The 72089-nt window shown below is 45.8% G+C and overlaps 2 protein-coding genes across 6 annotated transcripts in view; both read left to right on the plus strand.

The window, feature by feature from the left end:
* Positions 1-6279: 6279 nt before the first annotated feature.
* On the plus strand, positions 6280-41701 carry LOC120943031 (putative methyltransferase DDB_G0268948). Of its 5 annotated transcripts, none has more exons than XM_040356087.1 (8): positions 6280-6366; positions 13912-14041; positions 25915-26075; positions 28975-29077; positions 31811-31921; positions 35399-35499; positions 37863-38000; positions 41363-41701. In XM_040356087.1, the coding sequence occupies exons 2-8, from the start codon at positions 13931-13933 to the stop codon at positions 41451-41453; spliced, it is 816 nt and encodes a 271-aa protein (XP_040212021.1). In that variant the 5' UTR covers positions 6280-6366; positions 13912-13930; the 3' UTR covers positions 41454-41701. The 5 variants fall into 5 exon arrangements, with proteins under 5 accessions (XP_040212021.1, XP_040212020.1, XP_040212019.1 ...); XM_040356086.1 differs by lacking the exon at positions 6280-6366 and adding an exon at positions 6373-6464; XM_040356085.1 differs by lacking the exon at positions 6280-6366 and adding an exon at positions 6471-6572.
* Positions 41702-51737: 10036 nt separating this feature from the next.
* Positions 51738-72089, plus strand: part of LOC120944338 (uncharacterized methyltransferase C25B8.09-like) — a 25889-nt gene continuing 5537 nt past the window's right edge. Inside the window, exons 1-5 of the mRNA XM_040358390.1 lie at positions 51738-51919; positions 54239-54368; positions 56884-57044; positions 64420-64522; positions 66697-66807. Of these exons, the coding sequence (XP_040214324.1) occupies positions 54258-54368; positions 56884-57044; positions 64420-64522; positions 66697-66807 (486 nt within the window). The 5' untranslated portion in view covers positions 51738-51919; positions 54239-54257. The remainder of the gene's footprint in view (positions 51920-54238; positions 54369-56883; positions 57045-64419; positions 64523-66696; positions 66808-72089) is intronic.

Genomic DNA, 72089 nt, shown 5'->3' on the forward strand with positions numbered 1-72089 from the left:
AAGGGGGGGTTATGCACTAATATTGGTATCCATGGATTATATTCGTATTCCATGGGTCGGATAGAAGCAAGCAAAGGGCCGAATCTGGTTCCAGGGCTACAGTTGGGAGACCACTGCACTAGAGGGTATTGGATCTTATTATGATCTACAGTGCTTGATTACCCTCTTTTATGGCAGCTTTGGGCATAAATGCAGCAGTAAAGCAGGTAAGACTTCACACCCAGGCTCTGCATGTATGCATTGCTGTTTTGTTCTGGGGGGCATTCCATCAGCACCACATGAACTGTCATGGACTACTCATGATCAACTACCGATGTCATGGAGTGGATAGGATGATCTCAAGATGACTTCATCACTGCACAGCCAATTGCAATGCTCAGAATTATCAGGAGCCTTCCCTACCAGCCTCGGGTGTCACAGCAGGAGCAGGGACATACAGTGGCTGGAAGGTGGACCTGGTGGCTCATCATTGGGGGGCTGGCTACAAAAACCCAAAAGATAGCTGGTTTCTGATGAATATGGCGGCGCAGGTCCCGGTTTGTGGTAGCAGAGCAGCAGATTGCGGCAGGACAAGGCTAGATTTGGTGCATAGATGAGTATGTTTTCTGGAGACAGCCCTACATAACAGGTAAGAGGGGATGGAAAAGAAAAAGCAGTGGGAACCTTCTATGATGCCATCTCCTGCCATTTCATAGCCACCTATTCCAACAATGATGCTGTAGCCTCCAGCTTTCTTCTTTGGAGGTGCAGGTGCATCCTGAGGGTCTTCCTTCAAAAGTGTCAAGGGTTGCCTCTTATTCATAAAAATGTACTTATTACCCCTCTAGTAAGTTCTTTGTGAACACTGGTGTATGGGACTGCGGTATTTGGAGGGATTCACACACAGGGGTGGTTGAAGGCAAATGACCACAGACAATGCATGGTTATATATTTAAAAAAAAAATCCCTTTTATTTGGACATTTTGCTATAATATCGCATCTAACCATTTGTCATGGTAATTTCTGGGTGCATATGTTCACTTGATGGTTGGATTTTATACATAGAGGATTGGGATTGATTTTCTCTATTCATTGTTGATTACATATGATCTATTGTTTATGACATATTTATAGATGGCACAAAATTCTCACGTTTTTCAATGTCCGTTCATCGAAATCCACAACCACTCTGCCTTCTCCATCTACAGTGAAAAATTATTAAAGAAAACACTAAAACATCCCACATTTCTCTCATTTTTACTTATAAACTTGTATCCATGTATAACATCTACTAATATCCAAGGAGACTCTGTGATCAACCATTAGCTGACCAGGTATGTATGAAAATGTCCCATTAGCAAGCAGTTCTACAAGGATCATGGCTGCAGCTGTACTGTTTTTTTTCAGCCAAAAATCAGCGGTCCTGGAAAAGTGACCTGGGTGGCTTTATAGCCACCTGATAATTTTTACAGAACTCAAAGGGCCCCCCTCCTGGCTGGGGAGCCTGGGGCAGGGCCGTTTGAAGGAATTTGGGGGCCCCAAGCAAAATGGGGGCCCCCAAGCATCCCCCCCGCACGCAAAGCCTACGTTAGCTCTACACAAATTTTTTACACCCATGTTCTTACCCCCCCCCCCCCCTAGTCCCTATGGTTTTCTATTCTCACCTCCCCTTCTTCCCTGTAGGCTGCCGCTGTAGCGTGGCCGAGCTCCTCTTCCTCCTGTCAGTCCGGTGTTCTATCATTATGGGTCCCCAGTCCCCTATCAGATAGTGCCCGGGCCGAGTATAGGGTGACCACATTTCAGGGGCACCCCTTCCCAAAAATCAGCTTGTGCTGTAGAGAATCACAGCACAGTGATTGTACACAAGAGGCAGGATTTATGATTTCTCCAATCACAAGCAGGGGGCGGGGATTGTGCTCCTCCAGGCATTCCTGGTCAGGACAAGTACCGTCAGTGAGTAAAGCGGTGATGTGGCCTTTTTTGGAGGTATCAGATTGGCCACTGTATTGTCCTGCAATGAAGGTGCCCGGGACAGACCTGCAAAATGCGGGACTGTCCCGGGCAATCCGGGACACGTGGTCACCCAGGCCGGGTACCGCGCGGTACAGGAGATTCAGTTTCCTGTGTTCCCGGCAGGACTGACAGGAAGTGAGCACTCAGTGTGCACTTCCTGTCAGTCCGGCCAGGAAAAGGAAACTGAATCTCCTGTACCACGCGCGGTACCCGGCCGGACTGACAGGACTCCAGGAGGAAGGAAGAGGAGCTCGGCCACGCTACAGCTTGGGAAGGGGAAGTTGGGGGCCCCAGGTCAGCTTGGGGCCCCAAACAATTGTTTGTTTTGCCTGTCCTGTAGCGACGGGCCTGGCCTGGGGCCATGGTAAACAGTCAGGGCAGCTTCCCACAGAGGGGATGGAGGAACATGTGTTCACCCATCTCCTGTATGATGAATAAAGCCAGAAGCAACAATTATTTTGTCACTTAGGTTTAGAGCTGTAATTTCCTGGCTATATCTATTTTTTTTTCTGTTCTGGGAAGTGGTTACCACCATCCTTATTTCTTGAAATAAGAAAAAAAACTCTGTTATGGGTTTCTAAAGGCAACCGACATTTTTTCACTCCAGGGAAGCAGCTAACCGAGCACTATCTTTGCTTGGTTAGTAGCTTTGGAGGGCAGGGGAGAAATAAGGGGTATAATGGACCCCTGATGTCTCCAAAAAAAGGTCTAGCATACATATGTAAATGGTAATTGTACCACACGTGAGATATGGCCACAAACATCAGAGTGAAAGCAAAAATGTTTGCGCCATAGCTCACATTCTCACCTCCCAAATGGTAAACTATAAAGGTTTTTAACTACTTCAGACCCGGACCATAGTAAAAAGACGGCCTCCAGGTGGCTCTATAAATCTGGGAGGTCGTCTTTTTAGGGCCTCGGGTCCTCCGGCCACTGGGGGGCACGTGCCCCCCGCGCGTCACTGTAATCCTGATGCGCGTGCCTGGTGGTCTGCCTCATATTTGTACTCCGAGACTCTTGTGGATAACTAAGGAAAGAAAAGAGCAGGAAAGTGACCTGGGGTGTGCCGTGGTCGCGAGGTCAGTAAAGGGGGCAAAAACAAAGACAGTAGGATGAGTATGCAAAGGGGGTTTATTGAAACAAATGCAGCACAAATGAATCAGTCAAATGTACGAAAGCTTGAGACATCTCAACGAGTGGCTTTAGGAATGTACCTGGAGTAGCATGACGACCTCCACCTGCCTAACCTCTTGATGATGTGAACAGGAAAGCCCTGGCAAGAGGCTATGGAAGCAGCCCCTATTCTGAAAGAATGACCCGAGTATGACTTGGGGGTCCAACCCCCAGATTCCCTAAGAGGGTGCGGCAATGCTTGATAAAAAGTGCTGAGGTGAGAGGGGCCCCCTGAAATGGCAAATGTGGACTGTCTCTGGGTTTATCTGCCAATTGGACCACGAGTAGATCCAAAACTGAAACCGAGCACCACCTAGTGCTGATCTTGAAGTGCCTGATGTTGGTACCATTCACCTGGTCTAAGAAACCCCTAGAAGCCTAAATATATGGCTGCCTTGAGCACAAGACTTGGTAACTGCCCGACAGGGGACCTGGTAAGCATGTCCGCCATGTCCTGCAAACCATGCCCAGGAAAACATTCCAAATAGTGGCTGACTTCCTGACAGCGTTCCTATATGTGAGAATCCAACTGAGCACTTGAGCAAAAACATCAAAAAGGGCTGCTTTTGGACCCAAAGGTGAGCTTTGTAGCGAAATAATACACACCCCTCCACCTAATGCCATGCCACTGTCAGAGAGAAGGCAGAATAGGGAGACGCTTGAAAGCATCCGAAATGTCGGCTTTGGACAGCCAAGCATTCCTACCTATGCTGATAATGCGTTGGATTGCCTGATCCACAGACGCATATTTGAGCGAAAACCTCTGTGATTGAATTAAGGAATTCAGACTAAGCACATGAGAACAATAAGGGGCTGACAAATCATAAACCAAACAAAGTTTATTGGAAAATTTCCCTTTAACCAAGCCAAGGGGGTTGACCCTCCAATTATGGAAAGGTGGTGTGGAGAAAGGCCCTATAACAAAGTATTTGTCCAGTTCGATCTGGAGCAGCAAATCCACTGCCTCCATGTCTGTGACTGATAATAAATTCTTACATTCAAAAGTGCCCTGTGGTAATGTAATGAAACCCGAGTGATAGTGATAGGGTTTTATTTTTCCTGCTCAGAGATGGAGGGAATAAAAATAACTTCCCTGAACGCTAAGGGACTTAATGTTCCAGAAAAACGAAGCATGTTGTTGAATGATTTGCGGCGCTCAGGGACAGATATAGCCTACATACAGGAGACACACTTCAGGACAGAGGGACTTCCACTCCTCCAGAATAGATTCTTCCCTTGTGTGTATCACGCAGGAAATCAGGAAGCAAAATCTAAGGGAGTATCAATCTTGATTTCCAATAGAATCTCCTGGTCATTAGAGAATTGATACCTGGACCCAAAAGGAAGATTTATTTTCCTCAAAGGTAGTATTGGAGGAATCAAAGTGACTCTGGCCACGGTATATGTACCAAATTTATGAGGAAAGTTCTCATGGAGTTGTTGGAATTCGCAGAAGGTAAATTAATTCTTGGGGGAGACTTTAATATCTCCCTGGACCCGAGAATAGACACCTCCATGGGAACCTCGTCAACCCCAGAGGGGGTCAGAAGGGGAGTACTGCGGAAATTTCACGAAGCACAGCTAGTGGATGTATGGAGGACGTTGCATGGAGAAGAAAGGGATTTTACCTTCTTCTCCAATCCACACCAAGTATATTCCCGCATAGATCTGTTTCTGATCCCCCACTTTTTAATTTCCTCTGTGATGGAAGTATCTATTGGTGGTATAACGTGGTCCGATCACCCCCCGGTCAGTGTGCGCCTCTCATTGTCCAGTGAGGTTCTCGCCCAGGAGAGAAGGTGGCGTCTAAATGAGAGTTTATTACAGAACCCTGAAGTCAGGGAAGATGTGGCTCAAGAGATTACAGCCTACCTTCAAGTGAAAGACACACCTGGGAGTGACCCTGGACTGGTGTGGGAGGCGCACAAGACTGTGATCAGGGGAGTCCTGATTAAACATGGATCAATTCTGAAAAAGAGACGAGAACAACAGGTTAAAAAATGATTAGAGGAAATTCAGGCATTAGAACTCCAACATAAAAGGACACAAGAGCCTCATATAGGAAGAGATTTAGGTCAGTTGAGAAGGCAAATTACTGAACTAAAGCGACAATACAGCAGGGAAGGAAAATAAACTACCAACTTGGAGACAAATGCAGTAAATTGCTGGCCGGGAAACTGAGGAAAAAAAAATCTTTCAACGTATATCCCGCAAATTAAGGGGAAGGAGGGACAACTAAAGCGAAAGCCAAAAGATATAGCGGAGGAATTTGGTAAATATTACTCTACTTTGTATAACCTGGTACAAACACCGGTTACTCCGTCAAAAGTGGAGGAATATCTCTCCTTAGTAGACTCATTGAGGCTTTCATCACCTGCCCGAACTAGTTTAGAGACTCCTATTTCAATGGAGGAACTAAACGCAACATTAAAAACTGTGAAGGCCGGGAAAGCCCCGGGCCCAGACGGATACACAATAAGATATTACAAAGAATTTGCTCCATTATTAGGTAATCAGATAATAAAGGTTTTTAATGCAATGGGCCGGACTACGGCATTTCCGTCGGATGCGCTGTTAGCATACATTACGGTTATCCCAAAAGAAGGGAAAGATCCGTTCGTTTAAATGCAGCATTTATTATTTCGGATAAATCGTTACTTCAGATAAATTTGCATTCCTTACTTTCACTTTACAGCTAAATTTGAAAGGAAATTCCAATACCCATAAGTTATTATTATAAGTTAGTTATTATTTAAGATTTTTGCATTTTTTAGGTTTCGAATTTCCATTTTTTTTTTCAAATTTCAGAATTTCTGATTTCTTTAAAAAAAAAAAAAAATTATTTCAATTTTTTTTTTTGTATTTTCTGTTTTTTTTTTAATATATTCGAGTTTGCAAATATTCTGTAAAGGTTTTCGTTGCGGATTTTCGTTTGGATATTTCCAAATGAACAAATTTGTTGAAATTCGTTAAAAAAATTTTTGGAACAAAGCGAATGGCACATGTCTGAACAAGACGACAGTGATTGGGTGGTTTCTTGAGGGCAGCGTGACATGTCATCAAATCATTTCTCCGGGAGCTCCGCTATACACCCATCTCCACCCTGGTTACACGCTTGTTAGCCGGAGGAGATCGGTGTACAGGAGTTATTTGAGGACATGTAGCCACCCGTGACTGAAGGATTATTTGACCTATTTACATGCGAGTGTTCAGTATTTACTTTGTAGCAATAAAATCTTCCTGGAGTCGGAGCAGCTTTCATCCACCAGTGGGAAGACGGCCGCGTCCTCGCTATAAAGGTGCGTTTTGGACCATTTCACTTAAAGCCAAGATTAATAATAAAACATTTAAGTATTTATTGTACCTCAGACTGATGGTGAGTGAGCTCTGAAGACGGACATCGCCAGGTAAGTTCACATTCATTTGTCTGACTCTAATCTCCGCTTCCTATAGAAATGTATGTAATCCATAAACATGAACTTCTAGTTTTGGATGGAGTGGGAGACGATTCAATTTCCTGTCCGGTGATGTGTTATCCCCGAGGAAATCTTCGGAATGGAGGTCTTGAAAGCAGTAAAAGCATAACAGGGGTTCTAATCTGCACTGAATTTGCAGATCTGTACACCTGCTGTGTAGGCAAGTGCAAAAGGGAAAAATTTGTTTTGTTTCGTTTTAATTCGTCATTTAATTAATTTCGTTAAGTTAGATTCGTTACATGTGTTAAATTAGTTTTCGGAATTCGTTCGTTTTCGACCGAATTTCGAAAAAATCCGGTCGGATTCGAAAATATTTCAATCGGATTCGAAAACAAATTCTATTCGAATCGATTCGAAAACAAATTCGAATGAAAACTGAAAGCAAATTTGAATCAAAATATAAAAAAATATAAATCGATTTCTAAAAAAGAATACAATAAAATAGAATATAAAATAATAAAACAATAGAATGAAAATCAAAGAATAGTAAAGAACAGAATGGAATTTAATAGAATGCAATCAAATACAATAGAATATGACCTGGCTTCTTCTATCTATCTTCCATTTTCTGAAATTCGAAATTCATATAGAATGAACTCATATTCGAAGAGAAAAATATTAGAAGAGTAGAATAATAAAACATATATATATATATATATATATATATATATTGATTCGAAAACGTTCGTTCGGATTCGGTTAAATTGGTTAATTCTACAATTCAGGAATTCGTATGCATCCGAATGTCGGAATAATGAAAAATGTGTCCGAATTTCGATTCGGAACGAAACGAAATGCACATGCCTACTGCTGTGCCCATTATGAGGGGTTCCTATCTTCCCTGTGCCAAGTTCCTGGGTCTGTATACCTGCTGTGCCCATTATGAGGGGTTCTCACCATCCCTGTGCTGATTTCCCGGGTCTGTACACCTGCTGTGCCCATTATGAGGGGTTCCCACCATCTCTGTGCTGAGTTCCCGGGTCTGTACACCCGCTGTGCCCATTATGAGAGGTTCCCACCATCCCTGTGCTGAGTTCCTGGGTCTGTACACCCGCTGTGCCCATTATGAGGGGTTCCCACCACCCCTGTGCTGAGTTCCTGGGTCTGTACACCCGCTGTGCCCATTATGAGGGGTTCCCACCATCCCTGTGCTAAGTTCCTGGGTCTGTACACCCGCTGTGCCCATTATGAGGAGTTCCCACCATCCCTGTGCTGAGTTCCTGGGTCTGTACACCCGCTGTGCCCATTATGAGGGGTTCCCGCCATCCCTGTGCTGAGTTCCCGGGTCTGTACACCCGCTGTGCCCATTATGAGGAGTTCCCACCATCCCTGTGCTGAGTTCCTGGGTCTGTACACCCGCTGTGCCCATTATGAGGGGTTCCCACCATTCCTGTGCTGAGTTCCTGGGTCTGTACACCTGCTGTGCCCATTATGAGGGGTTCCCACCATCCCTGTGCTGAGTTCCCGGGTCTGTACACCCGCTGTGCCCATTATGAGGGGTTCCCACCATCCCTGTGCTGAGTTCCCGGGTCTGTACACCTGCTGTGCCCATTATGAGTGGTTCCCACCATCCCTGTGCTGAGTTCCTGGGTCTGAACACCCGCTGTGCCCATTATGAGGGGTTCACACCATCCCTGTGCTGAGTTCCCGGGTCTGTACACCTGCTGTGCCCATTATGAGGGGTTCCCACCATCCCTGTGCTGAGTTCCCGGGTCTGTACACCTGCTGTGCCCATTATGAGGGGTTCCCACCATCTCTGTGCTGAGTTCCCGGGTCTGTACACCTGCTGTGCCCATTATGAGGGGGTCCCACCATCCCTGTGCTGAGTTCCCAGGTCTGTACACCTGCTGTGCCCATTATGAGGGGTTCCCACCATCCCTGTGCTGAGTTCCCGGGTCTGTACACCTGCTGTGCCCATTATGAGGGGTTCCCACCATCCCTGTGCTGAGTTCTCAGGTCTGTACACCCGCTGTGCCCATTATGAGGGGTTCCCACCATCCCTGTGCTGAGTTCTCAGGTCTCTACACCCGCTGTGCCCATTATGAGGGGTTCCCACCATCCCTGTGCTGAGTTCCCGGGTCTGTAGATTTTTATAGTCAGGAGATGACATTCTTGGTGTATGAAAGACATATAAGACGTCAGGGGCTGACTGCTGGCCAGGCTCCATCTATGACTAGAATATCACATTTGTGTGGAGAGAACCTTAAAAGTAGAACTATAGGCAAAACTTTTTAATTTAAATTTTTTTCATTTTGGATAAAGCAAGAAAGGGTTATAACCCCTGTCAGATTCTTATTTTTTTCTGCCATCATTGTCCCACAGATGCGCCACTTTACAGGGAGACTAATGGGACCCCCCAGGCAAGATATTTAAATAAATATTCATTATTATTTTTTTTAACAAGAGAAAAATATTTCATTTTTATTGTTTTACTTTAAGCATCATTAAAATCACTGCTTCCGAAAAAATATTTTTTTCCCCCTTTTATTGATATTTGTTCCCCCAGACAAATGTTTGGCCTGAACTTATGCTCGGGCCGAACCGCTCGCCCGTCCCTATTCCCTAACGGGGCACAGACAGCAATAAAAACTCACCGGTATTCTAATCCCTCTCCACTCTATCCAAAACTAAAAAAGGTTTTACCTTTCACTGCTTCCATGCCGCCTATCATGTGTGTGTATATATACTGTATATATATATAATAGAAGGCAGTGCAGCGCTACAACAAATAAATGAAGAAAAAGTATATAGAGTTCATAAATGGAAGAACACATGAGCACCGAAACAAAGTGTCCAAGAAGAGCTTCTATGTGTGATCATAAGGGGAATCCGTGCCAACCTCCAACAATAAAGATACTAGCAGCTCCCCTCAATGCATGGACCCCTGAAATAACAGATAGGTCACAACAAGCACTTTCCCCTCAGAAGGGTATATGATGCTGTGTCAGTAGATACTAATGCCGCTAAGTGAAAGCATTCACTGATCACAGGCTCCGCCCACACTCCAGTCCTCAGCTCCGCCCACACACCAGTCCTCAGCTCCCTCCCACACTCCAGTCCTCAGCTCCCCCCACACTCCAGTCCTCAGCTCCCCCTACACTCCAGTCCACAGCTCCCCCCACACTCCAGTCCTCAGCTCCTCCCACACTCCAGTCCTCAGCTCCCCCCACACTCCAGTCCTCAGCTCCCCCCACACTCCAGTCCTCAGCTCCCCCCACACTCCAGCCCTCAGCTCCTCCCACATTCCTGTCCTCAGCTCCCCCCACACTCCAGTCCTCAGCTCCCCCCACACTCCAGTCCTCAGCTCCCCCCACACTCCAGCCCTCAGCTCCTCCCACATTCCTGTCCTCAGCTCCCCCCACACTCCAGTCCTCAGCTCCCCCCACACTCCAGTCCTCAGCTCCCCCCACACTCCAGTCCTCAGCCCCCCCCCCCCCACACTCCAGTCCTCAGCCTTCCTCCACACTCCAGTCCTCAGTGCCCCCCCACACTCCAGTCCTCAGCGCCCCCCCACACTCCAGTCCTCAGCGCCCCCCCCACACTCCAGTCCTCAGCGCCCCCCCCAACACTCCAGTCCTCAGCGCCCCCCTACACTCCAGTCCTCAGCGCCCCCCTACACTCCAGTCCTCAGCCCCCCCCCCCACATTCCAGTCCTCAGCCCCCCCACATTCCAGTCCTCAGCCCCCCCACATTCCAGCCCTCAGCCCCCCCTCCACACTCCAGTCCTCAGTTCCCCCACACTCCAGTCCTCAGCCCCCCCACACTCCAGTCCTCAGCCCCCCCACACGCCAGTCCTCAGCTCCCCCCCCACACTCCAGTCCTCAGCTCCCCCCTCACTCCAGTCCTCAGCCCCCCCCCACACTCCAGTCCTCAGCTCCCCCCACACTCCAGTCCTCAGCTCCCCCACACTCCAGCTCTCTGCTCCCCCCACACTCCAGCTCTCTGCTCCCCCCACACTCCAGTCCTCAGCGCCCCCCCCCCCACACTCCAGTCCTCAGCACCCCCCTACACTCCAGTCCTCAGCCCCCCCCCCCCACACTCCAGTCCTCAGCCCCCCCCCACATTCCAGTCCTCAGCCCCCCCACATTCCAGTCCTCAGCCCCCCCACATTCCAGTCCTCAGCCCCCCCACACTCCAGTCCTCAGTTCCCCCACACTCCAGTCCTCAGCCCCCCCACACTCCAGTCCTCAGTTCCCCCCACATTCCAGTCCTCAGCCCCCCCCCATTCCAGTCCTCAGCTCCCCCCACATTCCAGTCCTCAGCTCCCCCCACACTCCAGTCCTCAGCTCCCCCCACACTCCAGTCCTCAGGCTCCCCCCACACTACAGCCCTCAGCTCCCCCCACACTCCAGTCCTCAGGCTCCCCCCACACTACAGTCCTCAGAGCCTTAAGTTGAACACAAGCAGAGAGAATTATCAGTGTAGCTGGGAGTATATTCAAAGCATTTCCATATCCAGGCAAAGTTACTATCACACTACGAGGAAGATCTCTCGGTGAAGCTGACAACTCAGCGTGTTTGATCCCTATAATCTGAGATCCACCCCTTCTGGTAAGAGGCTTTATTTGTCATTTATTGTGAGAGCATACCTTAGAAAAAGCATGAATATTCATGAATCTACACAAGAGAATTCATGGACTAATTATCATTATTTTTTTTATATATATATTAATGTGGACTATTTGTTTGTCAAATATTTTTCATATTTTTAGGATTGCACACTCATTGGTATACAGTGTCTTGAAAAAGTATTCATACCCCTTGAAATTTTCCACATTTTGTTACGTTACAACCAAAAACGTAAATGTGCAAATTGCACCTGAAATTGCCCTGAAAGTACACTTGGAAGTGAAGTCGCTGTAAATCTGAGGGGTAGATCTGACATGAGGGGAAGCTCTGCTGATTTTATTATCCAATCATGTGCGAGCTAAAATGCTGTTTTTTACTTTCCTTGCATGTCCCCCTCGGATCTACAGCGACTGCACTTTGTGCTTATTGGGCCAGATTCACAGTGAGAGTACGCCGGCGTATCTACTGATACGCCGGCGTACTTTCAAATTTGCCGCGTCGTATTTTTAATTTTGAATTCTCAAACCAAGATACGACAGCATTTGGCTAAGATCCGACAGGCGTACGCCTTCGGATCTTAGGATGCAATACTTCGGCGCCCGCTGGGTGGAGTTTGCGTCGTTTTCCGCGTCGGGTATGCTAATTAGCTGTTTACCGCGATCCACGAAGCTACGCGCGCTCGTCGCATTCTCTTACGTCGTCGCTAGCCGGCTTTTCCCGTCGTAAAGTTGCGACTGCTATTTCAATGGCTTATATTTAGACTAGCCATGTTAAAGTATGGCTGTCAATCCCGCGTCGAAATTAATATTTTTTTTTTTTGCGCAAGTTGTCCGTGAATAGGAAAGGACGTAACGCACGTCGCCGTTCAAAAAACTACGTCGCTGCGACGTCATTTCGCGCAAAGCACGGCGGGACATTTCAAAACGGAGCATGCGCAGTACGTTCGGCGCAGGAACGCACCTAATTTAAATGATACACGCCCCATTTGAATTAGGCGGGCTTGCGCCGGACGGATTTACGCTACGCCGCCGCAAGTTTACAGGCAAGTACTTTGTGAATCAAGCACTTGCCCGTAAAACTTGCGGCGGTGTAACGTAAATGTAATACGTTACGCCGCCGGAATTCTACGTGAATCTGGCCCATAGTTTGCACTTGTAGTGCAAAGTGGATTTGCCTTTAGTAAATAACCCCCATAGTGACATTCTTGAACATGCCATTATAAGTGCTATGGCCCAGATTCACAGCGGAGATACGCCGTCGTATCTCTGTTTCTATCTATGCGACTCATTCATAGAATCAGTTACGCATAGGTAGCCCTTAGATCCGACAGGTGTAATTGTTTTACACTGTCGGATCTTAGGATGCAGTACCGCGGCCGCCGCTGGGGGGAGTTTGCGTCGTAAACCAGCGTCGGGTATGCAAATTAGGAGTTACGGCGATCCACAACGGTTTTTCGCGTTCGCTACGTCGCTGCTAGTCTAGTTTCCCGTTGCAAAGTTAGTCGTCGTTTTTGGTGCCCTAACTTTACACAGCACACGTATGTGCTGTATAAAGTATGGCCGTCGTTCCCGCATCGAAATTTTAAAATGTTTCCTTCTTGCGTAAGACGTCCGGGAATACGGAAGTACGCTACGCATGTCGCCGTTAGAAAAAATGACGTCACTTCGCGCAAAGCACGGCGGGAAATTCAAAAGGGAGCATGCGCAGTAGGTCCGGAGCGGGAGCGCGCCTAATATAAATGGCACACGCCCCTTTGAAATACGCGGGCTTGCGCCGGAGGCCGCCGGCGTAGGTTTCCATTGCAAGTGCTTTGTGAATCAGGCACTTGCGATAAAAACTTGCAGCGGTGTAACGTATCTACGATACGTTACACCGCTGCACTTCTACGTGAATCTGGCCCAATATAACTAGTGCATAATTTATGTCAGATATTGTTCTGTGTGAGATCTAACGCAAACCAATCTAACAAACTGCATACGTTTTATTTAAAAAAAATAGATTTTGGGGGGTGGGGGCTAAATAACTGGAATCCAATGAATGGGTCAGGTTTTGAAGGTAAGGGCTAGATGACTTATGTCTCCACCAGTAGGTTGGTAAAGTAAAATAAAAAATCCAAACTTGCATTTGTGGTCAGTTTAGAATCCTCCCTTACATAGGTGGTCCATGTAGAAGTCCCCTTTAAATTGGTGGTCAGTGTAAATCCCCCTAACATTGGTGTAGAAGTGTCCCCTTACATTGGTGGCCAGTGTAAATTCTTCACCAATCAGTGTATATTTCCCTTTACATTGGTGGTCAGTGCAGAATCCCCCTTTTCCAATGCTGGTCAGTGTAAATCCCATCTAACATTGGTGTAGAAGTGCCCCCTTACATTGGTGGTCAGTACAAATCTCCTTGACAATGGCTGTCAGTGTAAATTCCCCCTTACACTGGTGATCGGTGTGAATGCTCTTATTACATTGGTGTCAGTGTAGAAATCCTCTGGCAACCAATCACTGCCTGATCTGATTTAGTAAACGGATTTTGAGTCTAGCTGCTATTTATTGTATGCCTCAAAGCATGTGGAGGGTGAAATTGCATGGGGGGGACGGGGGGGGGGGGACACCCCCCTCAGAAGGTCCTTTTTTTTAATAATCAGTGTACATTTGTTTGTTGTGACTTTTTTAAATATATTTAATTTGTTTTGTTCTGTTTTATAATTATAGGCGATAATCTGAGTCCAAAATGGTGACACGACAGTTTGAAGGAAAGCAGCAAGCATCTGATTATCAGAAATTCAGGTTTGACCCGTCGCAAGAAATAATAGACCTTATCTTCAGTTACGTGGATGAAAGGGTGAGTGACGGCTTCTGTCACTTGTAAAATTTAAAACAGAATTACTTTCAGGGCTGCCATCAGGGGGGTACAGGCATTACACCTGTAAGGGGCCTGGAGGTCCCCAGGGGCCCGGATGGCAACACCCCTTTTTTTTTTTTAGGGGCCCCAGGTGGTATTCCCCCCCCTTTTTTTTTATAAAAAAATATATTTTTTTATAATATATTTTTATTTTATTTTTTATTAAAGGGTCAATTTTTTTCTTAGAGGTCCCCAGGGGCCCGGAGGCCCCCAGGGCCCCAGAATGCAACCCCCCCCTTTTTTATTTTATTTTATAAAAACAAAAATATATTGTTTTTAATATATTTTTATTTTATTTTTTATTAAAGGGCCAATTTTTTTTTTTAGGGGTCCGGAGGTCCCCAGGGGCCCAGAGATCCCCAGGCCCCCGGAGATCCCCAGGGCCCCGGAGATCCCCAGGGCCCCGGATGACATCCCCCCCCTTTTTTTTATAAAAAAAAATCTTTTTTTATTTCTTTTATTTTTTATTTTTATATATATATATATATATATATATAATTATTATTATTATTATTATTATTATTATTATTAAAGGGCCCAGAGGTCCCAGGGCCCCGGATGGCAACCCCCCTCTTTTAAAAAAAAATGTATTCTTTTTTATATTATTTTATTTCTTTTATATATATATATATATATATATATATATATATATATATATATATATATTAAAGGGCTCAGAGGTTCCCAGGGCCCCATGTGGCAAACCCCCCCCTTTTTTTTATATATATAAATGTTTATTTTTTTTATTTTTGTTTATCTATTTTTTTTTTTTTATTAAAGGGCCCAGAGGTCCCCAGGGCCCTGGATGGCAAACCCATTTTTATTTTTATAAATGTTTATTTTTATTTTTTTTTATATATATTTTTTTATTTATTTTTTATTAAAGGGCCCAGAGGTTTATTTTAATTTTTTTTATTAAAGGGCCCAGAGGTCCCGGATGGCAACCCCCCTTTTTTATGTAATTTATTTTTATAAAATAAAAATTATATAAATATCGATATATATATATATTTTATTAAAGGGCCCAGAGGTACCCAGGGCCCCAGATGGCAACCCCCCTTTAAAAATATATATATATATTTTTTTTATATATATTTTTTCTTTCTTTTTTTTTTTCTTTTTATTAAAGGTCTCAGAGGTCCCCAGGGCCCCGGATGGCTACCCCCATGTTTTATATATATTTTTCTTTATTTCTTCTTTTCTTTGTAAAGGGCCCCCCCCCGCTTCTCAATTCGCGGCAGCCAACCCCCCACCCCCCTTCACGGCCCTGATTACTTTGCTTAGATTAGCAGAGCCACTCAAGTTATTTTTTTAAAGGGGTTGTCCAGCCAACACTTTTTTCCCATTAGACAGATCAGGGAAGGGGGTCTGTCAGGTTCTTACTTCTGTCTGTGACCCAATAGGGAGATTTTCCCCAACTTCCCATCCCAATTAATGGTGCCACCAGGATGCGAGTATTGAAAAAAGAATATATAAAAGTCAGCAGCTACAAATTCTGTAGCTGCTGACTTTTAAAATAAGGACACTTACCTGTCCAGGGCACCCGCAATGTCCTCACCCGAAGCGGACCCGTCCCTCAGCTCTGGTTGGAAGCGCCGGCATCTTCAGTAAGGGAATCAGAAAGTAAAGCCTTGAGGCTTCACAGCCTGGTTCCTGACTAGTCCCCGCTGTCTTCTGGGACCTGTGTGTCTCCCAGAAGACAGCAGGGGGGGTGGAGGAGGGGCCGGACATGGCTTAGATTGCCACATATACTGCAGTGATCTCTCGCCGTAAGTGGGAGAAAATACCTGTATTAGACAGGTATCTGCTCCTTCCTCACCCTGAAAGCTGCCAAATGTGACACTGAAGGGGGGAAGGAACTGGATAAGCGAAAGTTCAATTTTTGGGTGGAACTCCGCTTTAAGAACATGACAGAGGGTCCAACGCTTCCAAAAATGTATTTTTAATTTTTCCTGAATAACGATCTTTTTAAATATTTCCTAAATAGTTGTGGACACTGGGGGATCTATTTATTAAACATTCTTTGGACGAATGTCACACACAATTGTGCACGTCACACATAATTTCTCTATTAAATCAATCCCTGTGATCGTCGGCTCCATCTAGTGGCTAACATGTGGTATAGCTTTCTGAAGTACCTCAATAAGAAAATACCACATTTTGGCCACTAGATGGGGATAACTATCACAGGGGGTTACTGTGGAGAAATTACGTCAAAATTGCACTAATGTGTTTGACATTCAGCCAATGATTGTTTAATAGATGTATTAGTGTGCTACACACACACCAAAAAAAAAAACGTAATCAAAACATATTGAGGGTTTGTAGTATGTCCTGCCCTTATACTACTCCTCTTGCACACAATTCCTAGCTGTGAAAGTTAGTTACTGTGTAAATACAGGTGCTGTAATAGATGATGCTGTCCAAAAAAGGACCACGCTATAGAATGATACAAAGTAATATTGTTTATAAACCTGGATCAGACTGGAGATAGAAAGATACAATGTAATTTTGTTTATAAACATTGATCAGAGGAGATAGACAAAAACATTGTGACTTTTATATCTGATCTGTTTCATTTATCTACAGATGACCTTCTATGTGCTTTCAATAAAGTGGTTTTGCACAGAGCAGCCCTGATCCTCCTCTTCTGTCACCCACTGGTGTTCCTGGCCCCTCCTTCCTGCTGAGTGCCCCCCATAGCAAGCTACTTGCTCTGGGGGCACTCGTGCATGCTCATTTCTGAGCCACCTCCTGTGTGTCTGAGACACCAAAAGCACGGCTCATCCCTTCCCCACACTCCCTCCTCACTGGCTCTGATTGACAGTGTTCCTCCCTGTCCCCCAGCGTCCCTCCCTGTCCCCCAGCATTCCTCTCCATCCTCCAGCATCCCTCCCCGTCCCCCAGCATCCCTCCCTGTCCCCCAGCATCCCTCCCTGTCCCCCAGCGTCTCTTCCTGTCCCCCAGCATTCCTCTCCATCCTCCAGCATCCCTCCCCGTCCCCCAGTGTCCCTCCCCGTCTCCCAGAGTCCCTCCCTATCTCCCAGCTTCCCTCCCCGTCTCCCAGCATCCCTCCCTGTCTCCCAGCATCCCTCCCCGTCTCCCAGCATCCCTCCCTGTCTCCCAGCGTCCCTCCCTGTCTCCCAGCATCCCTCCCCGTCTCCCAGCATCCCTCCCTGTCTCCCAGCGTCCCTCCCTGTCTCCCAGCGTCCCTCCCTGTCCCCCAGCGTCCCTCCCTGTCTCCCAGCATCCCTCCTTGTCTCCCAGCGTCCCTCCCTGTCCCCCAGCATCCCTCACTGTCCCACAGCATCCCTCACTGTCCCACAGCATCCCTCCCTGTCCCACAACATCCCTCACTGTCCCACAGCATCCCTCCCTGTCCCACAGCATCCCTCCCTGTCCCACAACATCCCTCACTGTCCCACAGCGTCCCTCACTGGCCCCCAGTGTCCCTCCCCGTCCACCAGCGTGTGTCCATCCTCGTCCCCCACGCCGCTCTCTGTCCCCCAGCACCACTTTTTTCAGATCCTCAGAGAGTTCTTTTGTCATGAGGGGCCATGTTGGTACCAGTGACCAGTATGAGAGAGTGAGAGCGATAACACCAAATTTAACACACCTGCTCCCGATTCACACCTGAGACCTTGTAACACTAACGAGTCACATGACACCGGGGGAGGGAAAATGGCTAATTGGGCCCAATTTAGACATTTTCACTTAGGGGTGTACTCACTTAGTCACCAGCGTTTTAGACATGAATGGCTGTGTGTTGAGTTATTTTGAGGGGACAGCAAATTTACACCGTTATACAAGCTGTACACTCACTACACAACATCGTAGATACAAAGTGTCATTTCTTCAGTGTTGTCACATGAAAAGATAGAAATAAGGGCGCAAGTTCTTTCTGAATACCATTGTATCTGAATCCAGCCCTATGAGTTCTAATAATTACCTTTCACTGACATTGAAGAATGCAAACTATTCTTCCTGGAGGTTATCACCCTCAAGCCCATCATTGGGACCCAGGACCCTCCTGACCCTCCTGACTTTCCTGACCCTCCTGACCCTCCTGACTTTCCTGACCCTCCTGACTTTCCTGACCCTCCTGACCCTCCTGACCCTCCTGACTTTCCTGACCCACCTGGAGGCGATTTTGTCTTTGATGCCTTCCAAAGTGATTATGTCCCACCTTGTTCTTACTTGTTTATCCAATATTGTTTGAAAATAGTTTGAGGCATTGTTCAGTATTTGTACTGGTGTCAGCCTGTGTGAATATTTCTTATGTGTTAACAATTTTATTCCCGGTGAAACTGAAAAAGAAATTCCAGAGCTGATAGGAAATGCTACCCTAGGTGGTGTGAATGGTGGGTGAGTATGTGGATGTGTGAAACACACTTGTGAATTCCTGCGCCAAATACGTGATTTAAATGAATACAATGAAAACTGTCTACTAAGGTTGTTGCTCTCAAAGTGCATGTGCCTTTAAATATGTGATCAAAATAAGAGCGCTACCTCGCGCTATGCTAAATAAATCATTGCCACAACAATGAACCATAATGAGAATATCATAACCATAATACAGTAATACCTCAGATTGCGAGTAACGCGGTTAACGAGCGTTTTGCAATACGAGCTATTTTTTTTTTTAAATGCTGACTCGAGCCTCTGCGGTGTGCAGTACCACATTTGGCCAGAGGTGCGGGGGTGCCGGTGACATTCAGAGCCTCTGGGAGCCACTCAGAAACACTCCATTTCCGGGTGTTTCTGAGCCTCTCTGAGTGCATCCGAGTGGCTCCGGCCCCCCCCCCCACCCACCTCTGGCCACACTGGTACTGTATATCCTAGAAGTCACTGTGTAACAAATTATCTGAGTTACCATTGACTTCTATGTGGAAACTCGCTTTGATATACGAGTGCTTTGGATTACAAGCATTCTTCTGGAACTAATTACGCTCATAATCCAAGGTACCACTGTACATATAAATAATTCTAAAGATGCTAATAGTCCGTTCAAAATGAAAAAAAAAGTTTGAACTTTCTACTAAGGTTGTTGCTCTCAAAGTGCATGTGCCTTTAAATAAGAGCGCTACCTCGTGCTATACTAATAAATCATTGCCACAAACAAAGAACCATAATGAGAAGATCATATCCATAATACATATTGTAACGGTCAGGGGTTAACACCGTTTACGATATTCCATTCCACCAACCCAAGACAGCTTATCCGACACTCCACAATCCGGCAGACAGGACCCATTGGATTTCCCCCAGAAGAACGAGACACACACAGCTCTGTTTTCTGGTTCCAAACGAATGAATACTTTAATGGTAAACTCAGCTTGTTATATACAGTTAGCAACCAAATATGGACAATGACTCAACTCCACCCACAACATGACACAAGGAACTTCAATACACATTCCTTTAGATAATGACATTCAGATAATCTACATGAACTAATTACTAGTCATTACCCAGACATTCTGACTCCGCGACAAGCTATTCTCACCTGATACACATTCCGTTGTAGACGTAATTGACATGCTAATCCACTACAGCTGAAAAGTCAGCCATTTGACCTTTCAGACTGCCAACCCCCAACACATCTATCATCAATAGACTTTCACACAATGAAATATCTTAGGAGCCAGACTCAATTAACACCTCAACAGTATGGGCCAGATCCACGAAGCGCGGCGCTTCTATCCGTCCGGCATAGTGTATCTCTGATACACTACGCCGCCGTAACTTACAGCTTTTTTTTTGTATCCTGAAAGAATTTCCGCCGTAAGTTACGGTGGCGTAGTGTAACTTTTTGGCGGTGTAAGGGGCGCAATTCAAATGTATGTGATGGGGGCGTGTTTTATGTTAATACGTCTTGACCCAACGTAAATGACGTTTTTTTTTAACTGCGCATGTGCCGTCCGTGGGGGTATCCCAGTGCGCATGCTCGAAATTAACCTGCAACAAGTCAATGCTTATGACGTTGATGTCATTCTACACAAAGCCCTATTCGCGAACGACTTACGTAAACGACGTAACATTTTCAAAATTCGACGCGGGAACGACGGCCATACTTAACATAGGATACGCCTCATATAGCAGGGGTAACTATACGCACAAAAAAGTCTTACGGAAACTACGTAAAAAAAATGCGCCGGCCGGACGTTCGTGGATCGCCGTATCTAGCTAATTTGCATACTCGACGCGGAATACGATGGAAACGCCACCTAGCGGCCAGCGTAAATATGCACCTACGATCCGACGGCGTACTAAGACGTACGCCAGTCGGATCGAGCCCAGATTCAGTCGTATCTTGTTTTGTGGATACAAAACAAAGATACGACGGGGCATTTTAAAAATTACGTGGCGTATCTATAGATACGCTGGCGTAATTAGTTTGTGGATCTGGCCCTATGTGTCCCCACATGAATGAGTCACTCTCCTATTGACCTGTTGGGGTCAGAATTAACCACCTGTAATATTTCAAGATATCCTGCAATACATGAATTATCATTACTGTCCCATCTCATGTAATCTGAGATATCATTTCTCAGTCATCCTATGCCCCTATTGGACATAGGATGACCCTAGACCCAAGAGTCATCGGTGAAGCTGGCACAGGAGTACCCCGCATCCTTCAAAAGTCTCTGGGTATCACGGGCCATTCTGTTACACATATAAATAATACTAAAGATGCTAATAGTCCATTAAAAATTCAAAATGAAATAAAAAGTTGGTGAACTTCAAAAACTTTGCAGTGTGGCTTCAAAATTATTATTCAGATGTGCAATATAAAGTGCCAAGTACTGGGAAAAAAACATCTGTGCAATCCGTGCACCCAACCCCCCCCCCCCCCCCCCGTGTCGCCTCTCACTCCCCAGAAATCCAGGACTCCCATAACAGAAGTCACAGACGCTTGAGAGGGTGGCTGGGCTTTGTAGTCCCACGTGCTACATATCCAACCGCAGCGTGTGTCGCCCTCAGTAAACCATCAGAGATCCAGGATTCCCATAAGAAAGCCCACACACGCTTGGAGGGACGGCTGGGCTCTGTAGTCCCACATGCTGTGTCACCAACTGCAGCATACGTTGTCCTCAGCAAACCATCAGGAATAAGTACAAATGGCAAAGAGAACAATATAGCGTGATTCCATTTGTTTATTACATAAAAAGGCAACAATATTCACTCACATGTAAAAAACGTTAAAAACAGTGTTAGAACCCGGAAACCAGAAGTGGCCAATGGCTTGTGTCTCACTGGCTGAAAATTACTTTGTCACCGACGCGTTTCGTCCCGTTCACAAGACGTTATCAAAGATATTCCCAGGTGGTGTGACGTGGTAATATAAAGGGCTGAACTCCTCCCACCCACACCTATTCTAAATAACTCAATGACTGAGAGTGACATCACATCTTCCTATGTTTAGTTGGAGGTGTAACAGACTTCACCTCCACCAAAACGTCCATGTTGGTACACCCAAATAACATACGACTTAGACAAGATGTTGTTAGCAACTAATGCTACGTACACACGATCGGTTCATCCGATGAAAACGGACCGATGGATTTTTTCATCAGATATCCAATGAAGCTGACTTTCATCAGTCGTGCCTACACACCACCAGTTAATCGTGTCCAACGCGGTGACGTAAAACACAACGACGTGCTGAGAAAAATAAAGTTCAGTGCTTCCGAGCATGCGTCGACTTGATTCTGAGCATGCCTGGATCGGTTTTTTTAACCATCATAAAATTTTAAAACGGGTTCTATTTTTTTTTTTCACCGATGGGGGGAAAAAAAACGATGGGGCCCACACACGATCAGTTCGTCCGATGAAAACGGACCGTTAGTACAGGGCATTAGAGTGTTCAAACAAATGGGGAAATGCATAACGGAAATAGATAAATTCATCATACATACAATAAATGAAAAATAAGCTAAAATTACGGTAGATTAAAACTATATGATCTGTAAACCCAATAAATGTATTTTTATATAAACTGGCGCCATCTAGTGGACAAATGGAAAATCCATTGATATAGTGATATTAATGAAAACCTTTCAAATACAATAGTAACAATATCTGGAATGTTTACTAACTTAATTATTGGAGTGAAATAAATGAATAATATTGGTAAATGTTGATTAGGAATTTTCAATATAAATTTATGGACTCTAATATTGACCAAATAAACTAACTAAACCCGGACAAACCACTCCTAACATCATGAGGCACCAACTGCTGCAGCAATAATGTCCAGTCCAAATTTCCTCTGGACCAAGGTATCTGGACACCTTCGTAAATCATCTCCCAATTTCTATTAACAATATGTTAGTTCTATAAAATTAGGATTAGTGGTTGGGCATTGGATTAGAAACGGATATCGTTAGAATGAAACAATCCATATTGGACATAAAATTGGAAACAAATTTCATTAAAATTAATAACTAAAAGTTTGATATAAAACAATTCACATCCATCTCTATATTTAACCCCATAGGCATTAATGTACCCATCTCATACATCCATCTCTATATTTAACCCCATAGGGATTAATGTATCCATCTCATATATCCATCTTGTTTCATTTTGAGAAATCTCTCTTCTCATATTTGTACCCCACACTGTTTATCCCTTAAAATTTGAGCTGTCTAGAATCTCTGTTGTGCTGAATCTAAAATGATTGGATAGGCTGTGATGAAGAAATCCTTTTTTTTATATTGTTAGTGTGTTCTCTTATTCTAATCTTTAGTTGTCTAGTCGTTCTTCCAATGTACTGCAGGCCACAGCTACACTCTAAAAGATAGGTGACATGAGTGGTGTCACATGATATATTCCCCTTCTGCCCACCTCTCCTCCTGGCCCTGTGAGGGGAGGCCTGTAATGCCCAGCACTCTGGATGCCAGTGGTCAGAGGAGGCCTGTAATGTGCACAGTGCTCTGAATGGTGGTCTGACTCAGGGGGTGGCCTGTAATGTGCACATTGCTCTGAATGGTGGTCTGACTCATGGGGTGGCCTGTAATGTGCACAGTGCTCTGAATGGTGGTCTGACTCAGGGGGTGGCCTGTAATGTGCACATTGCTCTGAATGGTGGTCTGACTCAGGGGGGGGCCTGTAATGTGCACAGTGCTCTGAATGGTGGTCTTACTCAGGGGGTGGCCTGTAATGTGCACAGTGCTCTAAATGGTGGTCTGACTCATGGGGTGGCCTGTAATGTGCACAGTGCTCTGAATGGTGGTCTGACTCAGGGGGTGGCCTGTAATGTGCACATTGCTCTGAATGGTGGTCTGACTCAGGGGGTGGCCTGTAATGTGCACAGTGCTCTGAATGGTGGTCTGACTCAGGGGGTGGCCTGTAATGTGCACAGTGCTCTGAATGGTGGTCTTACTCAGGGGGTGGCCTGTAATGTGCACAGTGCTCTAAATGGTGGTCTGACTCATGGGGTGGCCTGTAATGTGCACAGTGCTCTGAATGGTGGTCTGACTCAGGGGGTGGCCTGTAATGTGCACATTGCTCTGAATGGTTGTCTGACTCAGGGGGTGGCCTGTAATGTGCACAGTGCTCTAAATGGTGGTCTGACTCATGGGGTGGCCTGTAATGTGCACAGTGCTCTGAATGGTGGTCTGACTCAGGGGGTGGCCTGTAATGTGCACATTGCTCTGAATGGTGGTCTTACTCAGGGGGTGGCCTGTAATGTGCACAGTGCTCTGAATGGTGGTCTTACTCAGGGGGTGGCCTGTAATGTGCACAGTGCTCTGAATGGTGGTCTGACTCAGGGGGTGGCCTGTAATGTGCACAGTGCTCAAAATGGTGGTCTGACTCATGGGGTGGCCTGTAATGTGCACAGTGCTCTGAATGGTGGTCTGACTCAGGGGGTGGCCTGTAATGTGCACATTGCTCTGAATGGTGGTCTGACTCAGGGGGTGGCCTGTAATGTGCACAGTGCTGTTGACATTGGTCTGATTTTTTTATTTATTTTTGCAAGACAACAGCACCAGAACAAAGCCTTTGTTTATATGGTTAGTTTGCTATCTTAACAACTCCCCCCCACCTGTTATAGACCACTCCCCCCCCTATAGACCAGAGCAATTTCTACATTTCAGCTATGGACCTGATTACTTAGCAATAACTTTGCCTTTAAAATAACAAGGTTATATTATTTTTACATATTTATATATATATATATATATATATATATATATATATATATATATATATATATATATATATATATATATATATATATATATATATATTTGATATGCAGATGAATGACCTAAAAGTGACAATGTTCATTTGTATCTTTTGTATATTCCCAACTGAGCAGTGTTATTTAATGTTAAAGGGTCACTAAAGAAAATATTTTTTTTTAGCTAAATAGCTTCCTTTATCTTACTGCAGTCTTGGTTTCATGTCCTCATCGTTCGTTTTTGCTGTAATCCTTCTCTGTTCTGAACACTTACTGGTTGTCTTTTTCATAATGAAAGCTTTCTCTCTGTGGTCACTAATCAAGGAGGTGTGATTACTGTGGGGTAGATTCAGATAGGTTAGCGGATCTTTAGATCTGCATAATCTATCTGATTTACGATCCGCCAGCGCAAGTTTTTGAGGCTAGTGCTGTATTCAGAAAGCACTTACCTCAAAACTTGCGGCGGAGTATCGTAAATCCCCCGGCGGAATTCAAATTACGAGGCTAGGGGGAGTGTATTATTTAAATCAGGCGAGCATTGCTCCAAATGACGTCATTGGTTTCGGCCCAGCGTGCATTGCTCCAAATGACGTCGCTAGGACGTCATTGGTTTCGGCGTGAGCGTAACTTGCGTCTGGCCGTATTCTGAATCGACTTACGCAAACGACGTAAAAATTCAAAACTCGGTGCGGGAACGACGGCCATACTTAACATAGGATACGCCTCACATAGCAGGGGTAACTATACGCCGGAAAAAGCCGAACGCAAGCGACGTAAAAAAAAAGCGACGGGCGGACGTTCGTTTCTGAATCGGTGTAAATGCTCATTAGCATATTCGACGCGTAAAAGACACCGAAGCGCCACCTAGCGGCCGGCCTGGAATTGCAGCCTAAGATCCGACGGTGTAAGTCACTTACACCTGTCGGATCTTAGGCATATCTATGCGTAACTGATTCTATGAATCAGGCGCATAGATACGACCGGCCGGCCTAAGAGATACGACGGCGTATCAGGAGATACACCGTCGTATCTCCTATCTGAATCTGGGCCTGTGTGTCTAAAACCCCTCAGCACCAATCAGTTTCGTTTTACAAACCATCACTGCCCTGTATTGGCTCTGAGTCTCTGTACATCACAGAAGCAGGAAACAGCATGCAAAAACGAAACTGAAACTGTAGGTGCATTATATGATTGATTTTTATCTATTTTTAATCATTTTTAAAAGGAATCAGTTAACTATTCTGTCTCTATACCCTGTAAACAGTCATTTCAGCAAAACAAAATGTTTTCCTTTACAACTCCTTTAAGGCCCGTACACACGATCAGACTTTTCGACAACGGTCCGACGGACATGTTTTATCGGACAATCTGACCGTCTGTATGCTCCATCGGATAATTGTTGGAAATTTACACGGACATGTTGTGACTGTGCTGGGGGCATGCAGTGAGCGTGTTCTCAGCACAGAAATCTTGGCTTTCCATGGACTCCTATATGCAATGTGAGGGTTTTAAAGACCACCCTCTTTGCAACCACATATATGCATGATGTGGGCAGCAAAAGGTTAAACTGAAAACAACACCAGTGTCATTGTGATGTATTTTGAAGATATTTTTGTCTTCCTAGTTTCCCAAACTATCTGAATTTGCTGTGGACGCTGGCTGTGGAACGGGACAGAACACAAGAGTTCTCGCTCCATACTTCAAGAAAGTTCTCGGAATCGACATCAGTGAGGCTCAGATAGAAGAGGCCAAGAAAGCCACGAGGTCACCCAATGTCACATACAGGTGGGGACATTCTAAACGTGTTTCATTAGTTATGTTTAGGGGAGGACTAGGAACATTTGGCCTGGGGAAGCACATCCAACCAAGTAGCCCCTTTCCCGATTAGAGTTGGGCACAAACGGTTTTGCCCGAGCATGATTTCGGACCAAACATTAGCTGTTCGCCTGTTTGAGGAACATCCGAATTTTTTGGGGAGTTCGACTGTTTGTTTGGCCTGACAATTGACCACAATGCTCTGCACAGTGCATTGAAATCCCTGATTGGCTGAAGCAATGAAAGCTTTGCCCAATCAGGGCACAGAGCACTGTCAGAGCCATGATTGGAGAAAGTAATGACTATATCCAATCATGGCTCATTGTTCCTAGTCCCGCCCCACACTATAAAAAATGTCTTCCCATATCGGCCATTCGTAGTGTGATATCGGTGTGAAGAAAGATGGAACAGGGCTCTGTTCAGTGCTACTAGAGAGTTGGTGGGCTATTGTGCTTCTATTGTCAGTGTAGAATATCAGTTTAGAGTGCATCTAGTGATAGTTCAGTGTGAGTGTAGTGGTTCCATTCATTTTTTATTTAGTGTCAGTTTAATTTGACAGGGTAGTATACTGTTTATCAGTGCATTAGTGCATGTTTAATGCAGTATATTGCAGCGTGTCAGTAAAGTTTTACTGCAGTATATTGGAGTGTGTCTGTATAGTGAGTACTCAAGTTAAAGTGCATCAAACACCACATCTTTAATACATTTTATTAATGAGCGCCCCCCCATCATGTCTGGGAGGTGAACAAGGAGAGGCAAATGTTCCCATGGCACTGAGGGGCTTAGCAGCATATGTGTCCACAGGCAAAGGTGGACATGGGCAGTCCTTAGGTAGGGCTTAATTTCCTCTGTTTAGTGATGTTACCCATGCTATCCAGCCTCAGCATGTGGATGAGGTGGTGGACTGGCTTACTAAACCATCCTCATCCTCCTCATCCTTCGTCACCCAAGCATAAACTAGTGCACAGTCCCCTGCAGCTGCCAGAATGTCTAAACCTGCCTCCTTGTCCACAGCTATTCCTGCCATAGCCCCAGCATCAGTCATGGAGGAGTCAGCTGAGTTATTTGAACATGGCATCAGCCACTTGCTGCTTGATGATGCACAGCCATAACTTGATTCAAATGTTGGTTCTGAGGTTAAAGGCAGGAACATAAGCCTACAGAGGGGTGGACACTGGAACACCATTTGGCATTCATGTCCCCCCAGCCGCAGCATGTTGCCAATGCCAAGTTGTATCCAATGGTAATGATAATGATGGTGAGGTCACTGACGGGACTTGGGTACCAGATAGAGCAGAGGCAGAAAGTGAGGGTGAGGTACAACCCTAAGGAGGCAGCCATCATGGAAGAGTAGAGAGCAGCCACCCTATTTCCAGGCCCACTTCCTGTTATCTCCCAGCCCACTGCCCACAGCTCAAATGTCTGTTTTTTTTTTTTTAGTACATGTGCAGCCGATCGCACTGTTACTATTTGCAAACGTTGTCTTAACCGTGGCAAAAGCACCAGCCATTTCGGTACCACATGCTTAACCAGGCGTTTAACCTCCCACCACTCAGCCCGTGGCAAGAGCACCTAAAAGCCACACAAAAGGAGCACAAATCCGTCCCTCCTCATTACTCACCTCAGTCTGCCCCCGCTATACCTCATGACCTCTCAGCAGCCTCCACTGACAGGGATGATGGTATAATGCAGGGTTTCCAGGTCCTTGCAGCACATCTGCCCACAGCAACATGACCAGTTGTAGACTATAGCCCAACAAATGTATCTGCCCCATCTGCCACATGGGGAGGGGGGGGATGGTCACTGCCACCCACATGCCCAGCGTCTAAATGCAAGCTTGTTAAAGCTGCTGGCTCTAAAACTTCTGAATTTCCATCTGGTGGATTCTGCCCCCATCTATGAAATTGCAGAATGTGCTGTACCACAATGGCAGGTTCAAAGTTGCTATTTCTTTTCACATAAGGCTGTTCCAGCTCTCTACCATCACTTGAAAGGCTATGTTGTGGCATCGTTGAGCAGGGCAATCAGCCACAAAGTCAATGTTACTGCTGACAAGTGGTCCAGCAAGCATGGGCAGGGACGGTATATTTCATTCACAGCACACTGGGTAACTCTGCTTTCAACTCTGAAGGATGCAGGACAGGGCTCAGTACTGCAGCTTGTTGTACCCCCATGTCTTTATATAGCTGGTGATGATGTGAGATTTGTCGGCTCTACCCCCTCCTCCAGTTAGAGATGGTTTTCTATCCCCAGAACCCTTGGGAGGAGTATGTGGCTGGGAGGAGGCAGTTCCAGATACTGTAATCCTGAGTGACCCCAGGGAGTCTGCTTCTCATGCCTCTGCACATTTGCAGTGCATGGGCTCCCTCATGTTTCAAAGCCATGAAACCTCAAACCAAAGCCTCATGTTTCAAAGCCAGGACCCAAGAATATGTGGCGTAAAGAGGGATCACTATTGGTTGGCAACCCTCCTTGACCACCGGGGGGGGGGGGTTCTGTTTGTTGTTTTGTTTACATTTGTAAGAAAAAATAATGTGGCCCTTCTAGTGTGTAATAAACAAAGTTCACCACTAGGGAGGAACTCCTAGGGCAGAAGTTTACCTGTACAGCTACTGTACATGTGACATTGTTGGCCGTTTACTGGCTGCTGCGTTGGCCTGGTACACATGCGTTCTAACATAAACAGGGTGAATGTGACTGGAGCATGTCAGGTGAAGGATTCATCGGGTGAATTCTTTATAAACAGTCCAACCCCTTTGTGTCATCTGGGAAGGGGTGAGGCAGAAAAGTCAGAAGCTCAGAGCCCAGGGTTGGGGCTTTCCATCCAACCAGATGGGGTCACTAAAAGTCTAACCTGTCATTTCTGCAGGGTCTGTCCAGCTGAAGAGGTGCCGGTTGGTGACACTTCTGTTGATCTACTAACAGCGAGTATTGCTGCCCATTGGTTTACCATTGAGAAATTTCTAAAAGAGGTAAAAATAAACTGTTTTATTGTTTGACTGCTGCACCTTGTAAAATGCGCTGTACGTTACATACACCTGACCGATGAATTCTGTACACTGTGCTGCTTGTTACCATAATCTGGACTCGTGAGCAATGTGCTGCATGTTGAATACTGCAGACGGCTGTACACTTTATGCATTTTGTGTGCTCTATTCTAACATGTACACTATGATTTGCTTACATAGCCTAAACTGCTATATGTAGGCTGTGCTGTATATTGCATACAGTGGATCACTGCAATCTGTTTACTGTGCTGTGCAATACATACACCAATAAAACAGGCCGCACACCCAAAGCCTCTGCTCCACTGCTGTTTAATCCATTGACAGCACACACTGAAAATTTCTGCTGGAAGCCGATCTCTAACGCTTTTCACCCATCACAGGACTTAATGATGAGTGCACCATTTTAGGGGCGTGACTTATGGCAGGTGTTTTCAGTGGCTCAAGAGTGGACTTCTGGCCTGGAGCACCCGGCTGGCATATAGGAGGTAAAGGAGGATACAGGTTGAATGTGAGCAATTATGTGGGTTGGGATCACAAAACAAACGAACGAAGGGCTGCATTCTGTACACCGTGCTATACATTACATACACTGAACTGCTACTCTATATAATCTGTATAATATTAAATACACTCAGTGGTGTAGGGTGGGTTGTCAGCACCTGGGGCAAGGTAAATAATTTGCGCCCCCTACCCCATGGATTTGTAGCAGTCCCTTCCACTAGTACAGTAGTACTCACCTACCTCACCACTACACAGACCTACCTTATTCCTACACAGACCTACCTGACCTGCCTGATTCCTACACAGATTTACCTGACCTGCCTGATTCCTACACAGATTTACCTGACCTGCCTGATTCCTACACAGATTTACCTGACCTGCCTGATTCCTACACAGATTTACCTGACCTGCCTGATTCCTATACAGATTTACCTGACCTGCCTGATTTCTACACAGATTTACCTGACCTGCCTGATTCCTACACAGATTTACCTGACCTGCCTGATTCCTACACAGATTTACCTGACCTGCCTGATTCCTACACAGATTTACCTGACCTGCCTGATTCCTACACAGATTTACCTGACCTGCCTGATTCCTACACGGATTTAGCTGACCTGCCTGATTCCTATACAGATTTACCTGACCTGCCTGATTTCTACACAGATTTACCTGACCTGCCTGATTCCTATACAGATTTACCTGACCTGCCTGATTCCTACACAGATTTACCTGACCTGCCTGATTCCTACACAGATTTACCTGACCTGCCTGATTCCTACACAGATTTACCTGACCTGCCTGATTCCTACACAGATTTACCTGACCTGCCTGATTCCTACACAGATTTACCTGACCTGCCTGATTCCTACACAGATTTACCTGACCTGCCTGATTTCTACACAGATTTACCTGACCTGCCTGATTCCTACACAGATTTACCTGAACTGCCTGATTCCTACACGGATTTAGCTGACCTGCCTGATTCCTACACAGATTTACCTGACCTGCCTGATTTCTACACAGATTTACCTGACCTGCCTGATTCCTACACAGATTTACCTGACCTGCCTGATTCCTACACAGATTTACCTGACCTGCCTGATTCCTACACAGATTTACCTGACCTGCCTGATTCCTACACGGATTTAGCTGACCTGCCTGATTCCTACACAGATTTACCTGACCTGCCTGATTTCTACACAGATTTACCTGACCTGCCTGATTCCTACACAGATTTACCCGACCTGCCTGATGTCTACACAGATTTACCTGACCTGCCTGATTCCTACACAGATTTACCTGACCTGCCTGATTTCTACACAGATTTACCTGACCTGCCTGATTCCTACACAGATTTACCTGACCTCTACACAGATCTTCTTGACCACTATACTGACCTGCCTGACCACTACACTGACCTGTTTGGTTCCTACACTGACCTACCTCACCACTACACTCGCCACTACACTGACCTACCTGATTACTACACAGACCTACCTCACCACCACACTGACCTACCTGGTTCCTACACTGACCTACCTCTTAGCCCCTCTCCCGACCATGTCCACGTCCCTGGGCCGGCAACACATCACTCACCGCTTTCTGTCTCCTGAGTCCCATCCGGAGCAGAGGAGAAACACAGCATGCCAGCATAGACGTAGCCGGACAGCGAGGCGGGACTCCGGAAGTGGCGCTGCGCATGATGAAATCATGCACCGACTGTAATCTTCACCCACAAGCCAGCCCGCCCCGTGACCACACGTGACAATTTCATCACAGGGCAGTGGGCACCCGTGCCCGCCGCTCGTCCATCACAGAGCGATGGACACAGAGGGCAGTCCAAGTGGGGGAAAGCAGGCGGGTCACTGGGCGGGACAGTTTAGAAGGGTGGACAGAGTGGATGCCCCCCTAAATGTTGTGCTCAGGGGCAACCGCTCCCCCTCTGCCCCCCATGCTACGCCACTATATACACTGAACTTCTACACTCTATACCCTGTGCTATATATTATACATCAAATGTCTGCACTCTATACACTGTGCTGTACATTATTTTCCCCAAATCACTGAACTCTATATGCTAGAATATACATTTTTTTGATGTATTATTTTTTTATATATAAAATCTGTATTTTATCCTGTTCAGTAAAGGGTCACACTTTTGCTGATATATTAATGTAGATGTCATCATTTCAGGTCGATCGGATCTTAAAGCCAGGAGGCTGCCTTGCTATCTTCACCTACCTCCCCAGTATGGAAGTCCACTACAAGGACTGCTCAGAACAGATGACTCAAGTCTTTGCAGAGGTAAGTACTGAATATCTTTGTGTTTTCAGTGTCCCTTGTCTTACATACTGCCTTGTCTGGGATATCACTGTTGTCTTTGTGAGTGATCAGAAAGCCTGACATGACAAGTCTGATTTAAGAATGTGGAAATGGGCTCCGGCACTCCCCTTTCTTCACTGTGCCGCACCCTCTGAGGGCTTTCAAATCTGGGGTGCTCAATATGCAAATACTGACTGATTCCAAGCAAAACCTTTTTTTTTATTAAGGCCGCCTGCTCACACACTGAAGAGAAGAACCCAGAAACTGCACTACAGTCGCTTGTTGACATTTGTGATTTCATTGGCTCTTTACCCTGATTGGCGAGAGGCAGTGTCCGAGGGACCCGCCTCAGGAGTGGCAAATGGGCGGACATCATATGACACCCGCCCAGAGGGAGGAGATGTTCCTGACGGCGTCATTTGTCTATACGCCGGTAGGGAAGTGGTTAAAAAGTAGCTCTATCTGCAAAGCTTGCCAACTCATCACTGTTCCCACAGTAATCCAATTATATCACTATTGCCTCGTTTCCACTGAGTGGATCAGTTCGGTACGGTTTGGTACGGTACGCTATTTTGGGTGTTTCCATTATGAAAGTGTGCCATAAAACCGAATCGTACCAGACCATTCTGGGTCCTGCTTCAGATGTGGGGCCATAGAAAATGGAACGGTTTGGTTAGGGCGGACCTACAATACATTCCACTGATTAGTGGACACCCTAAGCATTTTTTCTAATCCCTGAATGGCCCCTGACGGTCCGACTTGCAGTGGAAACGCTCACAAGAATAGACCGGTCCATTCTAACTGTTCCAAACTGTACCGACCCAAACCGTTCCGTTCAGTGGAAACGAGGCATAGATGTCCTCAGTCTACTGGAGGGAGATGATTTATTTATTATTATTGTTATACAGGGTTTATAAGATATTTTGAAAATGTTATAGTATTTTGAATATTGCCAGAGAAGGGCAACAAATCTATTAGGCCTCGTACACACGATAGGTTAACTAGAGGACAACGGTCTGATGGACCGTTTTCATTGGTCCAAACCGATCGTGTGTGGCCCATAGGTTATTTAACCTTAGGTTAAAAAAAAGCCAACTTGCTTTAAATTTAACCTATGGATTCCTAACGATGGGAAAAAAAAACGATCGTTAGTAGGCATAACCATCAGTTAAAAATCCACGCATGCTCAGAATCAAGTCGACGCATGCTTGGAAGCATTGAACTTCATATTTTTCAGCACGTCGTTGTGTTTTACCTCACCGCGTTCTGACACAATAGTTTTTTAACTGATGGTGTGTAGGCATGACGAACCATCAGTCAGCTTCATCGGTTAACCTAAGACAATGGTCCTTCAGACCGTTCTCATCGGATGGACTGATCGTGTGTACGAGGCTTAAGAGTAGTAAGGATGTGGAATTCTCTTCCACAGGCGGTGGTCTCAGCGGGGAACATCGATAGTTTCAAGAAACTATTAGATAAGCACCTGAACGACCACAACATACATGGGAATACAATGTTATACTGACATATAATCACACGCATAGGTTGGACTTGCGTCTTTTTTCAACCTGAACCAGGGCCGCTGATGGGGGGAGGGACCCCCGGTCCTTATGTAGGGGGCCCACGTACACAGTGAGGGGGATTGGTGATGGGCGACAATTGCAGAGCTCTTCCTCCAGCAGCTGAAAGCTGGTCTCCCCCTTCTCCCTGCTGCCAGCTTTTAACTACTGCGAAAGACAGTCCTCCCTCACTAATTCCCCTCCCAGCGCTAGCTCTAAAGTTGGCTCTGCTCATGAGTTTATCTCCATCTCCTTCCCCCTCTGCCTCTCCCTCCAATTTTATTTATTAACTTCATTTTTATCTTTTAGATTTAGCAGGAATTTTATGAGTTATGTTGTATTTGTGTCTGCTAATAATGATTTTATTGTATCTTTAGCGAAATGTAGCTTTTAATATTGGGGGGGGGGGGGGGGCAAGCTTTGGCCAGTGATTGGATGTGAGGGTGAAGGAGATGTCAGAGTCTAGGATTACACCCAGCACCTTGGCATGTGTGGAAGAAGTAATAGTTGTGCCCTTGATCTCAATGGCAAAGTCATGGGGAGGAGGAAATATTACAAACTCAGTTTTCGAAAGATTGAGTTTGAGGAAATGGTGTGACATCCATACTTATATGTTGCTCGGTAAGTCAGTGATACATGAGGAGATTGAGGGGGTCAGTTGAGGAGAGATAAATCTGGGTGTCGTTAGCATGGAGATGGAATTGCAAACCATGGGAGGTTATCAACTGGCCCAGGGAAGACATATAGAAAGAGAGAATAAGAGGGGCTCAAGCATGGAGCCTTGGGGTAACCCAACTGGAAGAGGAGCGGAGGAGATGGTGTTGTATGTGACACTGAAAGTGTGCTGAGATAGGTAGGAGAACCATGATAGAGCAAAATCATGGAGTCCAAGGGTTTGTCGAGGAGGAGTGGGTGGTCAACCGTGTCAAAGGCAGCGGAAAGGTCCAACAGTAGGAATATGGAGTACTGGTCATTGATTTTAGCAGTTAGTAGGTAGTTGGTGAGTTTTAGTTGGGTAGTTTCAGCGGAATGTTTTATGGCAAAAGCCAGACTGTAGGGGATCGAGAAGGTTGTTGTCAGTCAGGTAGGAGTTCATACAGTTGTGGACAAGGCATTCAAGAAGCTTGGAGGCAACTGGGAGCAGGGAGATGAGTCTTAGGTTGTTCAAGCAGGTTGGATCTACTGAGGGGTTTTTGAGTATGGGGGTAACCAGAACATGTTTGATCATGGAGGGAAAGGTGCCAGAGGACAGGGAGAGGTTTAAGATGTGGGTTAGAAAGTTTAGGATAGAGCAGGAAGGTGGTTGCAGAAATTGTGAGGTGACAGGGCCCAGGGGACAGGTGGTGAGGTGGGATGTGGAAAGGATCTTGTCAACTTCCTCAGTGGTAACAGGGCTGAAGGAGGAATGTATTGAGTGTGGTTTTGGACCTGTGGTGTTAGACCTTTGGGTCTAGTATGGATTCAGAGGACAACCCAGGGATGTGGTTGTCGGGGTCTTATGAGAATGTACCCAATACCCATTCACATGGGGGGGCGGGATCTGGGGGCCCCTTTGTTCAAATTACGATAATCCCCCTGCCTGCAGACCCCGGCAATCACAGCCCAGGGTTGTCGGGAAGAGGACTTTGTCCTCATCAGCATGGGGCAAGATGATTTGGGATGGGGGCACCCTAATGTTGAGGGCAAGCTGCCTGGTATGTTTTTGGGGGGGTGCCCACTTGTCCCGCTCCCTTTCCTAACCTGCCCGGCTGCATGCTCAGATAAGGGTCTGGTATGGAAGGCCTGTGCAGCCGCACAGATGTGAACCTAGCCTAAATGCAAGTCAGTCATGAAAGAATTATTGAAAAAAATACCTCCATTGTCTCCATGTGTAAAGAGACAGATTTCACTTATTTTTCAGGTGGGAGATAGTCTTGTCCCCTATGAGCATGAGAAGATTTATCATCTCAAGAATGGATGCAAGGAAATGTATGAATCCATCCCATACCCCGACAAAAGAAGGTCCTGCATCTATATATCAATCATCTGCTTTGTGGTAACCTCTGGTCACCGGCTCCTCTGGCCCTTTAAGGGGTTCTGAACGTCGGCAATTTACAATGTCATACTGCCAAATCTTTTCAGAAAAAAGCTTAAAGGGTCAATTTTATTTTCTGTTCAGGATCACAAGAATATAATCTGATAGATTTTTTTTTTATATATTTTTGCTATTTTAACTTAAAATTATTTTACAAATAAACATAACTGTGTGTGGGCAATGCACTGGATGTATATAGCTCTTAACCTTTCATTTCATGTCTCTCTAATGGTAAGTCTACTGATCCAGCACTGCTTCCTCCTCCACTGACATGACACACCCTGTCACCTTATATACAGATTACTGATCCGGCACCGCTTCCTCCTCTACTATCTGACAAGACACACCCTGTCACCTTATATACAGATTACTGATCCGGCACCGCTTCCTCCTCTACTATCTGACAAGACACACCCCGTCACCTTATATACAGATTACTGATCCAGCACCGCTTCCTCCTCTACTATCTGACAAGACACACCCTGTCACCTTATATACAGATTACTGATCCGGCACCGCTTCCTCCTCCACTGACAAGACACACCCTGTCACCCTTAAATTCAAAAGACTCACAGGGCTTGAAAGGTGAACACTCAACAAGCTTATGCTGAATCTCGCCTTTCTCAGGACTTTACGACAAGCTTGTGCCTTATTGAAAAGTCAAAATGTGATCACTGAGTGATCCCCTTTCAACAGGGGTCAAGTCCTGGGGAAAAAAGCGTGGGAACTCCCACCCAAGATCCACTCCCCCACCAAAAAAAAAAAAAATGATATGCTCCTATGCATAATTACTAAACCGCATGTTTTTTTTTCTTTTCGATCCACTGTACCTTAGTAATCCTTTATGTTACTGGCCGCTTTAGAAAGACGTTCTTTCTAAATCCCGCGATAACTTGCAGCAGACCTCCGAAATGTCTCCTGGGAACAATGACAAAAGCTCCCAGGAGACATTGCAGCATTGAGGAAGTGACGGAATACCCGCACACTACCCGATGAATCCATATACAGGAAGCGGCCAGTAACATAAAGGATTACTGAGGTTCGCCTGCCCCTGACAGTGACTCGAGCTGGGCATCGCTGCTTAGTAAAGGATTGGCTCGGGCGACTCGGCTACTCTCGGCTGCTCTAGTCCTGCAAAGGGAACGGAGTTCCTGCTGTGAAAAAAGTGCAGGAACTCCGTTCCCACGCGTTCCCGCAGGACTTGAGCCCTGCCTTTCAAGCTCCATGAGTTCCGCCCTATCTTTTAGATTTTATGTATTTTATGTTCTGTTGAGCATCCAATTCCATTTTCTCTCAGATAAGTAACAACCACTGGATTATACACCATCACCTTATGTACAGCATTCTGAGCCAGCACTGCTTCCTCCTCTATCTACCTAGGCATACACATATACGGCTTAATTCTTCTCTGACCTGATGCCCCTGCTCTTTTGCTGGGGTAGATCGTAACATTGCCAGATCTGGGATCTCTTTTTTAATTTAAAACCCGACTCCAGGAAACCTAAAAATAACGGCTTGAAGTAGGACTCCTCTCACGTTACAAGGGTTACTTGGTCTCTTAGGTCATTAACCACTTAAGGACCGCCTCCTGCACATATACGTCGACAGAATGGCACGGCTGGGCACAAGCACGTACCTGTATGTCCTCTTTAAGTGCCCAGCCATGGGTCACGGTCACGGTCTGAAGCTCCGCGGCCGCGGGACCCGCCGACCCGATCGCTTCTGGAGTCCCGCGATCGGTCCCCGGAGCTGAAGAACGAGGAGAGCCGTGTGTAAACACAGCTTCCCCGTTATTCACTGTGGCGCTGTCATCGATATTTGGAAATGCATATTTCCAAATATAAGGAATTATCCTGAAATATTTTTTCTGGTGCTCATCCTGTGATTCCCATGGTTTGACTCTGATGCTCCCTTATCTGCTTTTTGAACAGGAGTTCAATTTAACTAATTGTCACATCTATGATAGCTGATTTATGCCTCACAGCTCCTGAAGAAGCATTACAGCGAAACATGTAGAGCCCACAGGCATTTATATAGCTACATATCCCGTGTTTATCTATTTATGATGATTTTATGTATTTCTAACATACAGTATACTTTCTATGTGCTGCAGAAGCTGCAATTGTCAGGCGTGTATGTATTGTATTATCTGTATTATTCATCTTTATTTCTGTCACTCATACAGCACCACAGCATAGGATCCCACTATATAAATAACTGATAATAGGAATGTAAAGATTGCATTTGTTTTAACCTCTTTATTAACTCACAGTGATGTTTGCTTTTGCAGGATAGAAAACATTGTGACCAAGTTTCCTATGCCATTGTCAGGCCTGATGGGTCTTATTCAGACCTTCCCCGAGGTCCAGATCTTTCTTAAGACTAAACCTGAGGAAGCAAAGGAAATGCTAAGAACAGCAGAGGAAAGGTGAGAATGTAGGTGAATGGGACAGGAAATGGCAGCCGGGAACAGAGGACAAGAAAGGTACAAATTGTGCAGCAGTGTTGTCACCCCGAGGACTGAGTGATCTTAGCAGGACCCTTTCACTGCCAGGTCCGCATTAGGGCGCCTACAGAGTGAGAGCAATATTTCTAATGCCAGAACTCCTCCGGAACACTAAATTGATTACCTTTAGGAGGCTTTCAATGGGTCGTCTATTGAAAATATAGACACTCACCTGTCCCATATGGTCCAGGCCGCCTGAAGCCTTGCTCCTCTCCCCGTCCTCTCCGCGGCACCGAAATTCCAAGTGTGGGCACCCGGCTGTGGCGTCACAATGCAAGCTGCGCATTGTGAATGTCCGGGCAATCTTCTGGGACTGGTGACGTGTCCATTTTTGGGTGGAACTCCGCTTTAATGCCGCGTACACACGATCGGTTTGTCTGATGAAAACGGTCTGATGGACCGTTTTCATCAGACTAAACCGATCGTGTGTGGGCCCCATCGGTTATTTATCCATCGGTTAAAAAATTAGGAACTTTATTCGCTTGGAAACACATTCTCTCAAAAACCAGACATGTAGAGAAAAAGGCTAAATTACATCTTCCCACAGAAGTCATTAATTATTGCAGAATCAGATTCTCTGTAAACGAGTGGATCAGTAATGGATATAATCTATACCAGAACCTACCCCCTAATGTTAAGAACATCATCGAGACTAAGATTGGTAAGTGTGCCCGACTGAAAGATTTCTCTCCCAGTAATTTGATCGAAATCCCTATGAACCTTTGGGAGTTCCTCTCTTCTCAGAAAAATGATAAAAAGAAAGGTATATCTTTCTTCTACGATGTGTTATCCTCCCAACTCTTTACCAAAAACACAAATATGCTGAAATGGGAAAAGGATCTGGACCAAATTTTTTCCCCGACTCAGTGGATTAAAGCATTTCAAACAATAAGTAAGTCATCCTCTTGCATTGAACACTGGGATAATGCCCAAAAAATAATTAATAGATGGTACTTAACACCATACAAGTTATCCAAAATTTATCCAACAGCATCCGACATCTGTTGGAAATGTAACGAGCAAACGGGAAACCTCCTGCACACGCTTTGGAGTTGCAAGACTCTAAAAAGTTTTTGGAACTCTATCTCATCCTTTATCGCCAATCTTACGGGCAACCTTACCAAGCTTACTCCTACTAACGCATTATTAGGTATAGATCTAGACAAATACCCCACTTTGTATAGGACTATTGTCTTACATATTTTGATAGCCTCAAGAATTACAGTGGCCTCTCTATGGAAATCCGCAGACGCCCCAAACCTACCAATGGTCATCACCAGATTAAACACCCAAGCTCAATTAGAACTATTATTAGCCTATAAGAATGATTCTATAATCCCCTATCGTAGAAAATGGAAAATGTGGTTAACCCACCCGAAAGCTTCCAAATATTTAAAAGATTCCTTACTTTAATAATCTTCCTATAGTCTGAAGAATAACAGTATAAAATACTGAATATTTGGTATAGATAATGACCAACGGCAGCCTTTATTTCAGTTTTCTCCTTCCCTCCCCCCCCTCCTTTATTTGTCTTTACTTTAGCTGTATAGGTGTACCTCTGATCATCTTGGTGACCTCCCAGTCCTACAGTGTGTACCCAATTGGGGTAGACTGGCCTAGGTCGCTGAGTACCGTATTCTTTTTCTGTTAAATGTTTGCCTGTACATGGTGATTTATACTACTCAAGTTGTATATTGAATGCAACTATCTCAAGTGTTGTAAATTGATAAACCCAATAAAAATTTATTGATAAAAAAAAAAAAAAAAAAAATTAGGAACTTGTTTTAAAATTATCTGATGGATACAAAACCGATCGTTAGTAGGCACGTCCATCGGTTAAAAATCCACGCATGCTCAGAATCAAGTCGACGCATGCTCGGAAGCATTGAACTTCAATTTTTTCCAGCACGTCGTTGTGTTTTACGTCACCGCGTTCTGACACGATAATTTTTTTAAACTGATGGTGTGTAGGCACGACTGATCATCAGTCAGCTTCATCAGATAACTGATGGAAAAATCCATCAGACCGTTTTCATCGGATGGACCGATTGTGTGTACAGGGCATTAGGTTTAATAAGTTGGGTATCTATTTACTCGCCTTTTTAAAATTTTACCCAAAAATTTGGTCGCGGGAACGACGGCCATACTTAACATTGATAAGCCGCAATTTATGCCTCATATAGCAGGGGCAACATTACGCCGGGAAAAGCCTAACATAAACGGCGTATCTTTTCTGCGTCGGCCACGTGTACGTTCGGGAATTCGCCTATATAGCTAATTTACATATTTTGACGCGTAAATCAGCTTACACGCCCCTAGCGGCCAGCGTAAAAATGCAGTTAGGCTCCGACGGTGTAACGCCAGTCGGATGTAATAGAAATCTATGCGTAACTGATTCTAAGAATCAGGCGCATAGATACGACGGTTTGGATTCGGACTTACGACAGCGTACATGGCGCTACGCCGTCGTAAGTCCTCTGAGAATCCGGGCCTTTAACTTTTGCGCAAACCAATCAATATACGCTTATTGTGATTTATTTATTTATTTATTTCGTTTTAACCAAAAATATATATGGCCCAAACTGATAAATACATTTTTGTTAATTCGGAAATATCCAAATTAACAAAAACTTGTTTTTTAAAAAAAATCTGAAATAACGAACTAATATTAACCTAACTATTAAATTATAGGTATTGGAATGTCCTTTTAAATTTGGCTGTTAGTGAACGCAAAGAATATGAATTTATTCCGAATTTCCGAATTATCTGAAATAACAAATGCCGCATCTAAACGAATGGAATGTAACAAATTAATTATAATAAATAACAATAATGATGATAAACCTATTATTATTAATTAGTTCCGTTCTATTTGTTTAGATGCGGCATTTGTTATTTCGGGTAATTTGTAACTTCGGATTTAAATTTGTATTCGTTACGTTCGCTTACAGCCAAATTTGAAAGAAAATTCCAATACCTATAATTTAATAGTATTTATTAGTTAGTTATTCTTTTGAATCTTCGGATTTTCTTATTTTTAAATTTACGAATGACCCGAAAAACGAAAAATAAATTTAACGAAAACTAACAGATTTTTTGGCAGTGCACACGTCTAATTCGTGTTACACTCTAAATATGAATGTAATATTAGTATGATCCAAAAAGGTCGAGCCTTTAACCCCATTGGAAGCCACCTAAAAACTGTTTTGAGTGGCGTTAGGTTTGGAAAGATTCAGTCTTTGGGAATGTTCTCAGACTATACTGTACATTATTTCCTGTTTCAGGTTCCTTCGGCTCATGGGGACGTCCTCCAGTGAAACGGAGGTTGAAGTTTGGCTACAAAACGTCCTGATATTGGCTTCTAAACCTCAGTGAAGGAAGAGTTTGGAAAACCAACGCTGAACCCTGCAAGATGTGGCTGGAGACCCCGCTGATCCGAATTTAGCATATCACAGTTTCAATATGTCAGATGTACAAAAAAGAAAAATCTCGCACAATCTTCTTTGTATAAAATCAAACCACAAAGTAAATATATACACCTAAGAGTTAACAATGAGACAAAATCATCAAATGTGACAATGTAGCAAAAAGTCCAAATAAAGAAAAACGTATCTAACGGTATAAAAATGTGTATCTTTTCTTGATCATTTATCTTCAACTACCATTGTATATGAATCCCTCTTAATAGCTCAGTCCCATACACCAGTGCCTACAAATAGCTCACCAGAGGGTATTGACCTTATTATGATTTGCGGTCTACAGTTCTTTGATTAACCTCTTCACGGCAGCTTTAGGCACATATGATACTTAACACCGATCCTCCGCATATATGCATTGCTTTGGTGTTCTGGGTCGGCATTCAATTGGCACCACTAGAATTGTGACTGAACTGTCATCAACTGCTACCGACGATAGGGAGTTGGTAGGACAGTCTCCAGATGACATCATCACTGTGTGGCCAATTACAGTGCTCAGGATGATCAGGAACCCTTCCTACCAGTCTCAGGTGGTATGACCTGGTAGTAACAAGAGGTTAAAGAGGCTGCAGGAGCAGGGACGCACAGCGGCTGGCAGGTGCATCATTGAGGGCTGGCTACAAGAGCATAGAAGAGATAGCCGACTTCTGATAAATAAGGAAGGAAATATGGCGGCGCAGGCTTCGGTTTGTGGTACAAGGCTTAATTTGGTGAACAGCTACGCAGAGTTGTCTTCAGAAAACATACTTAAAGGGGTTGTAAAGCTTCGTATTTTTTCACCTTAATGCATCCTATGCACTAAGGTGAAAAAACACCTTGCACTCTCTGGCCCCCAAGCCCCCGTTTTACTTACCTGAGCCCCGAATCTTGGTGAACGAGATCCAGCGTTGCTTTCCCCTGGCTCTCGTGGGCTCTTCATTAGATGATTGATAGCAACGCAGCCATTGGCTCCCGCTGCTGTCAATCAAATCAATGATGCAGCGCGCTGGGGCCGAGTGATACACTCGGCGGCAATAGCACGGGAGCACACGGGAGCGCGCCCACAAGCTAACCCCCTTGGGAGAGAGCTTTCCAGAGGGGGGTTAGCTCTTGCGGGGAGGAGCCGGGACAGCCAATGAGGGACCCCAGAAGACGAGGATCAGAGCCACTCTGTGCAAAACAAACTGCACAGTGGAGATAAGTATGGTATGTTTGGTATTTAAAAATAAAAATTAAACCTTTACAACCCCTTTAACAGTTAAGAGGGGATGGAAAAAAGCATTGGGAGCCTGCTATTATACCATCTCCTGGCATCTCTTACCCACCTATGTAAACAACTATGTTGTAGCCATGGGCGTCCGCTCCATAGGGCAAGGGAGGGCGCTTCCCCCCCCCCCTAGAAACCAGTGAGATGATCCTCGGGGAGAAAAACAGCAGGCAGGAATCAAGGCGGTGACACGGCGAATCCAATTAGAGCCGCTCTCTCTCTTCGAGCTCCAGCTGACAGAGAGGGGGGCGATCGGGGGAGATATACAGTACAGCCAGCCCGCAGTTCTCATCTCCCTGTCACAGCTCCGCTGCAGAGTTCTCTGGTAAATGGAGCAGCTGCGCTGTGACAGGGAGAGGAGACCCGTGGGCTGGCTGTACTGTCTATCTCCCCCGATCCCCCCCCTCCCCCTCTCTGTCAGCTGGAGCTAGAAGAGAGAGAGAGCGGCTCTAATTGGATTCGCCGTGCCGCTGCCTTGCTTCCTACTTTCCTCGCCATGAGGGCCAATCGGAAGATTCTGGGGACTGGCGGCATCATGGGAAATGTAGTCCCTTAAGAGTGGCGGCCCCAGCGTGTCCACAGACACCATGCTAAAGCCCCCAGCATGCAAGCACTCTGCTGGGGGGGGGGGGGTTACAAGAGGAGAAAAGAGAATACTGTGCTCATGCTGGGGGAAGCCAGAGAGAGAGCCATGCTGTACCCGCACCAACCAGAGAGCCACGCTGTACCCGCAACAACCAGAGAGCCACGCTGTACCTGCACCAATGACTAAGCCCCTCCCCTTCATGACATTGTCAAAAAGGAACTGAGCATGGATGACCTTAAAATGATGCTCCCCCCCCCCTGAAAAAAGTTCAGCGGACGCCCATGGCTGTAGCCCTCACCTTTCTTCTTTGTCAGGAGGTATTCTGTGAAAATGTTTGCTCAGGGCCCTCCTCTCAATGGGGGGAGATCTGCTATAATTGGTGCACACAGAATCTGGTGCAGCTGTGTATAGTAACCAATCAGCTTCTAACTTCAGCTTGTTCAATGATGCTTTGACAATAAAACCTGGAAGCTGATTGGTTACTAGAGTTTGGTGACCGGTTTGGCCCAAGCATGAGTTTAGGCTTGTCATGACGTTGATATCTCAAAACCTTATTTCTTTTCAAGAGACAAAATATTCTACTTTCATTTAAATCGGGCAAGAAAAGAAAAAAAGGCAACACTTTCCCCTCCCCAGAAGAAAACAAACACTACACAAGCTTGCTAGAGATAGTTTGTGTGTGTTACAAGACTTTCAACTAAAGAAGAAGAATGAGTATGAAACCCATTGTAAGGTCAAATCCCTAGCCAAATAACCAGGTTGACTTTAGCTGTCTGTCAGACAATGGACAATGTCGTAAGGTATATGACACCCAAAAGCTGAACAATCGAATGTATGATAAGACCAGGGCTGAATTGACTAAAGAGTATTGATAAGAAGGATCTGTTTGTACAACTGGACTGTTCGTAAGTTCAGTCTAAAGTGCAGGGCCGGCCAGCTAAAGAAAATGTCCTATACATGTCAATATATTTCCTTCTATTTCTCTCCCTCATATATATATATGGATATATACATACTGATCATAAATGACGTCCATGCCACGTTGTGGACGTATTAGGCCGCGTACACACGACCGGTCCAAACCAATGAAAACGGACCGAAGTTTAATTTCATCGGTCCAAACCGACCGTGTGTACGCCCCATCGGTCTGTTGTCCTTCGGACAAAAATGAGAGAACTTGCTTTAAAATCGAACCGATGGACGGCTGACCATTGGTCAAAACCGATGGTTAGTACACAAAAGCATCGGTTCAAAACCCACGCATGCTCAGAATTAAGTCGACGCATGCTTGGAAGCATTGAACGTCGTTTTTTTCAGCACGTCGTCGTGTTTTACGTCACCGGGTTTTGACCCGATCGGTTATTGAACTGATGGTGTGTACGCACATCAGACCATCAGTCTGCTTCAGCGGTGAACCGATGAAAACTTTTCCGTCGGACCATTCTCAACGGATGGACCGGTCGTGTGTACGCGGCCTTAAGAGAACACATGTATACATACTGCATTATGAGCATGTGACAATACCCATCACACCTATGTTGTGTTCACGTTAACGAGGTCCATGTTATTGTTCATGCAAGCCTGCAGTTAGTATTATTCTAACAAATCAAATACACATTCAAGGATTACATTATGTGCCAATTATTAGGGAGCCGTATAGACATATATTCAAATCCCCAAGTGTAGATAAATATTCATAGAAAAGAAACGCATCTACTTTTAACACAATGGCCCAGATTCACAGAGAGCAAGGCGCACATTACGCCGCCGTAGAGCAAACACTGTACGCCACGCCAACGCAGGACAGAGAGGCAAGCATTGCATTCAGCAAGCCAGTGCTCCCAACGCTGCACCAGCGGGGCGTGGGTTTCGAAGGCGCACGTCGGCGTAGGTGGAAGTGGGCGTGAACCCATGCAAATGAGGCGTGACCCCATGCAAATGATGGGCCGAGCACCAGACAGGTACGTATCACGAACTGTGCATGCGCCGTGACGTGGACGAAAGCACAGCACCCCAGGCGCCTGCTCACAACCATGCCGGCAAAACTGCCTAAGCTGCGCCGTGAACATAACGTACGCCCAGCCAGACACACGTCCAACGCACAATACGCCGGCTTGTGTTCCCTGGAGAAGACCCATTCAGAGCGAGAGAGAAAGAGAGATATAGAGATACTGAGATACATTCAGAGCGAGAGAGAGATCGTGTACATATATTTTATATAAGGGAAGTAATGCACATAGGGGAGGTAATCCCCTCCCTGAGCCCCGGTTCTCTCTCAGTATCTCTAGATCTGTATCCCTCTCTCGCTCTGAATGTATCTCAGTATCTCTAGATCTGTATCCCTCTCTCGCTCTGAATGTATCTCGGTATCTCTATATCTCTATCTCTCTCTCGCTCTGAATGTATCTCGGTATCTCTATATCTCTATTTCTCTCTCGCTCTGAGGCCCCGTACACACGACCGAGTTTCTCGGCAGAATTCAGCCAGAAACTCGATCGGAGCCGTATTCTGCCGAGAAACTCGGTCGTGTGTACACTTTTGGCCGAGGAAACCGACGAGGATCTCGTCGGGCCAAATAGAGAACATGTTCTCTATTTCCTCGTTAGTCAATGAGGAAACTTGGCTCGCCGAGAACCTCGGCGGCTTCACAAGGAACTCGACGAGCAAAACGATGTGTTTTGCCCGTCGAGTTTCTCGGACGTGTGTACGGGGCCTGAATGTGTCTCTCTCTCTCCCCCCCCCCCCGCTCTGTGTATGGTAATACGTCACAAATTGTGATGGGTTCACTGAAGGGTAGCGTCGTAAATCCTGTGGAACGCATCGCACTTGCGGTTGGAACGCATTGCGCATGCGCAGTTGTCCGCCACGTGACTTTCGCAGCATTCTACGATAGGCAGCAGAATGTGACAATACACTGGCGCACATTTGTACTTACGTCGGCGTAACGTGTTATACGTCGGCGTAAGTGCTTTGTGAATCTGGGCCAATAAGTTTAGAAAAACATTGATGAGCCTCAGACGCCCCCCAGTGACTGAAAATATATCTCCTCTGGTACCTGGCCGATCGTAAAGAATTCCTGTCCAATAGAAAGGAAGCCAAAACCCCTGGGACAAACCCAGGACAATTTTATGAGCCTATTGTTCAAAATGGTATAAAGAGGGTGAAGGCCCATAAGGCAAGGATCACAGACCGATACACCAGAGGCATCCCTACATACCAGGAAATCTGCTGATCTCTGACCACTCCCCACCTGGCTGAACTTGGTTGACGTCAATCTTCCCCTCTAAACTTGGTAAGACACGGATCACCCAGATCATATCTCATTCTCTTTCTCAGAATTGTAGGGATTATATTTTAGGGGTTATGCATTGATGTTCACTTGAATTGTTTAGGGTGACTCGTATGTATTGTGTACCAGAACATTGTATTCGGTGTTTCATGGTGAGGATGCGATTGTGAGGATTGTATCACATTCTCATTTATCTTGGGATACACCTTCCTCTGCGGAACATTATTTTGTGTGGGTGTAGTGGGGCGGAAGTTGGCTCAATGAGTGGATTCTCTATCTGCAGATAATTTCCTGGATACGGTGTCTTCTGTTATTTTATCTACTTGCCATTTGTATACCTTTCCCTGGTGGTAATCCTTGATGTCTCTTTGATATTTCTTATTTTCTTTTTTCTTTTGGGTCTCATAATACAATTTGATAATGTAATCCTGAATGTGTTTATTTGCATTGTAAGGATTCTATAGGCTGTTCCTAAATTTTTCTTTAACCACCTAAGGACCGCCTAACGCCGATATACGTCGGCAGAATGGCACGGCTGGGCACAATCACTTACCTGTACGTCCTCTTCAAGTTCCCAGCCGTGGGTCGCAGGCGCGCGCCCGCGACCTGGTACGAAGCTCCATGACCGCAGCCGCGGACCCGATTGCTGCCGGTGTCCCCTGATCGGTCACAGGAGCTGAAGAACGGGGAGAGGTGTGTGTAAACACATCTTCCCCGTTCTTCACAGTGGCAGTGTCAGTGATCGTCTGTTCCCTGATATAGGGAAAGACGATCAGTGATGTCACAAGTCCAGCCCCGCCCCCTACTGTTAGAAACACACATGAGGTCACACTTAACCCCTACAGTGCCCCCTAGTGTTTAACTCCTAAACTGCAATTGTCATTTTCACAATAATCAATGCATTTTATAACACTTTTTGCTGTGAAAATGACAATGGTCCCACAAATGTGTCATAATTGTCCGATGTGTCCGCCATAATGTCGCAGTCACGAAAAAAATCGCTGATCGCAGCCATTAGTAGTAAAAACATTTTTTATTAAAGTGGAGGTTCACCCGGAAATGTAAATTTTTAACATTAGATGGATGCTCATTTTGTCTAGGGGAATCGGGTGTTTTTTTTTAATCGAAGCCGTACTTACCGTTTTAGAGAGCGATCTTCTCCGCCGCTTCCGGGTATGGGCTGCGGGACTGGGCGTTCCTATTTGATTGACAGTCTTCTGAGAGGCTTCCGACAGTCGCATCCATCGTGTCACGATTTTCCAAAAGTAGCCGAACGTCGGTGCGCAGGCGTATAGATCCGCACCGACGTTCGGCTTCTTTCGGCTACTCGTGACGCGATGGATGCGACAGTCGGAAGCCTGTCAATCAAATAGGAACGCCCAGTCCCGAAGACCGTACCCGGAAGCGGCGGAGAAGATCGCTCTCTAAAACGGTAAGTACGGCTTCGATTTAAAAAAAACACCCGATTCCCCTTCACAAAATGAGCCTCAATCTAATGTTAACATTTTTTTTAGGGTGAACTCCCGCTTTAATAAAAATGCAATAAAACTATCCCCTATTTTGTAAACGCTATAAATTTTGCGCAAACCAATCGATAAACGCTTATTGCGCTTTTTTTTACCAAAAATATGTAGAAGAATACGTATCGACCTAAACTGAGGGGACAAAACGTTTTTTATATATATTTTTTGGGGGATATATATTATAGCAAAAAGTAAAAAATATTGCATTTTTTTTCAAAAATTTCGCTCTATTTTTTTTTATATCGCAAAAAATAAAAACCGCAGAGGTAATCAAATACCACCAAAAGAAATCTCTATTTGTGGGGAAAAAGAGGACGCCAATTTTATTTGGGAGCCACGTCGCACGACCACGCAATTGTCAGTTAAAGTGACGCAGTGCCGAATCGCAAAAAGGGGCCTGGTCCTTTACCTGCATATTGGTCCGAGTCTTAAGTGGTTAAAGAAAAATTAGGAACAGCATTGGAATCCTTACGATGCTAAGAAAAATTCGGCACATTGAGGATTACATTAGCAAATTGCATAATGAGATCCAAAAGAAAACTAAAAAAATATTTTTTACTTTTTGCTATAATAAATATCCCCCAAAAATATATAAAAAACAATTTTTTTTCCCTCAGTTTAGGCCGATACGTATTCTTCTACATATTTTTGGTAAAAAAAAATCGCAATAAGCGTTTATTGGTTGGTTTGCGCAAAATGTATAGCGTTTACAAATAAGGGGATAGTTTGATTGCATTTTCATTAATATTTTTTTTTCCATGACTGCGACATTATGGCGGACACTTCGGACAATTTTGACAAATTTTTGGGACCATTGTCATTTTCACAGCAAAAAATGCTATAAAAATGCATTGTTTATTGTGAAAATGACAATTGCAGTTTGGGAGTTAACCACTAGGGGCAGCTGAAGGGGTTAAGTGTGACCTCATATGTGTTTCTAACTGTAGGGGGGCGGGGCTGGACGTGTGACGTCACTGATCGCCTTTCCCTTTATCAGGGAACAGACGATCAATGACAGCGCTACTGTGAAGAACGGGGAAGGTGTTTACACTCAGCTCCCCCCACACTCCAGTCCTCAGATCCCCCCACATTCCAGTCCTCAGCTCCCCCCACACTCCAATCCTCAGATCCCCCCACATTCCAGTCCTCAGATCCCCCCACATTCCAGTCCTCAGCTCCCCCCACACTCCAGTCCTCAGATCCCCCCACATTCCAGTCCTCAGATCCCCCCCACATTCCAGTCCTCAGCTCCCCCCACACTCCAGCCCTCAGCTCCCCCCACATTCCAGTCCTCAGATCCCCCCACACTCCATTCCTCAGCTCCACCCACATTCCAGTCCTCAGCTCCACCCACATTCTAGTCCTCAGATCCCCCCACACTCCAGCCCTCAGCTCCCCCCACATTCCAGTCCTCAGATCCCCCCACACTCCATTCCTTAGCTCCACCCACACTCCAGTCCTCAGCTCCCCCCACATTCCAGTCCTCAGATCCCCCCACATTCCAGTCCTCAGCTCCCCCCACACTCCAGCCCTCAGCTCCCCCCACATTCCAGTCCTCAGATCCCCCCACACTCCAGTCCTCAGCTCCCCCCACATTCCAGTCCTCAGATCCCCCCCACATTCCAGTCCTCAGCTCCCCCCACACTCCAGCCCTCAGCTCCCCCCACATTCCAGTCCTCAGATCCCCCCACATTCCAGTCCTCAGCTCCCCCCACACTCCAGCCCTCAGCTCCCCCCACATTCTAGTCCCCAGCCCCCCCCACACTCCAGTCCTCAGCACTCCCCCCCCCCACACTCCAGTCCTCAGGTTCCCCTAAACTCCAGCCCTCAGCTCCCCCCACACTCCAGCCCTCAGCTCCCCCCACACTCCAGCCCTCAGCTCCCCCCATATTCCAGTCCTCAGCCCCCCCCCACACTCCAGCCCTCAGCTCCCCCCTCATTCCAGTCCTCAGCTCCCCCCACACTCCAGTCCACAGCTCCCCCCATATTCCAGTCCTCAGCCCCCCCCCCACATTCCACCCCTCAGCTCCCCCCACACTCCAGCTCTCAGATCCCCCCACACTCCAGTCCTCAGCTCCCCCCACACTCCAGTCCTCAGCTCCCCCCACACTCCAGTCCACAGATCCCCCCACACTCCAGTCCACAGATCCCCCCACACTCCAGTCCTCAGCTCCCCCCACATTCCAGTCCTCAGATCCCCCCACACTCCAGTCCTCAGCTCCACCCACATTCCAGTCCTCAGCTCCACCCACACTCCAGTCCTCAGATCCCCCCACACTCCAGTCCACAGCTCCCCCCATATTCCAGTCCTCAGCCCCCCCCCCCACATTCCACCCCTCAGCTCCCCCCACACTCCAGCCCTCAGCTCCCCCCACATTCCAGTCCTCAGCTTCCCCCATATTCCAGTCCTCAGCCCCCCTCACATTCCACCCCTCAGCCCCCCCATATTCCAGTCCTCAGCTCCCCCCACATTCCAGTCCTCAGCTCCCCCCACACTCCAGCCCTCAGCTCCCCCCACATTCCAGTCCTCAGATCCCCCCACATTCCAGTCCTCAGCTCCCCCCACACTCCAGCCCTCAGCTCCCCCCACATTCTAGTCCCCAGCCCCCCCCCCACATTCCAGTCCTCAGCCCCCCCCACATTCCAGTCCTCAGCACTCCCCCCCCACACTCCAGTCCTCAGGTTCCCCTAAACTCCAGCCCTCAGCTCCCCCCACACTCCAGCCCTCAGCTCCCCCCACATTCCAGTCCTCAGCTCCCCCCATATTCCAGTCCTCAGCCCCCCCCCACATTCCACCCCTCAGCTCCCCCCATATTCCAGTCCTCAGATCCCCCCACACTCCAGTTCACAGGTCCCCCCACACTCCAGCCCTCAGCTCCCCCCTCATTCCAGTCCTCAGCTCCCCCCACACTCCAGTCCACAGCTCCCCCCATATTCCAGTCCTCAGCCCCCCCCCCCACATTCCACCCCTCAGCTCCCCCCACACTCCAGCTCTCAGATCCCCCCACACTCCAGTCCTCAGCTCCCCCCACACTCCAGTCCTCAGCTCCCCCCACACTCCAGTCCACAGATCCCCCCACACTCCAGTCCACAGATCCCCCCACACTCCAGTCCTCAGCTCCCCCCACATTCCAGTCCTCAGATCCCCCCACACTCCAGTCCTCAGCTCCACCCACATTCCAGTCCTCAGCTCCACCCACACTCCAGTCCTCAGATCCCCCCACACTCCAGTCCACAGCTCCCCCCATATTCCAGTCCTCACCCCCCCCCCCCCCACATTCCACCCCTCAGCTCCCCCCACACTCCAGCCCTCAGCTCCCCCCACATTCCAGTCCTCAGCTTCCCCCATATTCCAGTCCTCAGCCCCCCTCACATTCCACCCCTCAGCCCCCCCATATTCCAGTCCTCAGCTCCCCCCACATTCCAGTCCTCAGATCCCCCACATTCCAGTCCTTGGCTCCCCCCACACTCCAGCCCTCAGCTCCCCCCACACTCCAGTCCTCAGCTCCACCCACACTCCAGTCTCCAATAAAGTGAACACAAGCAGAGAGAATTATCAGTGTAGCTGGGAGAATATTTAAAGCATTTCCATATCCAGGTGAAGTTACTATCACACTACGAGGAAGATCTTTCAGTGAAGCTCGAGGAGTGGAACATCGCAGTTGGTTTCAATTGCAAATAAGCGTGTTTGATCCCAATAATCTGAGATCCATCCCTTCTGGTAAGAGGCTTTATTTGTCATTTATTGTAAGAGAATATACCACAGAAAAAGCATGAATATTCATGAATTTACACAAGAGAATTTATGGACTCATTTTTTGAATACTTTTTGAATATGAATGTGGACTTTTTGTTTGTCAAATATTTTTCATATTTTTAGGATTGCACACGCATTGGTATACAGTGCCTTGAAAAAGTATTCATACCCCTTGAAATTTTCCACATTTTGTCATGTTACAACCAAAAACGTAAATGTATTTTTGGGGGATTTTATGTGATAGACCAACACAAAGTGGCACATAATTGTGAATTGGAAGGAAAATTATAAATGGTTTTCAACATTTTTTACAAATAAATATGTGAAAAGTGTGGGGGGTACATTTGTATGGCGCCCCCTTGAATCAATACTTTGTAGAACCCCCTTTCTCTGAAATTACAGCTGCAAGTCTTTTTGGGGATGTCTCTACCAAGGCTGCCATCAGGGGGGTACAGGCAGTACACCTGTAAGGGGCCCGGAGGTCCCCAGGGCCCCAGATGGCAACCCCCATTTTTTTATTTATTTTTAAATAAAAAAAAATATATTTTTTTAATATATTTTTATTTTATTTTTTATTAAAGGGCCAAGTTTTTTTTTAGGGGTCCGGAGGCCCCCAGCGCCCCAGATGGCAACCCCCCTTTTTTTATTTATTTTTAAATAAAAAAAATATATTTTTTAAATATATTTTTATTTTATTTTTTATTAAAGGGACAATTTTTTTTTTTTTTAGAGAGATTCGGGGGTCCCCAGGGGCCCGGAAATCCCAGGGCCCTGGATGACAACCCCACCCCTTTTTTTTATATAAAAAAAATTTTTTTTTAATATATTTTTTTATTTCTTTCATTTTATATATATATATATATATATATATATATATTGCCCCGGATGGTAACACAACCCCCCTTTTTTTTTATAAAAAGTAATATTTTTTTTATATTATTTTATTTCTTTTTATTTATATATATATATATATATATATATATATATATATATATATATATATATATATATATATATATATATATATATATATATATATATATATATATTATTAAAGGGCTCAGAGGTCCCCAGGGCCCCATGTGGCAAACACCATTTTTTATTTTTTTATAAATGTTTATTTTTTATTTTTTATATATTTTTATTTATTTATTTTATTAAAGGGCCCAGAGGTCCCTATTTTTTCTTTCCAAGGGGCTAATGCCTGGAGCTGTGTAAGGGGCCCCATAATTCCTGATGGCGGCCCTGTTCTCTACCAGCTTTGCACATCTAGAGAGGGACATTTCTGCCCATTCCTCTTCTTTGCAAAATATCTCAAGCTCTGTCAGGTTGGATGGAGAACATCTGTGATCAGCAATTTTCATGTCTTGCCACAGATTTTCAATGGGATTTAGGTCTGGACTGTGACTGGGCCATTCTAACACATGAATATAAATGAAAAATATTATCGGCCTTCAATACACCACTCAGCGCCAAAAATGAAAGTTGCTGTTCAAAAACCAGATAACACAATGAAGGGTTAACATGAGGACAACATTGACTATAATATAAATAAATAATGCACAATCCCTTTAAAATAATCACATATAAAAAGGATAAAAATCTAAGCTGCTGTTTAAAATAGATGAAAATTCAGTGAAAGGTATAAAATTACTAGAAAACAGTCCAACTGTACCAGTCCTATACCAAAACAGCGCTAATGTTGGTAAATGTTAAATGGCTAACCCCACAATAATGGTTTTGGATAGAGAACCAAGTGCAAAAGGAGTCAAACAGTGTCCATGGGTGATCCTATAGAAATAGGCAGCGTGTACCTTCCACCGAAAATTCCTGGTCCACCTCGTGAGAACACACTCCCCCCAGTGCCGGCCCAAGACATTGTGCTGCCTGGTCTCGAGCCAGCATGAGGAGCGGGCGCGGAAGAGAAGAGACATTCTTCCATGCCCGTAATAGAAAAAATAGTCCCTTCCTGCCGCCACCTACACGAACCCAAAACTGCAGGTATTGAGCTATCAGAAAACGATGTTTGGTCAGGGCTGTGGAGTTTTTTTCTACATTAATTAGTAGCCCGGGCCCCCCTGCTGGCTGGGCCCGGTACAACAGGGCCAGTTGTACTGGGTTTTGGTACAGGTCCACTTTGAAGAGTCAGTTTCATCTTTCCCATACAGGTTAAAGTGACAGTGTAACCCCCCCCCCCCAGAAGGTTCCTTTTTTTATATGGTGTACATTTGTTTGTTTGTATTTTCTTTTTGTAAATATTTTTCTTCTGTTTTATCATTGTAGGTGATAATCGGAGTCCAAAATGGTGATACGGGAGTTTGAAGGAAAGCAGCAAGCATCTGATTATCAGAAATTCAGGTTTGAGCCATCGCAAGAAGTAATAGACCTTATCTTCAGTTATTTGGAGGAAAGGGTGAGTGACGGCTTCTGTCTGGTATACGTCCAGCTAAAAACAATAGGCCACTTGTAAAATTTAAAACAGAATTACTTTGCTTAGATTAGCAGAGCCACTCAAGTTATTTTTTCAAAGGGGTTGTCCAGCCAACACTTTTTTTCTATTAGACAGATCAGGGAAGGGGTGCTGTCGGGTTCTTACTGCTATCTGTGACCCAATAAGGAGATTTCCCCAACTTCCTGATTAATGGTGCCACCAGGATGCGAGTAAAAATTTAAGAGGGTCTAACTCACAATCTTTTCAAATATTTCCTAAATACAGTGGAACCTTGGATTGCGAGTAACGCGGTTAACAAGCGTTTCGCAATACGAGCAATTATTTAAAGCGGTTGTAAACACGCATATACAATTTTTTCTTTTCTTTACACCTGCAAGGCAAAAGCCATAATGAGCTAGTATGCACCGCATACTAGCTCATTATGAAATACTTACCTCGGAACGGGGAGAAGAGAACTTACCTGGTCCACGGCGAGCGAGATGTCATCTTGACTCGGCGTGTCTTCCGGGTATCGCCGCTCCAGCACTGTGATTGGCTGGAGCGGCGATGACGTCACTCCCGGGAGATTTTATTCCGGCAAGGGCCGGCCCTTCAGCCGAGGTTCCCCCCTGCGCATGCGCCGCTGCAATCAGCGGCGCATTGCGAGGGGAATATCTCCTAAACCGTACAGGTTTAGGAGATATTCTTTATACCTACAGGTAAGCCTTATTATAGGCCTTATTATAGGCTTACCTGTAGGTTAAAGTAAAAAAGTGGGGTTTAAACCACTTTAAAAATCCTGACTCGGTTTGCAAGTGTTGCCTCGCAAAACAAGCAATATCAGTGCCACCTATCGGTGCCCATCAGTGCTGCATATCAGTGCCCATCAATTCTACATATCAGTGCTTCCTCATCAGTGCCGCCTCATCAGTGCCCATCAGTGCCGCCTCATCAGCGCCTGTCGGTAAAGGAGAAAACAAAATGTTATAACAGAAATGAAGAAAAACACATCCAGGAATCTACACAGGAGCACTTACGAACTCGGCGTTCGTGGGAGATAGGCCCACTATTCATGGCCTCCATGTGAGTGCATGTCTATGTGATTCATCCATTTTTTCTCAAGTACCCTCACAGTATTATGCCATTTTTCCTTTGCTGTTGTTCTTTTATATGTCAATTTGATGCGGAGCTTCTTTCAACTACAAGTTTTGCTGCATCTGTTTGAGTACACACCTGTGGTGTTTTTAGCTGTCCGTGCTATAGCCGTGAGGTGAGCATTTAGGAGCCACCAGAGGTGTTTGCACTGAAGCTTTTTACCAGCACTGAAATTTGAACTTTCTTTGGGCGCACCGCTCTATTAAGACTTTATTCCTTGCCTCTTGCCTATTTTATATTTTCACTATATATATATGTTTGGTTATTCACTATTATGTGTTATCACTTGTAAGTATTTACATTGATGTTTGGTGTTCATGTACATGCTTAGTCGAGCATCCTTCAAGTTTGCACTTTGTTTTATGCTGTATATCTGTTTTTTATCCACCTTGCCATATAGGTTTTTTTTGTCCCTAGTGATTTACTTACTCATCTTGTAAGTTTGTCCAATGTAGTTCACACAGCGCAGACACCATCACTTTATTTTACTTCACCTTCACTTTCTGGCAAGGACAGATTACCACGTGTTTGCAGCAGTGCCCCCTTGCTTCAGCCCCCGATAGCGCAGGAGCCTACCTATATATTTCATTGTTATGACATTATAAATGTAACCCACTCAGCTTCAGCATTCCTTTAAATGGGTCTTCATGCCGAGGAGCAATGAATATATTTGCCAGCACACCGTGGATCGACACAAAGTAGCGTTGAAGCGGATAGTTTATTACAACACAAGCAGAGTGCAACGTTTCGGAGGCATGCAGGACCCCTTCGCCAGGCATCTTTCACATGCCTGACGAAGGGGTCCTGCGTGACTCCGAAACGTTGCACTCTCCTTGTCTTGTAATCATGCAATAAACCATCCGTTTGGACGCAACTTTGTGTCGATCCACTGTGTGCTGGCAAATATCTTTGTTGTGACTGGAACCAGTAACCAGCTGGTTGTTGCTGCAGCACCCAAATTTTGAGAGCTCAGACAGGAATGTGTGCGATGGGAATATGAAGTATTATTTATGCCAGCGAGTTATTAATCATGTGACCACTGTGATTGACTCTCACCTGTGGACACCTGATTGGAAGCCTGTCCCACCAGCTTCCCGATTGGGACTAGAGACGAGACGGAGAGCTGGCTATGCTATAGCTATGACTGTGCTGGGGGCATGCAGTGAGCCTGATCTCAGCACAGAAATGTTGGCTTTCCATGGACTCCTATGTGCAATGCGAGGGTTTTAAAGCCCACCCTCTTTGCAACCACACATAAGCATGATGTGGGCAGCAAGAGGTTAAACTGAAAACACCACCAGTGTCATTGTGATGTATTTTGAAGATGTTTCTGCCTTCCTAGTTTTCCAAACCGTATGGATTGGCCGTGGACGTTGGCTGTGGAACGGGGCAGAACACAAGAATTCTCGCTCCATACTTCAAGAAAGTTCTTGGAATCGACATCAGTGAGGCTCAACTAGAAGAGGCCAAGAAAGCCACGGGGTCACCCAATGTCACATACAGGTGGGGACATTCTAAACATGTTTCATTAGTTACATTCAGGTGAGGACTATTAACATTTGGCCTGGGGGAGCACATCCAACCAAGTAGACCCTTACCTGGGGTCAAACATTGACTGTTTGGCCATTTGAGGAACACCCAAATTATCGGGCTGTTTGACCGTTTGTTCGGAACAGTGTATTGGAAGCCCTGATTGGCTGAAGCAATGAAAGCTTTGCCCTCAGGGCCGGATTCCATTCAAGGCCACCGAGGCCAGGCCTCGGGCGGCAGGGGTGCAGGGGTGGCGCCACGGCAACAGGGGGGGTGAAAATAATCCTGGCCTCGTGGCCTTGTCTGGAATCTGGCCCTGGGGATGCCGCATTTACTATTACTACTGGCACAGGTTCCGCCCACGCTCATTAGGAGCCGCTCCCGGGCCAAGCCGCCCCGCCTAGTTACACTCTCTCTGTGCTCTAACAACACATAACCGCCCACCCATTCACCGCCCAGTCTGCTCCACTATCAACACCGCGCATCCTTGCCCCGCCCCCTGTGTCCTCGGCCACCAGATGCTGCATTCTCCTAATGGTGGATTTGAACCTCCTAAAGGTCTCCACGACAACGCAATGCGCTCTCCCCTCTCACTGGCCAGCAGGGGGGACCAATAGGAGTGACCGGGGTCGCGGGTTTTAGAGACAGGGGAGAGCCGGACACGACCATCCGATCCATTAAGAGGGGAGAGCCTGAGATCCGGACCGGACCATCCGATCCATAGAGAGGGAAGGGGAGTCGTAGTCTATGACTAAGATGCCATTTTAGTTTTAGTCCCATTTAAGTCATAGTATTTTAGTGATTCCTTAAAGCGGAGGTTCACCCTAATAACATGTATATCTGACCAACTCCCTTATATTCGTAACAAGTACTATCCGCAATTAGATTTTTTTCTATGCTGTACGTACCTTGTAATCCATTTTTTCAATCTATTTCTCCCCGCGGGAGTAGGCGTTTTTATGCCTAGGGGGATCGTCATCTGGGAGGTAGCCCAGATGATTGCCGTCTGTTCCTCCCGAACATGCAGAGTGCAGGCGCCGTATAGAGCCGACTCACATCTCCGCATGTTCGGCTTTTTTCGGAAACCCCGTAACTCGTGCGCGTCTACGCAATACGGGGGCGGGGCCTTATCCGCGGGGGGGAACAGACGTCAATCATCTGGGCGACCTCCCAGATGACAATCCCCCTAGGCATAGAAACGCCTACTCCCGCGGGGAGAAGTAGATTGAAAAAATGGATTACAAGGTACGTACAGCATAAAGAAAAAAACTAATTACGGACAGTACTTGTTACCAATATAAGGGAGTTGGTCAGATATACATGCTATTAGGGTGAACCTCCGCTTTAAATCTCCAGTAAATTTTAGTCATCTAAAAAGAATTTTAGTCAACTAAAATCAAATGTGTTTAGTTAAATTGTAATGTATTTCTCAAGAAATTCCAAACTCATTACATACTCCTGGAGTAAAAAAAATCAAATATTTATTGTATTAATGGAACAGAAAAACCGCACTGCCACAACACAGTCCTCAGGCAGCAGCTAGCGTGTGATAACAGGAAAAAATTACAATATAGAAAAGCCGCGCCCAAAATTAAAAAAATTTTTTTGTAACATTAAAAAAGTCTATAAGAGATGAGAGGAGTAATGAATTCCGAGCAGCATCAGACAAATACTTCAGGTGAAAGATCCAAGGCTGGTTTGCATGTAGGGACAATAGCTGGTCAATGCAGCCGGTGACATGCATGCAGTCTGTGTTACCCCACCACCAGAGACATATAGCAGCTTACCAGATGGCAAGCCTTTGATGCAATTGGCTATAGCCCAGCCACGGCCTTTCAATCCCCTGGACCCTTGACTAGGACACTCCGTTGTCACCAACCAGATCACAGCCTCAAATGGTAAATGGTGAGTGATTGCGGTTTGAGACGCAAACACAACCCGTCAGCAGAGCAGCGGCAATTAAGCGGTCCAAATTGCATATATCGGGAAATAGAGAGGGACGCAATAGCGTGATACCGTAAGGTATAACAAATTTATTTAAACAATAGTGTACTTACACTTAAGAAGATAAAAAACAGCATGTAACAAACAGATAAAAGCCGGCCGGCTTGAGGAGCCCTCCTCCTGGGCGTGGTGACGTCACTGACGCTGCCTCCAGACGCGTTTCGTCCTATTGGACGTTATCAATGGGGGTAGGGCTAGCAGCAGTGAGGCACCATAATATAGCGGCCACTCAATGTAAAGGGCGATCCATGGGAACAGACCCCGCCATCTTTATTGAGGGAAATTTTGCCCATACAGCCGCGCATAACTAGCGTGGCCAGGACTAAAGATACACAGCATCCACAATTGTTTTCACAACGAAGTGGAGCTTTACTCACTAGGAGATGGTAACAAAAATTCAGAATTGAGTTTATTAATTATATGGTAAATAAAATCCTAAAACGGACGGGTGAGCTGAGAGAAAGATCTATATATCCGGCACAGGATAGTAATCCCCTCACCTCAGTGTGGCCATCTTGTGGATATTATTGAAACTTATTTATGGAAAGTGGGACAATTTAAAACACTAAAGGGCCAAAGAGACCCTAAGGCCTCCTGCCCTAACAGAAAGGATTTAGTACATAAAAACTAATTTGATATATATAGAAAGGGTACGAAACCCCCTAGTTACAAAATGAAATTTTAAGTGTAGTGCTAATTATTTTACATATTAACTAAGTGATGTAAGACCTTATAGTATAATAAAGTACGAATAAGGAAAGCAGACAAATTACAAGGTGCCTTATAACGTGCACTATGTGATTCGTGTGATTAATAGATCCCTACTATAAGCGGGAAAAAAAAAATTATATTTTTTTTATAAACTGGGCATAAATACATGTGCTCAATATAAAAAATAAATTTACAAGTATATATTTAACCCTCCTTCGGGTTTATCAAAAACCCCAAGGAGGATAGGCCAATAGGCCTTAAATTAAACCTAAACAAATGTGCTCAATATGGATAAATTTATTTCTGTACGAAATAACAGTGTGAATTATATATGTAAAAAATATATTTCATTCTTTATAAAATTCCTATATGGAGAAATGTATTTTAATTATTTGTTTTATATAAAATTAAGGGAGAGAAACTCCTAAATGTAAGTATAAAACTAAAAACCAAAAACATGAAACTAAAAAACCCGCGTCTGTTCCCATAAGACCCTTTCCAGCGGTTCACATCAGGCGTTGTTAATAAAAGCATTCACGTCAGTTTCAATGTTAAGGCCATGGGGGCTGTATGATTTCAAACGATGGATCCACCCCATTTCCATTTTGGAAATTTCCCTAACCAAATTACTACCCCTCCAATGCGCCTTGTACTTGTCAATCCCAAGGAATAGGGTATTGGAGGGGTCCTTATGATGCTTGAGCCTGTAATGATTGGACACAGAGTGATTCTTAAAACCTGCTAGAATATTCGTGATGTGTTCATTTACCCTTATTTGAAAGGACCTCTTGGTCCGGCCTACATATTGTAGCCCGCAAGGGCATTGTACCAAATATACCACCCCCGTGGAGGCACAGGTGATACACGGCACGATCTTGAACTCTTTCAGGGTAACTGTAGAAATGAATGTTGTGACACATCTTTGCTGGTTGCTACTAAGAGCGCATACTCGGCACTTCTTGCATTTATAGTAGCCTTTAAGTTGATCAAAAAAAAACAATGCTTCTAAGGGGAGGATCGATCACATTAATGGAAATTTTATTTCTAAGGGACTGTACTCCTTTGAAGATCACCTTAGGTTTCGATGGCAGAATTTCCCTCAACACCGGATCACTTCTGGCAATATGCCAATGCTTATGAATTAGGTGTGAAATGGAACGGTGTTGGATGGAATAAGAGGTAATGAAAGGCACACCCTCAAAGTATTGGCTACCTTCAGCACACTCTCTTTCACGTAATAGTTCACCTCTGTCTATAGCTGTAATTTGGTCTAGGGTTTCTTTTAAAGATCCCTCACTATACCCCTTCTCTAAGAAACGCTCCGTAAGGACACCTGCTTGGTCTAAAAACTCCTGGTGGTCCGAGCAGTTTCTCCTTAGCCTAAGGTATTGGCTCTTGGGGACTCCTTTAAGCCAAGGGGCGTGGTGACAGCTATCAGTGGGGATAAACGCATTGCGGTCAGTGTCCTTAAAATAAGTGGAGGTGACAAAAGCACCATCCCTGACACTGATCGTCAAATGCAAATAAAGGACACTTGTTTGACTGGCCTCATATTTTAGTTCAATCCCCCTGGTGTTAGAGTTGAGATTAGAGATGAAGCAAGTGAAATCTTCATACTCTCCGGCCCATAGGAGGAGGATGTCATCAACGTACCTTGCCCATAGGGCAACCTGGGGTACATTTTTTGAGTAGATGACATCCTCCTCCCACCTGGCCATAAATAGGTTGGCCAGGCTTGGGGCGTACTTGGCCCCCATGGCCACCCCCTGTGTCCTGCTTATAGAACTCGTTGTCAAACCAGAAATAGTTTGATCCGGCGGCATATTTAAGCAGGGCCATAATAAATTCTACCTGCTTGGTACCTAAACCCGACTCCTTGGAGAGAAAGTGAAAGACTGCCTCCATGCCTAAGGCATGGGGTATAATGGTATACAACGACTTCACGTCAATGGTGACCATCCACATATTTGAGACAACTGTAGAGTTAGACAGGATGTTCATTATGTGCCTTGAGTCCTTAACGTAAGAAGGCATCTTTTTGACTATGGGCTGTAGATAAAAGTCAATATATCTGCCCACCCGGGACGTAATCGAATCTATCCCACTGATTATGGGACGTCCCGGGGGGAGACTGGATCTTTATGCAGTTTTGGGAGATAGTAGATCGTGGGGGTCCGGGGCGCCTGAAGAGGCCTGCAATGCTGCACAGTGCTCTGGAAGGTGGTCTGAGGAAGCCTGTAATGCTGCACAGTGCTCTAGAAGGGGGTCTGAGGAGGCCTGTAATGCTGCACAGTGCTCTGGAAGGAGGTCTGAGGAGGCCTGTAATGCTGCACAGTGCTCTGGAAGGTGGTCTGAGGAGGCCTGTAATGCTGCACAGTGCTCTGTGAAGGTGGTCTGAGGAGTCCTATAATGCTGCACAGTGTTCTGGAAGGTGGTCTGAGGAGGCCTGTAATGCTGCATAGTGCTCTGGAAGGTGGTCTGAGGAGGCCTGTAATGCTGCATAGTGCTCTGGAAGGGGGTCTGAGGAAGCCTATAATGCTGCAGAGTGCTCTGGAAGGTGGTCTGAGGAGGCCTATAATGCTGCAGAGTGCTCTGGAAGGGGGTCTGAGGAAGCCTATAATGCTGCACAGTGCTCTGTGAAGGTGGTCTGAGGAAGCTGATTTTCATCACTGGATGAAAATGTGCTGTACTTTTCATTTAGCTTTTGTCACTGTAAAAATGCAGCTGACAAAATCTTTGACAAACGTTTTTGTTGACAAAATTAACACTGCCCCCTCCTCCTTCTCCTCCTCCATACCCTCCTCTGCTGAACTGTCCAATGAACTACAAGTACCCTCTAAGTGTTCAAGGATATATTCAATGAGTCAGGCTAAAAGATGCCATGCAGTACTTCAGCTGGTCTGTCTAGGGCAAAGGAGCCATACCAGAGCAGAGATTCTGGCAGCTCTGCAGGGGCAGGTCCAGAAGTGGTTTATGCCATGCCAGCTGGAGCCAGGAATGGTGGTATGCAATAATGGCTCAAACCTCCTGTCCGCCCTTAGACAGGGAAAGTTGACATCTTTTACTAACCTGGCACATGTCCTCAGTTTAGTGGTGCAGCGTTTTTTTTAAACAGGTGCCCAGGTTTGGAAGAGCTGTTGAAGCAGGCCAAAAGACTCTGTAGCCATTTCAGGCGGTCATACATAGCCAGTGCTTGGTTGTCTGTAATTCAGCGGGAATTTCACCTGCCTGTAATCCGCCTGGTTTCATGACATGCCCACCAGGTGGAACATGACTTTGGCAATGCTGCAGCGGCTGCACATGCAGCAGAGGGCTGTCAAAGAGTACATTTGTGAGTATGGCACAACGACAGGCTAAGGCCGGCTCTGATTTTTTTCATTTATTCCCCCATGCCAATGGCTGCTGGTAAAGGATGCATGCACTGTACTGTCACCATTTGAAGGTACACCCAATGGAAATTTTGCTAATATTATTAGCAGTGAGTTTAAGTAAGAGATTGCAGACAGGATACAAGAGATGGTTGGAGACTGCAGACTGCCTTTTTGCATTAAAGGTGGCAATAATGGGCAACAATAAATTCATATTAATTTAAATTCATATTAATTAAAATGGCAAATCTAATACAATTTATATATAAAAATATAAATATATTTTTTTAAAACTGTTGTTTCCGGCAAAGTGCATCCTGCATTTTTGGTTTCGGCACCAAAATTTCCATTCGGTTCACCCCTACGCTAAACTCATCCCGTCCCCACAGAGCAGAAGATGATGAAATCTCTTGAGGACACCATAAAGAGGAGTTTATGTAATGCCTTTCCTGACTCTGGTAGGTTACAGTCTCATGGAAAACTTTGTTTTGAGGCTTCTGTTGGTCAAGATAGGATAGGTGGAGAAGGGGGCCGCTTCAGTGATGCCTTTCCAAATTTTTTCAGTCCTCGCCGCCCAGGGCTGTCAGCTTTCACATCCCATCGGTAGCGTCTTCATCATATGGTGGGAGATGATTTAGGGGTGAGTTCAGATATAGAGAGCTTTCCAGTTGACGATCCACTGGGTTACATGAGTATAGACCACTGGCTAGAACTTTCCCAGTATGCAATAGAGCTGCTGGGCTGCCCTGCATCCAGCATGCTTTCCGAATGGGCATTCAGTGCTGCCAGAGGTTTAGTGACAAATGAAGAGCGTGTCTGTCCACAGACTCTGTGGACCGACTGACATTTATCAAAATGAATGAGTCTTAGATTAGCAGCAACTATCAAGCTCCTGATGCTGATGATGTCGCTGATTAAGTGCTTTCTGAAATCTCTGAAAGACTGTCTAGGCTGGCTAGCTTTGTTGGTGTTTTCATCTGGAAGATAATTTTTGGTGTTGTTTTTATGGGCACAAACACCCAAGGACCAATTTTTCCACACTTGTTTGACAGGTTCATATCTGCAATTTTTGACAACAATTACTGGCTGCAGCATTGGCCTGGTACACATTAATTCTAGTATAGACAGGGTGAATGTGACTAGAGAACCCCTTTGTGTCACCTGGGCAGGGGTAAGGCAGAAAAGTCAGAAGCACAGAGCCCAGGGTTGGGGCTTTCAATGCAACCAGATGGCGTCACTAAAAGTCTAATTTGTCATTCCTGCAGTCTCTGTCCAGCTGAAGAGGTGCCGGTTGGTGACGCTTCTGTCGATCTACTAACAGCGAGTGTTGCTGCCCATTATTTTACCATTGAGCCGTTTCTAAAAGAGGTAAAAACAAACTGAGTCTTCTTGTTTTATTGTTTGACTACTGCACCTTGTAATATGTGATATACATTACATACACCTGACCCCTGCATTCTGTACATTGTACAATGTGCTGTATGTTGAATACTGCAGACAGCTGTATAATTTATGCATTTTATGGGCTCTATTCTGTACCGTGTACATTATGATTTGCTTACATAACCTAAACTGCTATTTGTAGGCTGTGCTGTATATTGCATACAGTGGATCACTGGAATCTGTTTACTGTGCTGTGCAATACATACACCAAACTAAACTCCACTAAGAAAGGCCACACACCCAAAGCCTCTGCTTCACTGCTGTTTAATCCATTGACAGCACACACTGAAAATTCCTGCTGGAAGCCGATCTCTAACGCGTTTCACCCATCACAGGGCTTCATGATGAGTGCACCATTTTAGGGGTGTGGCTTCTGGGAGGATTTTTCAGTGTTTTTCCTTGTCAGTGGATCAAGAGTGGACTTCTGGGCTTGAGTACCCGGCTGGTGTATAGGAGGTGAAGGAGGATATGGGTTGATTGTGAGCAATTATGTGGGCTGGGATCATTGAACATACAAACGAACGAAGGGCTATATATTACATACACTTAGTGGCGTAGGGTGAGTCAAGGTAAGTAGTTTGCACCCCCTAACCCATGGACTTTTAACAGTCCCTTCCACTAGTACTGACCTACCTCACCACTACACAGACCTACCTGATTCCTTCACTGACCTACCCCTCCCCCTCCATGTCCACGTCCCTGGGCCCAGTGGGCCAGCAACACGTCACTCACCTCTTTCTTTTTCCCGAGTCCCATCCGGAGCAGAGGAGAGACACATCGTACCAGCATAGACATAGCCAGACAGTGAGGCGGGACAATCATGCAATCATGCAATCATGCAATCATGCACCGACAGCGATCTTCACCCACAAGCCAGACCCGCCCCGTGGCTGAATGTGAAAACTTCATCACAGGGCAGTGGGCACCCATGTCCGCCGCTCGTCCATCACAGAGCGGCGGTCACAGAGCGCAGTCCAAATGCGGGCCACCAGACGGGACAATGTAGAAGGCTGGACAGAGTGACTCTGGATGGTAGGCACGGAATGCGCCCCCCCAAAATGTTGCACCGGGGCCACGTCCCCTCTGCCCCCCCACGCTACACCACTACATACACTGAACTGCTACACTCTATACCCTGTGCTACTGTGTTTCCCTGAAAATAAGCCCGGGTCTTATATTAATTTTGGCAACCTAAAACCAAATGGGCTTATTTTCGGGGGATGTCTTATTTAACTATGGTATGTACAATGATCTTAAAGTGGTTGTTACCCTAAAGAAAAAAAAGAAAAAATCCTTTTCCTTTAAAGCATGATAGATCTCCAGTGTTGCCTGTCTTCTCCCCTCCCCCTCCATGTCAGGTCAGGAGTCAGTATTTTGATGTAAATAGCATCTTAAAATCAAATCCAATTCAATTTGTAGGAATGGGGTGCAGCGTGTGATTGTTTTGTGGGCAATACGGTACCTTTCTTGCAGCTTCCCTGGCTGTCGAATGGTCTGCCTGGGCTCTTCTCTGCTCCGGGATCCCCGCTGTCATCGGGCGGGAGGAGAGCGGAGGGGGGAGCCGGTGTCCTGCTGGCGTCTGCCTGCTCCATGCGCTAAGGAGGGAGGGGCTGCGGGCATCGGGTGGGCGTAGAGAGGAGAGGGGTTGCCGCTGTGCAGCTGGCGTCAGCCCGCTCCTTGTCGTGATACAATAAAGATCACTGATTTTATATCCAGCAGTGCCGACTGTGCGCTGGGGAGGGGGGGCCGCGGGCGTCAGCCGAGAGGAGAGGAGAAGACCTCCGATGAGTCTGCAAATAGGGTGTAATCATTCTGAAAGGTGGATTTAAAAAAAAAATGTTAAACTTAAATTTTACTAGGGCTTATTTTCGGGGTAGGGCTTATATTGCAGCCCTCCCCAAGAATCATGCTAGGTCTTATTATCAAACGTCTGCACTCTATACACTGCTATAAATTATACCCTCCCCCCCTCATTAAACTCTATATGCTAAAATATAAATTTTTTCCTTTTTTTTTATTTTTATAAATTCGGTATTTCATCCTGGTCAGTGAAGGGGCACACTTTTGCTGATAAATTAATGTAGATGTCATCATTTCAGGTCGATCGGGTCTTAAAGCCAGGAGGCTGCGTTGCTATCTTCACCTTCACCACCAGTATAGAAGTCCACTACAAGGACTTCTCAGAACAGATGACTCAAGTCTTGGCAGAGGTCAGTACTGAATATCTTTGTGTTTTCAGAGTCCCCCGTCTTTTATACTGCCTTGTCTGAGATCACTGATGTCTTTGTGAGTGATAAGAAATTCTGGCATAAGTCTGATTTATGAATTTGGAAATGGGCTCCTGCACTCCCCTTTCTTTCTTCACTGTGCCGCACCCTCTGGGGGCTTCCAAATCTGGAGCGCTCAATATGCAAATACTGACTGATTCCAAAGTCAGAGCTATGCCCCGCCCACTCCATGTACAATACTTCCATTGGTCATAAAGTGGCAGTGCATTGTACTGGGGGGGTGCTGGTAGCCCTCATACACATAATCTGGGGTTCCGGGGCCCCTCAGCATGAATATAGTATATGTTGGTACCTTGTTGCACAGTCTGTTTTCCTTTAGAAAATCAACACCCAATTAATGCTTATTAGGGATGAGCCAAACACCCGCCCCGTTCGGTTCGCACCAGAACCTTCGAACCTTCGAACGTTCGCACGAACATTGACGTCTATGGGACTCGAACGTTCGAATTCAAAAGTGCTCATTTTAAAGCCTAATATGCAAGTTATTGTCGTAAAACTTTTTTGAGAACCCGGGTCTTGCCCCGGGGAACATGTATCAAAGGAAAAAAAGTTTTAAAAACAGTGGGCCAGATTCATGTACAATGGCGCATCTTTGGACCGGCGTAGTGCATCTTTTTTACACTACGCCGGACCAGCGTGGAGAGGCAGGTAGGGTATTCACAAAGCACTTGTGCCTAACTTTGCACCGGCCTAACTTAATTTCCTCGGCGTAAGTGGAAGTGGGTGTGACCTTATGCAAATGATGTTCTGAACGTGGAGCAGTGATTTACGCCCGGCGTATCTTGAACGGAGCATGCTCAGTACGTTCGTTCCCTTCTGAGCATGCTCACAACTATGCCGGCCCAACTTACAGAGATACGCCGGCCCAACTTACGCCCAGCCGATGCAAATGTACATCCAGTTTTATTCCCCCCCCAGGGAAGGTACATTTGCTGTGAGATGGCTACTCCCGTTCCCCACAGGCAGAGGAGGAAAAAAAACTTTAACACCCAGGAGATGTCAGCCCTCATAACAGCAATGGAGACTTATGACCAGGGCCGCCATCAGGGGGGTACAGGCAGTACACCTGTAAGGGGCCCGGGGGTCCCCAGGGGCCCAGATAGGAACCCCCCTTTTTTTATAAAAAAAATATATATATTTTTTAATATATTTGTAATTATATTTTTTTGATGGACAAGAAGGCCTGGCTTGCAATCTCTGCTCTAATTCATTTCAAAGGTGTTCTATCGAGTTGAGGTAAGGACTCTGTGCAGGCCAGTCAAGTTCCTCCACCCCAAACTTGCTCATCCATGTCTTTATGGACCTTGCTTTGTGCACTGGTGAGCAGTCATGTTGGAACAGGAAGGGGCCCTCCCCAAACTGTTCCCACAAAGTTGGGAGCATGAAATTGTCCAAAATGTCTTGGTATGCTGACGCCTTAAGAGTTCCCTTCAATGGAACTAAGGGGCCAAGTCCAACCCCTGAAAAACAACCCCCCACCATAATCCCCCCTTTCATCAAATGATTTGGACCAGTCCACAAAGCAAGGACCATAAAGACATAAATGAGTGAGTTTGGGGTGGAGGAACTGGACTGGCCTGCACAGAGTCCTGACCTCAACACCTTTGGGATCGAATATTCCGATGGACGTGTTTTGTCGTATAATCAAACCATCTGTACACTCCATCGGACAAAAGAGCAGAAAAACTACGTAGTTTCGTGAATGTTGGCTGAAAAAGTTCTGCCGTCTGTATGCAGAACAAGTTCACGGCCAGTGCCTTTCGGACAAAAAAATATATATATAATTATTATTATTATCATTATTATTATTATTATTAAAGGGCCCAGAGGTCCCGGATGGAAAGCCCCCTTTATTTGGTAATTTATTTTTATAAAAAAAAGGGGGGTTGCCATCTGGGGCCCTGGTGGCCTCCGGACCTTTAAGGGGGTTCCCATCCGGGCCATCCGGGCCCTCTCCAGCTGACTTGAGCAAGTCTGGTGCAAAGTTACCCCTGCTTTATAAAGGGTAACTTTCCGCTGCAAACCAGAGTTACACGCACCGGGAGTAGCCTGCGCCGGCAATTCGTAATTTGCTGAATCGGACCAACTCCCTCATTTGCATATTTAAAATAGAAAAACCAGGGCCGCGCTAGTTCAGACCAGCGTAAATGGGCGCCCACGCCGCACCGGCGTGGAAAGGTCCAAACGAAAAAAAAAAATCTACGTTACGGCGTAATATTGTTTGCTGAATACGGCGCGGAGATACGCCGGCGCAAATTGGCATTTACGCCGCGCATCTCAGTCTACACCGGCGGAAATTGTTCCTGAATCTACCCCAGTGGGCCAGATTCACGTATCTGGGTGCATCTTTGTGCGGGCGTAGCGTATCCTATTTACACTACGCCGCCGCAACTTAGACAGGCAAGTGCTGTATTCACAAAGCACTTGCTCCGTAAGTTGAGGCGGCGTAGCGTAAATTGGCCGGCGTAAGCCCGCCTAATTCAAAGTAGGCTGGTAGGGGGCGTGTTTTATGGAAATGAATTGGTGACCTTCATGTAAATGAAGCGCCGATCGTACGGCGCATGCGCGCGCATGCTCAGTATCACGTCGAATTTACTCCATAAGATACGCCGGCTCAATGCCTGTGATGTGAACGTAACCTACGCACAGCCCCATTCACGTACGACTTACGTAAATGACGTAAAAAGATGCGCTTGTTCCGACGTCCATACTTTGCATTACCTTACGCCTCATATAGCAGGGGTAACTTTACGCCGGACGTAATCCCAGGTGAGTATTACATAATGAGCTAGTATGCATACTAGCTCATTATGCCTTTGTCTTGCAGGTGTTAGCTTTTGAATTTTTTTCAAAAGTGGGTTTACAGCCACTTTAAGGCAGCAAGATTTGGCCAGTGATTGGATGTGGGGGGGGGGTGAAGGAGAGGTCAGAGTCTAGGATTATACCTAGCACCTTGGCATGTGTGGAAGCACTAATGGTTGTGCCGTAGATCTCAATGGTAAAGTCATGGGGAGGGGATCGGGGAGGAGGAAATATTACAAGCTCAGTTTTAGAAAGATTGAGTTTGAGGAAGTGGTGTAACATCCATACTTATACAGTATCTCACAAAAGTAAGTACACCCCTCACGTCTTTGTAAATATTTTCTTGTATCTTTTCATGTGACAACACTGAAGAAATGACACTTTGCTACAATGTTGTGTAGTGAGTGTACAGCTTGTATAACAGTGTACATTTGCTGTCTCCTCAAAATAACTCAACACGCAGCCATTAATGTCTAAACCATTGGCTAAAAAAGGGAGTACACCCCTAAATGAAAATGTCCAAATTGGGAGCAAAGTGTCAATACTTTGTGTGGCCGCCATTATTTTCCAGCACTGCCTTAACCCTCTTGGGCATGGAGGTCACCAGAGCTTCACAGGTTGCCACTTCCTCTTCCCCTCCTCCATGATGACATCACAGTGCTGGTGGATGTTGGAGACCTTGCGCTCCTCCACCTTCCGTTTGAGAATGTCCCACAGATGCTCAATAGGGTTTAGGTCTGGAGACATGCTTGGCCAGTCCATCACTTTTACCCTCAGCTTCTTTAACAAGGCAGTGGTCGTCTCAGGCCGCGTACACACCATCGGTCCAAACCGATAAAACGGAAAGGAAGTTCAGGTTCATCGGTCTGTTGTCGTTCTGTTGTCCTTCGGTCCAAAAAAAGAGAACTTGCTTTAAAATCGGATCGATGGACGGCTGACCGATAGGTCAAAACCAATGGTTGGTACACAAAAGCATCGGTTCAAAACCCGCGCATGCTCAGAATCAAGTCGACACATGCTTGGAAGCATTGAACTTCGTTTTTTTCAGCACGTCGTTGTGTTTTATGTCACTGCGTTCTGACACGATCGGTTCTGGAAACGATGGTGTGTACGCACATCAGATCATCAGTCTGCTTCAGCGGTGAACAGATAAAAATGGTCCGTCGGACCATTCTCATCGGATGGACTGACCATGTGTACGCAGCCTTGGAGGTGTGTTTGGGGTCGTTATCGTGTTGAAATACTTCCCTGCAGCCCAGTCTCTGAAGGGAGGGGATCATGCTCTGCTTCAGTATGTCACAGTACATGTTGGCATTCATGGTCCCCTCAATGATCTGTAGCTCCCCAGTGCCGGCAGCACTCATGTAGCCCCAGACCATGACACTCCCACCACCATGCCTGACTGTAGACAAGACACACTTGTCTTTGTCCTCCTCACCTGGTTGTCACCACACACGCCTGACACCATCTGACACCAAATAAGTTTATCTTGGTCTCATCAGACCACAGGACACGGTTCCAGTAATCCATGTCCTTAGTCTGCTTGTCTTCAGCAAACTGTTTGCGGTCTTTCTTGTGCATCATCTTTAGAAGAGGCTTCCTTCTGGGACAACAGCCATGCAGATCAATTTGATGCAGTGTGCGGCGTATGGTCTGAGCACTGACAGCCTGACCCCTCCCTCCCACGCCAATTTTTTTTAAATAGCGTGGGGTCCCCCCAAAATCCTTACCAGACCCTTATCCGAGCATACAGGGGGGAAATAGGTGATTTGGGGGGGCTCTGCCAAGGGCCTCTTCTCATCAACCCTGGGCTGTGGTTGTCGGGGTCTGCTGGCGGGGGGCTTATCGGAATCTTGAAGCACCCTTTAACAAGGGGGGGGCAGATCCCAGCCCCCCTATGTGAATGGGTGGGGGTACATTCACCCCAAAAAGCAGTGAAATGTTAAAAAAACAAGAGCCGATATTGACAAGTCTGGAGTGGTCTTCTTTCTTTTCAATAAGTGACTTATCAAAACTGGCTCTTGTTTTTTTTTATTTTTGGGGGGGGGGGAGAATAGGTAGGGGTATGATGTACCCGATACCAATTCACATGGGGGGCAGGATCTGGGGGCCCCTTTGTTAAAGGGGGCTTTCAGACTCCAATAAGACCTTTTCCTGCATACCCCGTCAACCACCGCCGAGGGTTGTCAGGAAGAGGCCCTTGTCCCCATCAACATGGGGGCAAGGTGCTTTGGGGTGGGGGGGGGAAACCCCATGTTGAGGGCATGCTGTCTGGTATGTTTTGGGGGTGCTCACTTTCCTGACCAGTAATAATGTGACAATAGTATTACCTGCTTTTATGGATGGTCCCTCCAGTTGAGAAAATACACTTCACACAATAAATATATTTAAATCACAAAGGA

Source organism: Rana temporaria, chromosome 6, assembly GCF_905171775.1.
Source record: "Rana temporaria chromosome 6, aRanTem1.1, whole genome shotgun sequence".
NCBI lineage: Eukaryota > Metazoa > Chordata > Amphibia > Anura > Ranidae > Rana > Rana temporaria.

Coding starts and splice junctions, on each gene's coding strand:
- LOC120943031 (XM_040356087.1), top strand. CDS start 13,931: ATGGTGACACGACAGTTTGAAGGAAAGCAGCAAGCATCTGATTATCAG. Junction 29,078..31,810: donor TTGAGAAATTTCTAAAAGAG/GTAAAAATAAAC, acceptor TCATCATTTCAG/GTCGATCGGATCTTAAAGCC. Junction 31,922..35,398: donor TGACTCAAGTCTTTGCAGAG/GTAAGTACTGAA, acceptor CTTATTTTTCAG/GTGGGAGATAGTCTTGTCCC.